This window comes from Phyllostomus hastatus, unplaced genomic scaffold (genome assembly GCF_019186645.2).
Source record: "Phyllostomus hastatus isolate PE091 unplaced genomic scaffold, TTU_PhHast_1.1 phas_scaffold_501, whole genome shotgun sequence".
Lineage (NCBI taxonomy): Eukaryota > Metazoa > Chordata > Mammalia > Chiroptera > Phyllostomidae > Phyllostomus > Phyllostomus hastatus.
In genome coordinates, this window is record NW_025334033.1 from 6,213,594 (window position 1) to 6,285,682 (window position 72,089).

Consider the following 72,089-nt stretch of genomic DNA (forward strand, 5'->3'; position numbering starts at 1 on the left):
AGTGTAAATACACCTGCAATTGTCAGTTAACCTCATGCTATTATTCTCACACTGCCTGCGGCAGTATATCAGTACTGTCAGAAGAAAAAAAAATAACACAGAATAAGGCATTTCCACATTCTTTTCCACAAGCCAAGACACAAAATGGGCTCATTATCAACATGTGGTTGCCTAGGTTCAGTTTGAATATATCTTTAGCTCTCCAGTAACTGCTGTGGACTTGTGTAATTCAGCAAAATGTAAACACGTGTTCCCCCAGGAATGATAGGCTGTCGGGCAAATGAGATTTCTCCTGCCAATTCTCCCTTGAAATAACCTAATCAAGACAGAAGATTACAGGGCACAATTCTGGAGAAAAAAAATTATTTATTTTTTTTGAAGATCACAATGTTGCTTCTACACCATCAGTTCAACTCAATGACCTTGTTAAATACCCAAGGCCTAAAAGTACTCATATAAAAAAGATTATTTTCCTTGTCCTACATTCTCATAGAATCTTTACCTGCCAATATCTATCAATATCCACAGGAATGAAAACAAGACCTCTAATCCTGGAAAATATTATATGTTTCTATGCATTCAATGATATCTGCAACCATATCTCAAAAGCACCTCGACTTAGCTGGTAACAGGGACTTGGGTTTGGAGTATTTACTCTATAGTACTAGCTTTTCAAATGCAAGTTTTGAAGTGTCTCCAGAGAGGACAATAAAAATGTCCTTTGGCTTCATATGCAAAGGTGGTTTAGCTCTCTTACCAGTAATATGGAGAATGTACATTTTTATTCTAGTAATGGTGATGGATTTGTGTCAAATACACATATACTTTCTCCTTGAAGCTAAAGAACACTCAATTGTCTTATAATTGACTGTGGCTTTCACTCTAAATAGCCATCAAGATACATGAAAATCAAACCTGTGACTTCAGCCATACAGACCACAGAGTTCCACCAGCTAAGTTTTCTAATGCATCTGAGTCATTTTTAAATAACTATGAAGTGGGGTGGGATGGTTAGATGAACACAGGAGCTCGTCCAGAGGACATGTGGTTTGAGTTCTTTTGCCATTTATAAGCCCTGCGAATGTGGGCAAGCCACTAAACATCTGAATCTTAGTTGTCTTATTTATAAACTATTTATGATCACTTCTGCATTATAACTCTGTTATGAGGATCAAATGATATAATGCATGTAAAAGAACTTTATAATTTCCTGAGTGCCATATAAGGTAGGTAGTTCACCAGCCTCTGACTTTTTTATCTGACTATTCAACATAATCTGAGATTAGGTAACAGGATTTTTACTTTGTTCAGTTCCTTGAGTTCTCTTCAGTTCTTTCCTTTTATCCTCCCTTCCTAGCCTTTCCATTCTCCTTTTTTTAACTTAAAATATTAATTCCCAATAAAAATATCAAATCAAAGTACTATGGAGAAAATATTTTGGCAAAATTCACTCTCTCCTATTACCTTTAAAAGTGAATCTATTTGCTGTGGCCAGGAAGCTCAGCTGCTTAGAGCATCATCCTGATATGCCAAGGTTGCAAGTTCCAGCTCCAGTCAGGGTGCATATGAGAATCAACCAATGAATACATAAATAAATAACATAAAAACAAATTTATGTTTGTCTCTCCTTCTCTCCTCTCTGTCTAAAATCAATACATTTTTAAAAAGTAAATCTATTTCTAACCCAGCTACGGGAATTGAAGCCATAGAGACACAAATGTAAAGCCATGTCAAGAAACAGACTCAGGATTAAGGACCCAAAGAGACTCTGGATTAGGAATGCAAAGAGTCTGATGAAGGGAAAAGTCCAGCCCAGAACAGCCAACACAACTCCTCTAGGGACGTATGCCTAGAAGAGCTGTGAGCCCACAGCATTAAGGAACTGGGAGAGCTCAACACTTTCTGTAAAGAGATGCCAGAAAGAAGAGAAAGCAAAGTCATTTTAGAATGTTTTGGTTCACTCGCAATTTCTGTGGCCAATTGGAGTTAGTATGGAATTAAGACTGCCCAACTGCTCTATCAGGAAGTGCATTTGACTAATACAGTAAGACCTAGATTTCATTTTCTGTTTTGTTCCAAAAGAGTTCTTTGCTTCAAAATAGCAAGTCATTTGTCCTGTGTAGGCTTCAGGTTCTCCAACTGTAACAAACCCAGATTATTTATGAATTCTCTTCAAGCTCTAAAAGGCTGCAGTAGTCATAACTAATTTGTTTCTATTTTTCACTATGTAAAACAAGGTCTACCTGCCAAAATAATTAATAGTTTTTTAAAAATGGTACCATTACTAAAATTAGTTGTTAATAGAGTTTTGAGGTGTTCCCATTATTGTGGAAAACCAAAGGATGCTGTATAAGAGGGTCCAATGAGTCACAGTGATACCATTTGCACCTACCTCTTCAAGATCATCCCTTAACAGGAATTCTAACACACAATAGCAGTTTTTGCCTGTAGCAACCAATCAAAATATATTATTAGTGTAACATTTTCACATAGTCTCATGTCCATAAATCTTTGGTGTGTGGAATTTGTAACTTTCACATATAGAGAAAATTATAATCCTTGGAATTTGAAAGATGGTGATTAGAAACTCCTACTGTGCCTCATTCCAGGGCCCCTGCTGGTTCTGCCACATTGGCCACAGAAGAGGAAAGCCCCAGTCCACTCTAGAAATGTCCTTCCATTACTGTAAAACTTTAAACTTAGCCTCACACCTTCTCATTTGGAGAGGATCCCTCTCCTCCCCATAGCATTTCTTTGTACCCACAAGAAAACTGCCCGAATTTTCATAGTTATCAATTATTGAAGAGGTAATAGCAGACAAGAACCCTTTTTTAACTTTATTTTGATGTTGTGGTTGTTGTAATCCTTAAAAAACATTAAATTGAGTTAGTGAAAAGTGAGAAGAATGAATCTAACCTGATGAAGGGGGAGATGTTAAGCCAATGATTTGTCATGCAGTGGGGAGTCGTACATATTTTATGTTGATAAAATCAGGAGCAAGTAAGCTAATACATATGAATGCATTTAGTTAGCCATAAAGTACTGTAAAAACATATTACTGTTATCATTATTTTAAGCAGACAAAAAAATAGAAAGGAGACTGAAAGATTACTAAAGAAAGAGATTCTTGCTAAGTGTTAGTGCTGCCCCCACCACAGATGTGTTCAGGGCTAGAAGTCTATCCTTGGATGCTATAGCTCTTATTTTTTTTTTTATCTTGTCTTTCTCCACCCACATTGTATTGATGCCTAGATAATATCAGTCTCGGCCACACACTCAATTCAATTTTTTTGATTCATGGTTAATAGATAGACTCTTATAAACTCACTGAAAGAACTTCATGTCCAGTCCAATATGCAAGAAGTTATGTAGAGACATCTTCTTTCAGTATTTGTACATAAATGGTGTTTTTAGCTCAAACTCTGAGGAGCTCTATCAGAAAGCATAGATTTGACACTCCCCAGCTCCAGTTCCTAGAGTTCATTGAGGCTGAGACTGCAGATGTAAACCCATCAGCTCTCTCCAAACCTTGGCCACAGACTTTTGCACAACCTTGGCCGTTCATTTTGCGTGTATGTAAGCTTGGTCTCCATGGACACTGGTGAGAGGCTGTGTGCACAGGGAAAAGTCCACCATCTCAGCTGGCTACAAATACAGAAATTCAAAAAAACATTTGCCAGAGACAGAGGTCGAGCAATATCACCTCCCTATGTGTAGGACAGTTCATCCATTACCCAAGATAGAAGAGCAGGCTCTCTGCACTGCCCCTTCCTCCATTGCTATCCAGCCAACTAATTCTCCTGTTACTACTATTAAAATAAAAAATTAAAATGTTGAGTGTTGGTCCCAGAAACTCAGCCTTTCAGAATTTTTCTGCTCTGTAAGTAGCCTTCTTGCCATATCTGTAGACAAAGGATTAAAAGGACTCGAGAGGCCCCCAGAAATCCCTTCCTAGCTGTCATGGCCCACCTTTAAATGTTAAGAGCTACTGAATCCCTTTCTCTATAACTTCATGCTTCAAAAACACAGCCATATTGTTCTTAAGCTCAGACAGAACACAGGCCTGCTGTTGCGAATGGTTGATGATTTTCCCCAGTTGGAGACTACTGGGATTGAGGGAGATGGGGGAGACAAATAGAGAAAACCTCCCAGGGTCACAACAACAAATCCGTGCCCCTCGGAAGAGAGACTGTTCCAACCATCTGAGTTCACTGTTAGGCTCTGAATAGAATTACCTACATGTCAGTCAGTCAAAGTAGTTTAAAATACCTGTGCTCCTAAAGCCAGGGTGTCATTACAGATTTAGCAGTACTAGCAGCGTTCTCTTTGTCACACAATGAAGCAATATGGCTAATTAACGCTCACTGGGGAGCCTGAAATAATGATGCCTCTTGCTTCCTAGAGCCAATTACCCCAAATATTCAGATTACCTACCTACTGTTTCACTGAAGGAAGTGTCTGGGATTTTTTTTTATTTAATTCAGGCATTATGTATCATGTAACGTCACATTATGTGATGTTGTGTCACAGCCTGACAGCTTACAACGAGGGATATGCTGAATATATTGGGTAGTTAATACCTGCCTGAATTAACAAGACAACCAACTTTCCAAAGAAAGAAAGTCTGAGAAATATCTGCTATACCTCCTGGGATATCTGGAGGGAATACATATCTGATTCACTCAATCAACCACTGAGTGTCACTGTTGCTTCTTGTAAAGACACATGAAAGGGTATTTGTCCGTAGAGACGGCACATGCATGTACACATATATTACAGATGGGTTTGTAAGAATCCTTAACAGGTACTCATTCATAGAGATTCTACTTCAACACTGTTTAAATGATTCCAGCCATCTAGGAATTAATTGTCAAAAGGCAGGGTAATATAATGGAAACGGTAATAATGGGCTCGGGGTCAAGCAAACCAATTGAGAAACTAATATATGATTTATCCATTTCTTCAACATGTATTTATTGCATACTTATTCTATAGGTGTTCTATTAAGAGAAGGTGGAACATATTCCAGCTCTATTTTATTTCCCAGACAAGCAAAGTATGATCCTGCCTCAGGACCTTTGCATTGGCTCATACTACTGCTTGGGATGCTTTTCCCCAAGATATCTTCATGACTCATTCACTTACCCCCTTTAGAAGTTTTCCAGATGTCAGCTTCTTTAGGAGGCTTCCCTGGCCAACCTATTTAAAATCCCATACCCTTTTCTTCCTAGTATACCTTATTCTATTTTTCTGGCATGGACAAAGAAATTCAGACAACATTGTCAGAGAAATCTCGTTGAAGAGGCAACATAAAGGCAGAAAAATAAATGAGAAATACTAGCTCCAAGAAGAATGGAAAGAAAAGATGGCTCGCTTTCCTCCTCTGTAAACCAGGAATTAATACCACCCATCTAACAAGGAGAAGAGTAAAAGATAGTATCTTCAAAGTCCGTAGAATGTATTCAGTACTTTCTAAATATTCTATTTATTCCACTTACCTATTCAAAAATTTTAGTGCTTTCTCATTTCCTTCTGAACAAAATTAAAACTTATAGATCAATACTAGATGTTCCATTACCCATTCTCCCAGCCCCAGTTTCCCTTTCAAGACTAGTCCTTTCATCATCAAACTTTCTGGACTTTTACCAACACACAAATGCTTTCTTTCATCCAGCCATATTTAGTTAACTCCTTATAATACCCAAGCACCAATGTCTTCTTTTGATGTTGCCCTGGGTGTCCCTCCACAGAACAGGCAGTCTGCCCTGAACAAGCCTCTCTTTAACGTTCCACCATCCTGTGTGTCTTCCTCCACTATGGCACCATTGTGTCATATTGAAACTGGTAGTTTTATTGCCCTCTCTGAAAGATCATTGAGGGTACAGCTGAATCTTTTTCACCTTTCTAGCTCTTGATTCAGAACCAAGGACATAGTAGACCCACAATACATGTATTTGAATCAGCAGCTGGATTCATCCAATAGATGAGCAATAACTAGATCAATGCTTAGAACATAGATTGTTCATAACAAATGTTGATACCAAAATAATACTGAATGTAAAGTGTAAATGAAAAATGAAATTAAATAAAACACATTTACATGAACATAGCTTTTTCTCCATTCCTTTTGAATTATTTCCTTAGAACAATTTTCCACAACTACACTACATGTATGTCACATGGGCCTCTCCCAGTTTTCTTTTCCTTTTACTTCAAGCTAGCAAAATATATCTTCTTCAGTGCCTTCTTGACATTTGTGTTACTTTTAGTTTGTTTTCCAACATCTCAATATGCCACATTCTTTATAACAGCCCTCAATAATTTACAGCCATTTCTTTAATAACTTTATGACACATTCTCAAGACAAGATCTCAATGGGTCAGCCAGTACTTTGAGGACAGTTTCAAGCCACTATGATAATCTTGTTCCCAAAACCTCATCAATGTAAGCCAACTCTGTCCAAGTGAAGTAAGAGTAAAACATAATGAAACACTTGATTTGTTGGAGTAAATCCATAACACTACTATGCTATTAACATATAAAGACATGAATTGCTAAAAGTCAAGTTTAGAGCTGGGATTTGCAAGTTTGCATATTTCTGTTGACAGCATAATAGAAGTGTAGAAGTCATAAATAGTATTTTTGCCTTTCACAAGACTTGGTCAATCCAGCAAACATACATCTATGTCTTCTACTTATTGTAAGTGTAGCCTCTCACATTCCAAGGGGGTAATCAGTACATATAGAAAGTTATTCTTATTTTTGTTGGCTACAGTGAAAATCTGGGACAGATATATACATCTTTAGTGTTGATTCTGACAAAGGTTTTCAGCTTTAAGTATAGATTTCATGTAAACCCAAGCAAATTTTGCTGAATGTCTTATCTCTGCATGTTAAATCAATCTGTTAAAAATGATATTCAACTTCTTTTGAGTTTCTTTGTTATTGGTTCATCAGAAATGTGCTTCATTTATTTTTTAATATCTGGTAAAAATTTACTTTTGCAAAGCTTTCTAATTACTCTTTTTAAAAAGACTAAATAGGAAATTATATTTTTCCAAGGGTAAATCAGAGGATTCAATTTAGTTCGACATTCTAAATCCAAAACATTTGAGAGATTTCACAAACTGGCACAGCATGTTTCATTGGCCTTAAAGGAAGATGATCCTGGGAGAAAAGCAGCTCAGATATCAACTGCAGCAGCCTCTCTTCACCATGGAAGGCAACCTGAAGATCATCCTGGCCCACTCCCAATACACTCCTTGGGCCTTTTTGTTATCTCTCATCTTGTCTACATGCATTATACTCTCAAAAAAAATACTTGTTGAATGAAAAATGAAGGCATCCAGGAGAGATATGAGGATGTGACTCTCAAATATGTTCAGACTTGAGAATATTTGTGTTCCTTATGAATTGTCATCCAAGAACATCCATTGTAAAAAAAAAAAAGGAAGTGCCCTAAAGTAAGACTTCATCAAAAGTTTCTCTTAATAGGCTTTTTCCTAAAACTATCCAAGGGCTAGTTCAAGGCACCCATGAACAAATTGGCCATGGTGGCAGAGCTCAATGTTATGTACTCGTTCAACAATAAAGACTTATCCTTCTCAAAGCTGTTTTGAAACACATAATTACCCTGTCTTCAAACAGCAGAAACCAACACTAAGCCTCCAATATGGCACCAGTTCCTACTAATTGACAATACTGGACTCATCCTCCAAAGGTGGGGTTGAAATTATTCCTCATTATAAGAGAATAGTAAGAGTTTGCCTTTCTTGCCTGGCCTACATTTAAAAGCCTACAATCCATGGTCTTACTTTATGACATAGTCATCAAAATAATACCTTATTGTAATCAAAGAAGTCACCATACAGGAAAAGAAAGTGAAGTAGAGTGGGTTGATACCCATGGGACTCATTGGTCTTTCCATGTACTCCATCTTTGGAAGCAGTTGCACTTACAGAATTGCAGAATTGGCCTACTACAGGCTTGTGGTACCAACTGGAGGATGACAAATTACAAGCTTGATGCCAGCCTTTATGATGCTCATATGATGTAGAATATGCTCTAAATCTGTGACATGATGCCTTTTCCCCCAAAACTAGAATGCACCAATTTGGGACCCAACAGGTAGAAGTAAGTTTGTGATTTCTTTCACTATGATTCCTAATGAGCCACTTGCACAATTTTTTGCTGCTCATCACCACAACTTTGTGCTCTGCTGGTTTATAGGTAGGAGTTTCTAAGGGAAGAACACTTCCACTAAAGGAGACAAATAAAAATGAACTGGATGTTGACAGTGCCATTTTCATTTCTTCTCATCACTGAACCAACAGGCAAAAGGTAATCCTAATCAAAAAAGATAAATGTGACAAACCATGGGGCAAGGACACTTGTGTCTATATTCAAGTGATTATGTGGGGATGCCCCTAATACTTCTCTGTCCAGTACAATTGAGTCAAGGTTTGACCTTGAGTCAAACTGAATGACTGAACCTTGAGTCAATGAGTCAAACCTTGAGTGACTGAAGGTTTGATTCATCCTTCATTCAGTAAAGAACTCAACTAGCTGAAGTGCCAAAGGAAAACAGATTATTTAAGGCATAATGGGGGAAGAAAGTCCTAAATAACAATTATCTTGTGACTAGTTATGGTAATAGACTTCATTGGCTAACTTTTTTCTTTTCTTATGTGTATTTAAGTATATTAACCAATTTTCCCTTTTTACCCTACTGCTTTTTTATATCACAAGTGTAGATTTATAATTTATTCCTTAGTTTATAGAATATCAGGGTAGGATTGTGATTGAAGAAAAAGGGAAGTAAACATTACTCAGAGATAAATTCACAATTAATGGGTCAAGTGTCCCCCTTTGGGTGAGCAGCTAAATGCTTTTTCACTTGTACAATGGAGAGTTGTATTATGTGTGGAATCATATACTTTTTATTATTTGGTAATATTCATGTACACTGAAAGCCAGATATTCATGGTTATCCCCATTATTGTTATTAAGATGATTATGTTTGATATTGTGAATTCACAGTCCTCATCCATTCTATCTTTCCACAATACTTCCCTCTACTTTAAAAGCTAGAAAGTTTGAAAACAACATTTCCAAGGCTCCCTTAAAGCTAGACTTCTATGTGAAATTAAATTTCATTAATGACATACACTTGCATGACTTTTAGAAGGTAGATGATAAAACAACGAGAAAATAATTTGGGTTGTTGCTTCTGTGAAGCAAGATTATAAAGATGTTAGATGTTACCCACAAATGCATTCTAATGTCTGGCTCCTCATGGCTATGGAAACACATTTGTGGCAGCAGCAATATCCTGATCACTGGGCTCCAGCTATGGGAGTGGATTCCTAAACTCAAGTTCCCATGATTTTTACTTGATTCTCGACATCCACAACTGTAGCAGAGGTAGTGGCTTTTCTAGCATGTCATTTCAGCAGTCTTGCTCCAGAAGTTATTCTTGGATGCTCAACATAGAGTCTGCTTCTCTAGTACCTGTTATAATTTTATGATAGCTAATTTTGCATATTAAAATATTTTTGCTTAAGCTAGCTGAAATAGATTTTGGATGTTATAACTGAATCTTAATGGAACCCAACCTATGATTTGCAGAAAGGAAACCTCTGTCTTATACAAAATAATGTTTGCTTTGGAAGGTAACACACACACAGTCTTTCAGGTTATCTTCTTTCAAACCTGATCCCCAATATTACTCTAATAACTTCTAGCAGAAGCACCACCATTATTCTAGCAACCCAACCTAACATCTTGGCATCACCACCCTTGACTTCTTTCTTCACTTTTTTCCCATCTAAATCCTATTAAATCTTCCTTTGAAAACATCCATTACCATTACTACTCTGATTCGAATCCTCTTCACTTCACATATTATTTCTATTATCACCGTCTAACTGGTTGCCTTGTGTCCAGTATTCTCTCACCAATAAAACAAAGACAAAATCAGATGGAAACTCCTCCTTAAAAGTAGAAAATTTAGCATTCATATTTTCCTACAATTCTCTCCAAATTCCACAAAAAAATAGAGTAAAGGGATTTTTAAGGCAGAAACCCTAAAAACAAAGATACTGGGTTAAGAGGCAATAGCAACAAAATGTTGAAAGCCAGAAAGGAAATAGAAGGGTGACAAATGTCAGAGAAGACATAAAAAAGCTGAACTCTTATTCAGAATTAGGGAAGCCAAAAAACAACCTATTTAACACTGTAGAACTCTCAAAATGGTCAGCATTTCATAGTACAAATTTCCTTTCAGAGTGAGCTGAAGGTGGAGCCAGATACGTGAGAATTGATTTAAAATTTGGCTAAGTAAAAAATTTGGTCTAAATTTCCTCCATCACTCTGTGCAACTGAACCACTGTCCTCCCTAATCCTGGAGGAGAATTGTTGTGAACATATGTTCGTGATACTGTCTGTCCTATAAACCAGGCATTAGTCCCAACTCGGATTATCTACCAGGGTCTTAAGAACCGACAGTACCAAGCCACCTTTACAACCACCAGTCCTACAGGTGACACTGGCATCAAGAAATAACAGGGAGCCAACACAGGTGACTATTCACTTGGATTTTATTAATGCAGATTTAATCCAAATTCATATTAACTGAATAATACTAATCACTCAGAAACAAATTACATCACATGAAAGAATTAGGGGATAATAAAGCCAAGTCCCAGAGTCTCAGTCTGCTGGTCCAGGAAACAGCACGGTGGGCAAGGGAGCTGTCAGCATCTTGCAGGGAAGAGACTCCAGAGCCAGGCAGTCTGCATGGCAGAAGACTTCCTCAGTCCAGCAGTGCAGAGCCCCTGACAGCAGATGCCAAGGGAGATCAGCATGGCGTGGAGTAGCACTCTGGTGTGTGGAGCTCAGCTGTCTCAGCAGTGGCCTGAGGCCTGCCTCAGTTATACCCTTGAGAGTAGTATGCTCCATCCTGCTGGGTCTCTTTACAAGTGTCTTGGCATCCCTGATGGCAAGTGGAGAATTTCTCCAGAAGCCTATCTATGGGTGGTCCCACTCTATAAACAGCTCTTCTGGTCATGTGTGCAGATCTCTTAGATGTGTCTCCTTGTCAGATGCGTCTAGCATAACTTCAGTAGTTTCCCTCTTGAACCAAAGTGTCATGGCTAACTGGCAGCCATCTTGGTTGACATGACTGACTCCATTTTCTTTTATATTATTTATGCTATCTTGACTGGACCAATGCCATTTTATTGGTCCTGCTCTCCACAAGAACTAAAGATTTATTTCATTTTTAAAAATTTTGGACAAAAGAGATGTTTGACTGGGAATTCCAGGTGTATCAGACTGAAATTGGGAAGATTAAGACGGTGTATATACCCTGAAGGTTGAGGCTCCTACCTTCATCAGATCTGAGGCTGTGTCAGCCACACTCACACAGGGAGCATGAGGTTGAAAGAGTATTCTTTTCTGAAGCCCAAGAGGAAAAACCTAGAGAAACTGAGCTCAGGTGGAAACTAACAAAGCAGCCCAGCCCGATGATCCTAGAGTGAAGATCCAGAGGATAAGCCTTGCCTAGGAGTGTAGACTTAGCACTGAAGTCTTGTTTTTCTCCTTTTTAAATCTGAGTCAACTGTGAAAGGATTTAAGAAAAGCCCCTAAAGGGAAAGCTGGAGACCGGGGCAAATAAGAAAGGGCTATACATGACAGCACCATGGCGGAGAACTTCACCACTGTTGTTAATAACTTCAGATAGGTAAGAAAAGATGTTACAACTATGAAACAAGAAAAGGATGTTATCTAACAAGGAAGATTGAGAATAAATAAGAGCTTTTATAAATTAAAAGCAAGAGAGCAGAAATGTGTTTGGGGGTGGGGAGGAAGAAAACAGTTGGAAAGATCAAAGATAAAGCCACAGGAATCTCCCAGAAAGTAGAAGAAAAGGCCAAAACATGTCAAATAGGCATAAAAAATGAGAAAATTAGAGGAACATTCCAAATAACACAAAGACCCAAGAAGAGAGAAAATAGAAGGAGGAAGTCATTGAATACATAATTGCTGCATGTTTTCCAGAACTGAAGTTCACGTGATTCCAGCATAAATGCTCTACCAAGGGCTTAGCACGGTGTATGAAAATAGACCCACACCAAGGCACATCTCTGTAAAAATTCAAAACACCAGAGCAAAGAGAAAAGCTTGGAGAGAAAAAATAGGCTCAAATAACTACATTGGAAGGATAGAAAGACAGGAAGTGGGTGTCTGAAAAATCAGGACATAGCACTATACAAGTAACATGTTATTTAGAATAGGTAAACAAAAACAATCTGAAGTTAAAAGCTAGAACATGTTTTTTTTCTCCAAGAAGCAAAACAGTAGAAAGAGGTCTAGAAGATTATTGTTTTTTGTAAGAAGACTTGTAGAAAATTTGCCACTTTAAAGTGTGCCTGTGTATAATTTTGATGAAATTAAAAACTAAATTTAAAAAGAGAGAGAGAAAAAACCTGCTTGTATAAATCCTGTATATCCTGCTTTTGTTAAAATACCACTTTTAACATTTTGTCCCCTATTTTCCAGCTTTCAATAACTCCCACTTAGAATCACTTTGCTAACATTTTCAGTCACTGAAAATGTGATTTTATAGTTCCTTTTCTTATTTCTGAATCATATGTTCTAGTAAAATTGGTCTTATTAACTCTTAAACGTAAGAAGGTTTGTATCTTTCATTATTCTCTCATCACAACATGAATAGCCTTCGCATTTTTCTCTTTGCTACTGACATTCAAAACATATTATTAGCTCTCCTCTTTGAATTCCTCTGAATTTATAATTTAATGTGATTTATTATACCACTCTCTAATTCTCACATGTATTAGTTCTGCTCATTACTGCCAAGTGAATATAGACTCCTTCTGCATCCAAACAGGATTCAAAAACTACACAAATTATAAATGCCACAGCATTGTTCATGAATCAAGAATAAATGAATAAATACATGCATGCATGCAAGGAGCTGATAAACAGAAAGTAAATGTTCAACTTAAACCTGAATTTAAAAAAACATGATATACCTTTTCACCTTTAGAGAAAGAATATCTTACTCCTAAATTCCTTATGTACATTCTAGAGTCTTTTCTTTAGATGGAGAAGACATTCCTAAGAATTTGTAAACAAATTTCAGGGACTGTAAGTCTTAGAAAATGAGGAGTCAGCATCCAATTGAAACTTCTGAAAGCATCTTAGTCTACAATAATGAGCCACAAAAATCTTAAAAATCTTATGACCATGGGTAATTTTTGTAATATTTTATAATTTTTTCCTAGAATAAAATTTGCAATTGGGAAATAATTTTAAATGCCATAACAAGTCATTTTCTAGCTGACAAAGAAAATTACAAGTCAACCAAGAGACCGACAACACCCACTCATTAGAGAGCACGCAAAAGTGACTTCCGAAGGGGCCTCTTGCCAGTGTGAACAGTTCACTTAGCCTTGGTGATAAGCTGGTATCTTTTTCTTTATTATTCTCTTCCTTAGCCAAACCACAAATATCCAAGCTCAATTACATGTGTAGTCTTAGCCAATGATCATACTCCCCCACCCACAACACATGCACAAAAAAACTAAAATGTCGTTCTTTCCTATGCTCTGAAATTATATAAAACTCTCATCTGTATTTTCTGTCACCTTCAATTTGCTTTATTTTAATATGAGAGTAAAAATGAGGCCCTGTAGTCACCAAAACTAGAAGGAACTAGGACTGATGGATACAAAGGATATGCAAAAATAATTAAAGCAATTGGTAAGAATGTACAGCAAGATGAAAATAACACATCCCAGCCACACACCTTTGGGCCTGGAAAGCTATTTCTAGTACAGATGTGGTGCACCTCAGAGACCTGGTCCCTTGTCTACCACTGTGTGTCTGTGAAGTCTCGTGTGAAAGCCATGGAAACCCAAGACTCAGATTCTTTAGTGCAAATATAATTGATTATTTGAGAAATAATAACTACCATCTATGCTGTCTATTTTAATTGACTAATAACTTTTCTAAGTGATGAATATTTTGTCTAATTCTTACAACAAACCTGAGAGATTATTCCACTTTGCAAATAAGGAAAATGAGACTCAGGTAAATTTGGCCATTTCCCCAAATTTACACAGATATTGAGTAGAAGAGTCAGAAATTCTGCTCAGCTTGCTTTAACCCCACTCTATGTTAAAGGTATAGATAGGAAAAGGGCTTTTAAAGACCTTTAACACTATATCATACTTTAGTCTCAAAACCATGAAATGACTTTTGAATGGGTTGAGCAGAATTTTCATATCCATTTCACTAATAATGAGATTGTGATTTGCCCAAAGGCAATGGTTAACTAAGATGATAGCTTACATTATTTAACTTCTAGTTAAAAACCATTGCTTCCAAAATGCTCACCACCAGAGCTTGGAGATCACTTAAATCAGCATTCTCTTGACAAATGGGTAAGAAACTAAGGACTTCAGAGTAGAAAGCACATCCTTAGGGGTCACACAAAGCCAGCACTGGCCTGAAAGCCAGCCAGTGTCCTAATAGTCCAGTGTCCCCTCCCCTGGAGGGGACAATGTCTCCCGCTGTCCCCCTGCCCCACCCCACTCATTCCTGCTCACCTGATAGTGTTAGCATGCAGGGGTTTTGACTAATAGGGAAATACTTCTTTTCAAGCTCCGAGGAGGAAATAACATGACCATTTCTCCTTTTAATTTTCCACTGTGCACAGCACAACAAAGGATCAGACAGAGATTGACGGTGGCAGTAGCACTGTGAGGACATGGATCTGTTCAGGGCAAGATCAGAAAAAACCCAAGATATAAATATTCAGGATTTTCTGCTTCTAAGTGGTACTTCTAAAATGCCACTGATGAGAAATCCACCTCTTCTCCCTGTCATCGGCCCTTCCCATGTGTCCCTCATGCCATTACTGTAGTTTATCTTTCATTCTAAATTTCCAAAGCAAAAAATATGTGCAGTATTTAACATTTTAGCTGAGGCAATTACAATAATATAAATAGAGGTTAGGGAAGGAGAAAAGAAGGGGAACTTTTGTTCATGGTAACAACAAAACTACATCCTTCAGTGGTTTTGTTGTTACCAGTTCTTTCAGTGACATCCATCACTCTATAGTCACAGTCAATTTAGGGATCATGGTCTTAGCTACTGGGACGCAGCAAGCCCTGAGGTGAAACTCAGCAGTCCCAACAGCCAAACAGCTCAAAGAGTTAAGTAAGGTGGACAAAAAGAAAAAAAATGCTTCAGTCAGCCCAAATATCCAGACGCAGCACAACAGAATGTCTATTTAGTCTAAGAGTTCATATAAATTTAGAGCTGGAAGAAAATTAGACAATGACTTCAATCTCATGTAACCCACATGGGGAAACCGAGGATGACAGAGGTTAACGCTTGGCTCAAGAATCACGTAGAAAGTATCAAAGCCAGAAAAAAATCCAGGTTTCTACATCCTACTAGAACTAGTATGTTATTTTAAAGAAAACTTGAGAAAAGTTAGGATCCATTGCTTTTCTTTCTGGAAAAAAATATACATGCATATATATGTACCAACATACATTTTCTCCTTGTGTTTTTCCTGCTATTCTGCAGTTTTACCAAGGTCTTCATATCTGTCTTGGGATCCTGTGGGCTTCTTTAATCTGAGAATTCATGCCATTTTCTCTGTCTTCTCCTTCTGAGTATTTCATACATTTTTAAAACTGCACTCAATGTCTCTCAGTCTCCCCATTTAATCATTCATTTAATCACTGGCTGCATTCCACACACTTTGTTAGATTTCTTTTCCAATCTATTAGCTCTCTCTTTAGGTGTGTCTTAAAACCATGCATTGAGATTTTAATTTCAATGGCTATATATTAAATTACAGAAAGTTGTATTAGGCTCTCTTTTATATCTGCCTGATTATTTTCACAGCATCTTGTTTTTTTAAAAAAACATCAAAATCTTTGTTCCTTTTAAAATTATTGTCAACACAAGTTTTATAGTTTTTCCAGACTATTCTCTTGTCACAGGAGTTCTCTTCCAGACTATTCACAGAACCCTAATTTTCCTGTATGATTTACTTTCTAGTTTTCCCTCAGGTTTTTTTGTTTTCCCAATCCAAATAATACATGTATATGTACACTTGAGAGAGTTTATAAGATTTTTTCATTAAAATGTTTATGTACACATTTTTTACATTAAAAATTAGATTTAAAAACTTATTAAATTATTTAAAAAAATATTTCCCACTTGCTTAGAAGCAACTTTAACAAAGTTGACACTAAAAAAAACAAAAATATGTAATATTTATATTATTTATTTTGCTTATGTCTAGTAGTTTCTATAGCTTGCATACAAATTGTTTGCTAAAAAGACATAATCAAAAATGAAAGAATTTGAATCCTCTTTATTGTACCATTAACTAGTTTTGTGAAAGGTTGAAGTCTATGCTCTCTGAGTTCCCTTGAAACTATAACACTCTATGAGATTAGGAATTACTCACTTTTATGGTACACTCAAGTTGTCTAATGTCACAGAGCAAACATTAATGAAAGGGGAAATAATAAAAGAGATAAAGAGTAAATAATAAAATGTTCTCTCTTTATCTCTTTGAGATGCTCAAAATGTTCTAGAAAATCTTACATTAATTTTAGTAGGAAAAAATAGAAAGAAGGACTTATTCCAATAGCCAATCAGCATTAGCATTGCAATCAGTTTAGCAAGAGGGTGGATAGTATTGTAATTCTGTTATTATTTCACAAAGTTTAACTAAAACTACATGAAATCATCATTTTTGAAGCTTTATATTGTTTTCTTGCTTGTACTCTCCCCAGTACTAGCTGATCAATAAATATATAACAAATAAGCAAATACCACATATACTTTACCGTATTTGTTTATTTTTAACTATTTTTTATCCTCACCCTAGGACATTTGTTCATTGATTTTTAGAGAGATAGAAAGAGAGAAAGGAAAGGGGATGGAGAAGCTTTGATGCAAGGGAGAAGCATCAATTGCCTCTTATATACCCACAACCCAGGCAAATGCCCCAACCAGGAATTGAACTTGCAACCTTTTGGCCATGGAGCAATGCTCCAACCAACTGAGCCACACTGGCCAGGGCTACCCACCACTTTTATTGTAATGTTCTTCATTTTGAAATATAAAACCTATAAACTTATTATTGATTTTATATACATTTTTATTTAACCAAAAAATGAAAATATTAACAATGACAAAGACATACAATGCAATTTATCATCATGCCAATCACTCCATTATCTGCATTACTTTTGTATATTTAATAATGAACAATGGTAATCTACAGTTGACCTTTGAACAGCATAGGTTTGAACTGTGCTGATCTACTTAAACAGAGATTTTTTTTAAATAAATGTACAGTCAGCTGTCTGTACTCCTGGAGTTTGCATACACAGAATCAACCAACCACTCACCACTAACAGTATTCTCCATCTGCAAGTGGGAACCCACAGATGAGGAGCATTGACCATACACATTAGTGGAGGTCATTGTCTGTAAAGGACGTGAGTATTCCAGACCTTGGTACCCACGGGGCCTGGAGCCAATCTCCTGCAGGCACCAATGGACAGCTGTAGTGAAGTTTTGGAGGGGTCAAAAGTTATATGTAGATTTTCGACTAAGGGGAGGATGGAGTCTCTAAGTCTCAGTTATTCGAGGGTCAATTGTACTATCATTGCTCAGCCTGGTACATTTCACCTCCAAAAGAGAGTCCTTTCTAGGACAAATGGCAATTTAATGCTAATTGAATTTCCTATTTCCTGCCCTGAACAACCAACCTGCAAAAACGTGGCAGTTTGTGGTGAGCAGTTTAAAGGTCCATTCCTGAGCAATGCCAGAGTCAGAGTCCTCCCCAGTACTGAGCTGGAAATAGGCTGCATGTGTCCTGCATACCTGAAACTTCCTTCATTTGGTATTACAAATGCATAAACCAGAAGTTTACTCAAATATTTTTTAAAGATTTTATTTATTTATTTTTAGAGAGGGAAGAGAGGGAGAAAGAGAGAGAGAGAGAAACATCAATGTTCAGTTGCTGGGGGCCGTGGCCTGCAACCCAAGTATGTGGCCTGACTGGGAATCGAACCTGAGACACTTTGGTTCGTAGCCCGCGCTCAATCCACTGAGCTATGCCAGCCAGGGCTAGTTTACTCAAACATTTTAACAACATTTTTGGCCTAGATCACCTCTTAAAAATATATGCTATTTAAATCCCACTACTCCCCATCTCAACTTCCCTAAATAATACCAAGTTAACACTAACATTCTGCACTATGTCTTAAAGTAATATACTTTATAAATGCATGATTGAATTTTTTCTTTATTTTTTATTAAATGATACTCTAGTTTGCCATTTACTGCTTTGGTGGCACCCTGAGAAATTGTCACTAAGAAGCATGAACTTCACGGTGTGAAGCAAATTTTTACCTTGATATTGAGATGGAGAGAGGTCACTTATATCAGCTCTTATTTCTTCATCTCCTGGGTGCTTGCAATACTCCAGCAATCACGTCTAATTTCGGGCTGCACTGGCCATGGAATCTGTAAATGGCCGTGCATTTCACACTCACCCTAAAACAACTTTTCCCGAATTGATGTATGTCTTGTATATTTAGATCTTTATCAAAGTGTATATTACTCACACCCTCCTGGTTTGATGACAAAAACTAAAGAAGAAGCTTATCCAAGGATCTCAGTCAGGATCTCCTCCCCTATAATGGATACAAACACACTTGTCTGTCAGAAAAACTAGCACTCTGTGACCTTAATGCTGAGGCTCAATCAGACCAAGTCCCACCAGGTAAGTACCAGAATCAAATATTCACATGCAGCTCAAGTGCCACATTATGGAGTTTCCCGCACATACCTGCTGCAGAAGAAGGAAGGGTTAGAACAAAGTGGCCCACCGAAAATGAAAGTTTCTTTAAAGACTAATGTTTTATTTTAAAAATCAAATTACACATTAACTGTAAGGTGCATATTGTTAACATTTAAATAATGTCTTAAATTATCACCAGTAAAAAAAAAAATGGTAATTTTTTCAAGGGCTGGTTGGGAAAATGATGTAGTCTTGAGTCTAGTAGTTTGGGACAACTGAGTCGAGGTAGAGCAAGCTGGTGCCACTCACCAGGTGATGCTCCTTCTCTGACTTCACATCACACTGCTTTGAGATCTCAGGGTCACATAAATATGTGAAAGCATGCAATGGTTTCCTTAATGTTTCCTGAACTATTTCAGGGGAAAATCCCTATAGTGTTATGCCCATAATCCTGCCAAATAGATGGCACAGTGTTTGATACTCAGTAGGAATTTAAATAGATGTATCTTACTGCAAGGTCAGATCATATTTATTTAATTATGAATTATAATTTAGGTGGTGCATTCTTTTCCACCTCCAGCAAATATTTATCAAAGGCCTTTTTTTCCAATAAAGTAAAAAAACTCCAGTGTATGTTCTATAATTGATGCTAATTATGAAATTTTCATCAGGTGCAATTGAGTTAGATTTTGTAAAACTCTTAGGTCCCACATCAACATTCTTCATTCAACTTTCAAATTTCAATTTCAGTTCAACTACATTAGGTAATGCATACATTTAGAGTCCTACTATATGGATGTTAATTATAAGAGTCAGCTAAATAAGTTAGTGTGTTCAGCTACTTTTTATTATCAGGGTAATAAATATATTCATTCTCTCCAGGGTTTTACGCTTTACTATGATATCTTCTTTCCTCCACTTTAACACACATGCACACAGGTGTACATGCACACCATGGTGGGTTACTTTCTCCATGCCAAGTCAATATAATAATAATGATAATAATAGCATCTAACATTTATGGCATATTTACTATGTGCTTGTGATGTGTATATTTTTACACAGATTATCTACATAATACTTTAAACAATTCAATTTCGTTGATACTATAATTTTGCAAAAGAAAACGAAATGAAGTTCTCATGGGCAGAAATGGGATTTTATCTCCAGCTCTCTAAAGCTCAAACCGTAACCTTGCTACATCGCACCCATCCGTTTGGAAGAACACACTTATAAAGTTACCTCCCAGTGCATCACAGATTTGAAGGGTAAAAATGATTCATGTCTGAGTATTCCAAGCCTTTCCTCTTTCTTCTTTCCCTGCCATTGAGTAGGATTTCTAACTGTGTTTGCTTTAGCTTCTGGCTCTCTTCTTCCCTTGAAGTTCCTTGATCCAATTCTTCTAAACCGATTGATTCAAGACTACATCACACTTGCGAATGAGGGAGAAGGGAGAGGGAAGGAAGAGACACAGCGTGAGGTTCAAAGGTGAGTGCTGGAAGGCTGCCTCTGGAAACGTTGAGGAAAGAAGATCATGAGTAACCATGATTTATGAGGGAAGTGATACATGAGGAATGGCTACACTACATGGCTTCATTTTGTTCCATAAGCACAAGAAGTATTATTTTGAAATTTGATTGGGATGCCTGAGTTCTTTGGACCACTGGGATCCAACTGTGAGCGTTGATATTTTATAATAATTTTTTCAGAAAAGAAAATTGTTTAAACCATTGCTTTAAACAAATGGTTTAAATGATTGAGTACTTTATTGTACACACCAAGAAAATCAAGAGACCAACCCTCGGTGGCATGGTGTTCTGAGTGAGCCCGTGATGGCTGCTGGGGGAAGAGCAGTGTCACCTTCACAGTGGGTGTTTACATTCTGGGTTTTGCCCCATCTGTGCTCAGTCATATGCTGTCAACATTGTGATTGTGAAAATGTTTATTGGCCGAGCACTTTTCTAACACTTGCAATGCTAAACACTTTTCAAATTTGCATGTCTTCATGTATGCCATCATTATAAAGTACAGCATGAGAATGAATATTAATATAAGCTTTCATGGCACATGTTAAAGAACTAGATTAACCTTGGTATTTTCAATAGTTGTCTAGGAATACATCTGGACCATAATGAAATGCATCATTGAAACATTCAGTAAGAGTAACTCTTTCAGTCTGGCTGTTTGTTTGTGATCTAAAACAAATTTGACCAGACTGACAACATAGAGGATCACCCAATTTTTAACTTTTACTTTGGGTGGTAAGTCTACAGTGAACCTTGCAGGAGGCTTCAAGCAGTTTGTTGTTGTTGTTGTTTACCATGAAATTAATTCTAGCTGATCTGTGGGTGCCCTCTGTCCCCCACCCTCTGGGCATTTCATCTCTGTACACTAGAGGCTGCATACTGGGAGCACCTGCAACCCCCTACCCCCCACCTGAGCTCTCTCCTCTGACATTGTCGGAGCTCAGTCAGGGAGGGAGCAGGACAGGCTACAAGTGCCTCTGGGAAGACAGAGTTTCAAACATGACGGGTCAATAGACCCGTCAATCACGATGGACCCCTCAGTCATGTTACCTCTGAGATGTGTTCTATACTGTACCCAGCATTCCCAGTGGCACTGAATCCAAATTGTCCGTACTCAATAATTGGCCTAATCACATTCTCTTTCCCTCCATTAGTTTCCTTCACTTCCCTGGCTCATTCCCCACTTCCCCGCAACGTGTCTGGGATCACCTCCAACTATACCACTTGCACTCACCTATGTGTCTTAGGCTGGGCTTCAGAAGGAATCAAGATTGAGATGCTACTCATGTTATTATTTTTATAAACCAAAAGATGACTGATTGATTGATTGACCATTGATCATTGATTGATTGCAATTGCAGAAAGCAGATAAACAGATTTTCAGGAGCCAGTGATGCATCCTGTAATGAAAATGTTTTTAAATATTGTTTTGTAGTGGGATTAACTCAGTTTTCACCAATCAAGGAGAATATGTATTTAACTGTTTGGACCTCTGCAGGACTGGTGAAAAATTACACATTGACACTCAAATATGTGTTACTTTGTCAGAAAAGCCTTAATGGCACAATTCACAAACCAATCACCTCAGCACTATCTCTTTTCACCAAGTGTTTCATTCTGCTCAAGGGGACACCCTGCAGTAGTAACAGCTCCCCAATACCCACAAACCAAAGAAGAATCACAACTTCATTTACTTACTACATAAATGTTTTCTTCACTGGGATTCTACTTTTGCTCTCATGTGCATGCAATAAAACCTTTCAAAGAGTTCAAAAATTCAGAACACCTACTTTTGATCTCTAGTGAAACTGACACTCTGAGGAGATGCATGGTTTTTACTGTGGCAGCCTGTATTGCCAAACATCATTGGGGGCCCCTGAGCACTGCACGTGCCAGCTTGAGAGGGGGCAATCCCTGTAGTTCCCCTCAGAGTGCTGCTGGTCTGTGTGCCCATAATCTTCCAAAGCCAAAAGCTTTCAAAAGTTGCGTGGGTGACATATTTCTTTGATTTATTAGTCCAGGAAAATAGAAAGCATCACCCTTACACTGAACAGAAGCAGTTTCAGTTACTAATACAATTAGTAAGCACATCTATATCAGTCTATTCCTTATAACTGTTCTACTCTTGCCTTGGCCCACCCCTCCCTGTGTTGAGTTCTGTGACAGATGGAATTGTTTAGATGATCAACAGGAGACATCACTACTGACCAACCTCCCCAAGCAGTGGAGTCTGCGTGTGAGAGCACCTGCTGGGCGCCAGCCTTCTTGCACTCAGGGCCTTGACAGCTGAGAAAGACTGCAGTGGGCAGACTCTCCCCGACATTGGGAAACTGACACAAATCCACTGACACTGAAGAATATTTCAGTAGATTCATTTGCAATTCAGTTCTTTTTATTAAATCTTAAATCCTGCTGACTTCAAGAAGCTGACTGGATTTGTAAAATGTTTTGATAATAAAAAAACTGCAATTAATTAATTACTAGTTTAAGTACAATCTCATTATGAGGAAGGAGGTAGAATAACTCAGATTAGGTCAATAAAATATTGTCCCAAACAGAATCTTAGGGAACCACTGTCATGAACAGATAAGAATTATCTGTTTATTTCTATACAAAACATTTGTAGACACTTAAAAATTGCTCCCTCCCTTCATAACAGTCAATTTAATTCCTGTTCACTTTGTGAATTTATATTTACTAAATAAGTAAATAAATAAAGAATAAGGTCTGAAGCATTCCCTTGGGTTTTTTGTTTATTTGTCTGTTCAGTAAAAATGTTTCTCCCTTCAGTGGCTTCTAAAATGATGAGACTTACTAAACTAAAAATTAAAAGGAATTAAAATTCCCTCTTATAGGTTTAATACTGGACCCCTCAACTTCGTAGGCTGAAGTCTTGATCCCCATTACTACAGATGTGGCTGATTTAGAGATATGATATTTACAGAGGCAATCCAGTTAAAACAAGATCATTAAGGTCAGCCCTAATCTAATGTGACATGTGTCTTTATAAAAGGGGAAACACTGGAGACAGATCACACAGGAGTGATGCATCTACATGCCAAGGCGTGTCAAGATTGCCAGCAAACCACCAAAAGAGGAGGGAGGCATGGGGCAGACTGTCCCTCTCCACCCTCAGAAGGAACCAATTCTGGTAGTACCTGGCCCTGAGACTTCCAGCCTCCAGAACTGTGAGACAATAAATTTCTGCCATTTAAGCCACTCAGTTCATGGGCCCTAGCAACCAATGCAGCCTCCCAATAGGCTCTCCTTCCTCTCTCCTCAGAGTGAGCAGAAAGTGAGAACAAATACTAGCTGAGGCATCTAGGGGCATCTAGTGTTATTAAGCCAGTTCCATCAATGACTGACTATATGACTTTGAATATGTCACTCAGTTGCTTTAGGTCTCCGTGTCTTTGAAAGATGAGTGTACCATCTAAAAACTGCAAAGTGCAAAGATCAGCACTGATTTTTTGAAGAGAGTATTTATATATTCAATTGTGCCTCATCTGCTCTACAGAAATATACATATAAAAACATAGTTCATTGATAACTATACATATTGCAAAAGATGTTCTTCACATTATGACTAGATTAAATACAATTTTCCTTAATGGCAGGTTTCCTGTCTCCCTAAAGCTCAATTCTGTTTACTAAAATTTAATTTATATATACCTTTCCTAAGTATCTGTTACAGTGAGTGGCATATGCTTGTAGCAGTAAAATTTTTCCTGTTACTTTTATAGGTAGTACTGTGCTACAGAATTAGCTATAAAATATCTATTCCCAAAGAGAATTTGGCCATGATTTTCCAGATGAGTAGTGGTAGGTACTTTTTACCAAAAAAAGTGATGGGGGCAATGGTTTCCCTGGAAAAGTTTCCCCAGAAAAGTTTCCCCAGACAAGTTTCCCCATCTCTAATCATCTTTACCATATGTGCCAATTTCACTCTGTCTTAGTCTGGGAATATTTATAATCTGAGCCCAGGGCATGGAGCCAGTACTGACTCAGATATCCTGAGCCATCTTTGAAGATGGCTTGAAGTGGCCCATGTTTAACTGCTACAGTTGAGTGATTAAGAGAAGGACAGCTGATTTAATGTAATGGATCTGCCACTGAAATGACCAGAAGGAAGAAGTTTTTCATCTCCAATCTCGGCATCATGTGCTAAGCACTCGCACACATATATGAAGTGGGAAGAGCCATTATTTTCTTTTAAAGCTCAAAAAGCTGCCTCTATTACCCTGTTACAGCGAAGAAGAGACCTTGATGAGAGTGTGGAACTTTTTTCTTTCTGAGAACTTAGTTCTCTTCTTCAAGAAATAAAAAACATACTTCTTATACTATATAATTCTCATTAAAGTAAAACTGAAACTCTTTTTTTTTTACAACTGCCCATTAACCGGAACCTCTTTAAGAGGAAAAAAATAAAATTTAGGTGAGTACAATCATAAAATGGTTCCTAAACGGGCAGACAAATAAAGCTTACTTTCTTTCAAGTTGTGACTTGTCTGGCTAAGGGCTGCGAGTATTTGACTCAGGTAACCACTTCAACTAGACTGATACAGTTGTTGTTTCAGTGTTTGGCCAAATAGCCTTTTATGTTGCAATCAAGTAATAGATACAAGATTGACAAGTAACAAAGAAAAAGAGCTTTCAGTCAACACAGACTAAAATCCATTATTGTGCTGTGTACACTGTGCCAGGGACCTGTAAACACATCTTCATTGATCCTGCAGAAAGATAGAAATACCTTGCACGGCTCAATCAAGGCCCTTTTCACAAAGGTAAAGTGCAAACAATATTGAAGAAGCAGAAAGAGACTGACATTATAGTCAAACAGTAAATAATGGTTGAGCTTAGGAAACCTATCTATAACATTTCAAATTCCTGTCAGCTCAAATGAAATGTATAACCTCTCTCTTGCAACCTCAGAAAGATCAGAACATGGGGACCTGCGCATTCCTCTTACCATCCTCCTCTTCTTACCAACTGAACAAATCAATAAGGGAAAAATCTCATTTACACTCTTGCATTTTCATAGGTATTTCAGTGGATTAGCCTCTGAAAAAGATCTCGTCTGTGAAGATCAATAATTCACCCTTTTCTCCCTCCCTCAAATTGGGATCTGCTGACATTTATATGAACAAATTTTGTTGATTATAATGTAGGAAAAAATCATAGGCAGTGGAAGTAGAACTGGGTCTTCCTGCCAAATTGAAGTTTTATTGGAATTGCCCACTGCATCAATTCTAAACTTCCACTTTCATTTATGTTTAAATACTTATAATTAGGAGAAGCTATTTGGGAGCAGTAGACACCAATAAATAGTTGGTGTGGATTTCTAAAAAGGTTGGCAGAATGGTGGAAAGCTCAGCATGGTTTATAAACAGATTCATCTGTTATGTAAATCCCCATCCATAATCATTATTTATCCATTATGGCTAATCAGCATTCCAAGAAAGGAAAAGTGAAAAGAATTGGTAATGTCTTAAAAACAATTGCTCCTAAACCTGCAGATTCCTTAAATTTAGACATCAACCCACTAGACATTTAATCTTTTGTTCTTCTCTTTTAAAGGTGCCTAAGAAAAATCAATACTTCACATTTAAAAACAATGTTCTCATTTAGATCAAGAATAGGCAAATCAGGAACAAATTGGATTAGCCTTTTATACCACTTATTATCTTGCTTCTCTTTCCCTCCTTTCCTCTCAAATATAAAATTCCAAAGAAAACAAAGTCTCATTTAACTCAGGATAAGGTACAAGAGATGCCTAGTGTAGGGAACACCCATAAAGTGATCTTTCCAATACCTGAGACTCCTACGTGGAGAGCGTTAATGAGGTGCTACCACAGCTCAAGGTGTGATCCTTTGATGTAGGTTTATAATCAGAGTACCAAATATCCAGCATAAGGCAATGCACACTTCTATCTTCAGGACCCCAGGAAGAAGTTTATTAGAAGAAAACCAAACCCTGTAAGGAGGAAACCAAATCCTCACCCCAATGTTCATGCTTTACCTCACATTTCAGAGCAGGCTTCAGAACTTGGTGTTTCTTTAGCAAACAGAGGCTCACTGGTCTGTAGCGTGTTAACCGCTGCACCGTCTATGGTCTGCTTGTGTTGGAGAGCACCAGCTAGCACGCTTGCACAGATGTAAGCTCCTCTCTGAAATACGGGATGAATGATTTCTTTTTCAAGACCCAGGACCACTGAAAACAAATAGTTACATTTCAGAATTTATACACACTCACCTGAAATTTGTGGTAAAATTGTACAAGTAAATATTGTATTTATTATCCACTTTTTTCTGACCCCCCGACATTCTTCTCTGCTAGGTGAACATATTCCTAGCCTCTGTTCTCCTCAGCCCTATTGGGCCAACTTTCAAAGTCCACCTACCTCCCAAGCCCCAGGGAAAAGGCTGTCCTCTCCATGGTTTCTCTCCATGATTCTTCAGCCAGAAATGTTCTCTCTTTGACAACCCACCATGGCCTGTTCCTGCCTTCAATGGCCTACTTACCATATCTGTTATTGAACAAGTTTATTTTGGCTCAAGTTCACCTTTCCTATGTGGCAGGAACTGTGTTGTATTTTCTTTTATGCCTATCCACAGCACTTAATGAGGTAACTTAGGCATAGTAGTTGTAAAATTAATACCTACTGAACTGAATCATATATGTGTGAATTCAATGCTAAACCAAAAATTTAAGGGACTCTTTGATTTTCACTAAAGCTCTAAAGCATTAGCTCAAAAAGATTTCTCTGAAGGATCACATCTAGAATAGTAGTTTTTTTAAAATAGAAATAAGCAAATTCACCCTATTTGTTCTCAGATTTTCTAGCCAGAGTCTAATTCTGGATGAACCTGAATTGAACTCTGAAATTTAAAATGCTCTCATTTCAGCCAGTTGTGGTAGTTTTTATCATGGTAAGACATAAATAATTCTTTGCAGAAATATTTATTGCCCATATGTATACATGTGTCATGGTTGGGAATCTAGCTCCATCCAAATTTGTCCTGGAGAATGGGATGTGTTTCACTCGTGAGTGAGGCCTAAATGGTCCCAGTATCAGAGAGAGCAGGAATCCAACAGCCAGAAGCTGTGCAGAGCCTCAACACATAAATCCTATTTCATCTCTTTCCTTCTACACTCAGCATAAATAAATCTCTCATCCAAATACTGTCTCATTTCTCTCTTCCACACCAATGTGTATGCCCTGAATGGCATCCCAGGTCTGAGACACCCAGTCAGCTTCTCTCTCTCAACCAAAAGCTATTTTAAAGACCATTTTTAAGAAGTTTATTTCAGTGAACTAAGTGGCCAACCATTAAAGATGATTTATGGCATCTATTTCCTGGACTAGTAATACTTAAGATCTAAGAATTAAAAAAGGATATAAAGAGGTGACGGTTGGATAGCTCTCTCCAGGACACAATAAAGAGTGCCGTGACATGCACTGCTCTGTCATCCAGAAGAGAGGGGCACTTTGGTGTAACCTGATGTTCCAGTTACAGATTGGGCTTCTCTGAGGAATATTAAATTAATCAAGTATAAATTCAAAGAATAACTAGGCTTAATTTATTGCTGGCTTTTTTTTGGTTTCTTTCTTTTTTATTTCTTCCCAAAACTTTATGCCTTAAGCCATTCAGGAAACAATAGCCCCAAATAATATAAAACTTTGGCATTCATGTATTTAGTAATCAAGGTTGCAACTATTTGTGAGAAACCCCAAAGACCCATACTCTGTAGAAATATGTAATTTTGCTGAAGACTGTAGCGTGGGAATTAATGCCCTGGCTAACAAGTGAATCTAGCTGACTTTTCAGCAGCTTCCTTTACCTTCATGTCACTAGTTGTCTACTCTTGTTATTTTTTTCAGAATTTATAGAGCATATTTTATTTCACATTTTTTGGTATGATTTGGGGAAACAATTGTATTGCATACAAGCTGCTGATTCCTATATATGAGTTTAATAAAAGATCTGATAAAATCTATAATCTGCCCAGATGACATGTGTCCTAGCATCCCTTAATCCCTTAGTATGAATGCCGCGGACAGCATTCTCTGTCTTTTTTCCTATCTACTAGTCGCCCGCAAACATTCTCTTCGGGACGAAAGCCCAGCCATAAACCTGTTCCAGACAGTTAAAACCTGACCTCCTGTCTTACTTCCTGCTAGCACCTTTTCTCTGGAATTAAGAGCTGCTTCCAGCATTTCTCATATTAAGCTCAATGATGTTCCCTTTAAAAACTTCCACGATAAAAGTAAAGAACTTCAACTTCTCCACACAATGCAGTAACAGAGAATAATAGGAACTGGATTTATGCTCCCATCTGAAGAAACAACAGAAAGAAAGTGAGGAAAATACATAAAAGAATGGTTTTCAGACATTGCACTCCAAGCAGCACAGAACAAAAATGCCAAATAAATGATGTGACACTATGAATGTCCTCGGTTACTACTTGGATGGAATTTCCAGCCTACTACAGTGATGAGACACAGAACTATACAGAGCCTCACCTGGTACTCAGAGTTTAGACAGAGCTGGGAATGTGGAAAGTCCAAAGCAACTGGAGCACACAGGGCAGAATACAAGAGAAAAGAGAGCTCCACAGACTGCATTTCAAATCTGCAGAGGGTCTTTCTCCAGTCTTCGACTGAGTACTGATCAGTAAGTACATTATATGAAGGAACTAACCACCTAATCTGGGAAAAGATGGACCCAAACAGAGGGGGAAATCACAGAGATCACATAGAACCAGGAACAGTTCACTTTACCACAAGGCAGAGCAGCAAAAACGTTGAAATAACAAGGCATCAGGTAGAGAGTACTCAAAGGGTATTGGCTTAGTATAGGGCAAAATTAGCCCCAGAGTGAAGGCTGTTCTGGCTGGGCCTTGAAAAGCTTAAAAACAAGCCTCGAAAAAATTTAATAATTTGAGTAATTTAACCGCATCCCATAACAAAGTTTATGACTATTTAGAGAAATACAAAAATATCCAGCACCCAACAATATAAAACTTGCAATGTCTGGCATTCAATCAAAGTTTACCAGCCATGCAAAGAAGCATGAAAATATAACCCACAATAAACTAATCAACACCTAACCAGAGATTGTAAATTTGTACAGCCACCATGGAAGACAATGTGAAGGTTTCTAAAAAAATTAAAATTAGAACTACCATATGACCCAGAAATGCTACTTCTGGAAATATATCCAAAAGAAATAAAAACAGTAAACCTGCCATGTTCATAGCAGCATTATTTACAACACCAGAGACATGGAAGGAACTTGTGTCCATCAATGGGTGAATGGGTAAAATATTTTTCAGCCATAAAAGTGAGGAAATTCTACCATTTGAGACAACATGGATGGATCTTAAAGACATTAATCTAAGTGAAATAAATCATACAGAGAAAGACAAATGCTGTGTGATCTCACTTATATGTGTATTCTAAAAAAATGAAAAATAAAAAACCAAACTCATACAAAAAAAGATCAAACATGTAGTTACCAGATGCAGAGGTGAGGGGGGAAGGGAATTGGAAGAAGGTGGTCAAAAGCTAAAAATTTCCAGTTATAAGACAAATAAGTATCAAGGATCTAATATACAATATGATGACATACTGCTGTATGATACATAGAAAAGTTAAAAGTTGTGATAGTTATTTCACAATATAGGTAAATCAAACTATTATGCTGTATGCCTTAAACTTGTACAGTGATGTATGTCAGTTATTTCTCAATAAAACTAGTGGAAAAAATGTAAAAAGAATAAATACAGGAAAACTGAGAACAAACAAACCTACCTAGAACTGACATAGATGTTAAAATTAGTAGACAAAGATATTAATATAGTTTTATAATTATATTTAATATGTTCACAAGGGTAGAAGAAAGAACGAACATTTAAAGGAGGCACTTAAAAGAAGACAAAAATCAAACTTCAGGAGATGAAAATAGCCATGTCCGAAATAAAAACAAATTCAGCGAATGAAATTAACAACAGTTTACATTCTGCAAAGAAAAAAATAGCAAACTTGTAGAAAATTTGAAAAAGAAAACAATGAAAAAGGCAAAAGCTAAAGATAGCATCGAGAAGTTATGAACAGTTTCAAGTGTTATTAGAGTCAGTGAAGGCCAAGATTGGGAAAAGATAAGAAAAAATTTTTGAAGAAACAATGACCAAAATGTTTTTCTAGCCACATTTAAGATATTTTTATTTGTAACTTATTTTAAGAAATTTGATGATATCAAAACTCACGTTCAATGTCAACCAGGGTCTGAGGGAAAATGTCTGGTGCCACTGGGAAAGTGGTGTACTGTGTTACCAACCCAAGTAGGACGTGTCAGACTCCAGAGTGACCAACCCCTGGCCAGCGCAAGAATTGTCTTTCTTGTTCCAGCCCTTCCATTAAGAAGTTCAAGCACAAACCCAGCATCCTTGGTGTTTAGTCCTATAGTAAAACAGTGTCAAGAAGACTTAATATTAGTGGTTCATATTGCACATAAATTCTGAATAAGCTGAAGTCCCAAAGAATATCCATTTAAGAAGCCCTGAATATTTGTTTTTAAAATTCTCTGAGTAACCAAGCCTTGCTTGCCTCCTTAAATACATTTAAAATAATATTTAAGTAAGATCCAGTGTGGTGAAATTATCATAATTACAGTAAAAAGGCAAATACTGCAGTGAAATCAGAAACATGAAGCCTCATCTTAGTATATGACTTGGGGAAATCTGCTTGAATACAAATAAATTATTGTGTTTAGCATTAGCTTTTCAGCCACAGTGGCCTCCTTACTCTTCCTTAAGCATCTCAGGCATGTTCCTACCTCTGCAGGTTGCATGTGTCACTCACTCTCCCTGGTTCATTCCTTTATTCTTTTACTTTAAGGAAAAAGATCCTCACTTCATTCTTCATTTGATGAGGAGACTGTTCAGGAGTCACCTTTGTGGAACCACCATAACTAAAATATTTTATATGCACTTATCCAGCTCTATGCCTATTCATTGACCTTATTACTATCTGATGTTACACAACACATCCAATTGTTTCTCTATTATTCTAGAGCAGAGATTGGCAAAATAAGGCCTGTAGGCCAAATCTAGAAGATGCAACAGAGATCCTAGGTGGTTTTCAAAGTCTAAAATATTTACTCTCTGGTCCTTTCAGAAAGTCGTGATTGCCAACCACTGCACTGGAGTGTTATTTTCATGGCGAGGAATTTTATCATCTTTGTTCACTACTATTAGCTGAACTGTGCTCTCCCTAAATTCATATGCTGATGTCCTAGCCCCTATAACTCAGAATGTGACTGTATTTAGAGATAGAGTCTTCAAAAAGGTAAGACAAGGTCACATGGGTGGACCCTAATCCCATATGGCTGATGTCCTTATAAGAAGAGAACATTTAGGCACAGTCATAGACAAAGGAAAGATCATATGAAAACACAGCAAAAAGACAACCCTCAGCAGACCAGAGAAAGAAAGACCCCAGAAGACACCAACCTTGCACAAATGGGGAACTCAATATTTATTTTTTAATAAATAAATTTAGTTAAAATTAAAAATTATTTTGCTCCAAGTGACTTTCTCTTTAATTCAATTCAACCATGTCTCCCTCAGAAAGTCATTTTAGAGCAATAGACAATGCCTCCTTTTCAATCAGGTAGAGTTTTTTGACTCCTCAGTTGTTGGTGGAGTAGTACTAAATTTAGAGGGAATACATTTTATTTGACTCATCATCATCAAGTTACTCTGAAATACATAGGAGTTGCCTGTTTACAACAATTAATTAATCTTGTCCTATTTCCTAGGAAAGATGGGGAAGAAAGCCATTGAGAGACAAGTCTTTTTTCCATTCCATGGATTTAAATAAATTGAAGTAGATTAAATCAAAATTACGGTGCACATATATCTGAAATATCACAAGGTATTTTTATGGCAAGAGTACACAGGAAACCTCAGTTTTGTGTGTTGTGTTATAGGATTCCTGGAGTACACAGAATTCCCAGGCTCATCATTAGGCACAGGCTCTTTGTGAGCTCCAGGCAGTGTCAGTATGCCCTTGTAATTGCTACAAAAGTAGACGTATGTGTAGTGAAGAAATCAGAGCTTTAACACCAAATTGAATGGCTGTGAGAATGATGATATGGAATTATCTTTTTGAAAGAGGATTTCAATGCAGAGCAAAAGAACAAGAAAAATTTACTCCTTATAAACTCAAGTTGGCTAAGAGGAGAAGGTCCAATTCTACATTTGAGCCATTTTGAAGATACAGAATTAAAAGTGTCACTCAACCACAGCTTTTCATCTATCTCTGTCTCTTTTTTCTAATGTTTTTTTAAATTTTTATCACATTACTCACTTATTTATTTTTTTTAACTTTTAAATTATTTTTCAAGTACAGTTGTCTCCATTTCCCTACCACCACTCCCCGCACCCTAGTCATCCCCACTTCCCACCCTTGATCCTACCCACCTTTGGTTTTGTCCATGTGTCCTTTATACATGTTCCTGAAAACCTTACCCCCTTTTCCCCTCATTATCCCCTCCCACCTCTCCTTTGGTTACTGTCAGTTTGTTCTTAATTTCAATGTCTCTGGTTATATTTTGCTTGCTTATTTGTTTTGTTGATCAGGTTCCAGTTAAAGGTGAGATCATATGGTATTTGTCTTTTACCACCTGGCTTATTTCACTTAGTATAATGCTCTCCAGTTCTATCCACGATGTCACAAAGGGTAGGAGCTTCTTCCTTCTTTCTGCTGTGCAGTATTCTGTTGTGCAAATGTACTACAGTTTTTTGATGCACTCATTTACCGCTGGGCACTTAGGTTGCTTCCAAAACTTGGCTATTGTAAATTGTGCTGCTATGAACATTGCAGTGCATAGGTTCTTTTGGATTGGTGTTTTGGGGTTCTTAGTATTTCACAGATATAGAACAAACATTTCAAAAATTTATATGGAACCATAAATGACCCAAAAGAACTGCAGCAATTTTGAGAAAGAACAAAGTAGGAAGGATTGCAATACTTGATATCAAAATGTATTACAAGGCCACTGTAATCAAAACAGCTCGATTCTGGCATAAGAACAGACACATGGACAAATGGAACAGGAGAGCCCAGAAATAAACCCAAGTTTCTATGGTCAATTAATATTCAACAAAGGAGACAGAAGCATAAAATGGAATAAAAATAACCTCTTCAACAAATGGTGTTGGGAGAGCTGGACAGCTACATGCAAAAAAATGAAGTTCAACCACCAATTTACACCATACATAAAAATAAATTCAAGGTGGATAAAAGACTTAAATATCTCTGCCTCTTTTAAAATCCATAGAATTGTTTTTCAAACATTCAGGATAATTCACTTACACTTATTAAAAAGTGGGTTTTTCAAGGCAAGTACTGAAGTTTTTGTCTCCATGTCTAACATTTATCTCACCTTCCTGAAGGTAGGCATAGTGTTAGGCACCAAGTATACATTCAGTCAATGAGTGTCAGTTGCTCCCTTTGCCCTCAGTAATACCCATAGCTTCTTGATACTTCTTCACTCTCCTTAGCTATCAGTCACCTCCTGCCATTACTTTTTCCATCAACTTAGAGTCCATAGTCCAATGCGTTGCCTCACAGTCTTCCTAAAATCTCCTACCACACCAAAGATTTGTTCCACTTGCCTGAAAAACCTTTAAACTTGAATCAACTCAAATATCACTAACTCTGGTCTCCATTTACGAAACTCAATGCAGCTGGATAAAAGCACAACCCAGCTACTCATTCCAATATTAACATTAGATCTTCAACTTCAGCTGGATCCTCAATACCACCCAATATTCCCTGGTCAGGTGTCACTCCAGTTCTGCACAGAAGTGGTTTCAAACCTTCCCTACTCTCCTAACACTTCTAACCCCGCACTAGAGAAAAGAGCAGTCCCTAAACTTTCTTTCAGTGAACCTACAGACATATCTGCAACTCTCCCTAGGCTTCCCTTGTTTCCTCTTGCTGTAATGAAAGAGGGACTGTCCCTCCACCTAGTCACTGAAGCTCATTACTTTTAGTTGTCTCAGAGACATGGTTCAATTCATGAGTCCCTCTCTATCCCCTTTATCTCCAGCCTCTCCTCTATGTCTCTTCTGGTCAGCATTTTAAACATGCTCAAGTCTCTCTAGATTCAGAGTCACTGTCCCAATGCTCCATGTCTCCTTGTGGCTATCTCATACCTCACTGTTTCAGCAAATCTCTGGCAAGAGCTGTCTACATGCTGATTCCATTTTCTAAGTCATATGCTCCTCAACTCACAATGCCACAGAAAGTGTTCATGCCAATCTCACTGAGTTTGTGAGTACCCTGCAATTAATACTGTGGACATTTAAGTTCATATGCTTCTGGACTTCAGGGTAGCATATGGCACTGTTAACTGTTCTTGTCTTCATGAAACCTTCTTAAACTTGGTTTCTGCAACATTAATCTTTCCAGTTTTCTTTCTTCTACTATTCTGACTAGTCCTCCTCCATCTTATTTTGGGTCCTTCTTCCCCTGACCATGCTGTTTCTCAAGTTTCTATGTCCATGGGTTCCCTAGGGCTACCATAACAAAGTGTCACAAGTGGTGTGGTTTTTAAAAACAAAATTTATTTTCTCACAGTTCTGGAGGCTAGAAGTCAAATATCAAGGTGTCCCCAGAGCATGCTCTTTCTGGCGGCTATAAAGGTGGACCTATCCTGGCCTCCTCATTTCTGATGGTTACTGGCAATCCTAGTGACATCATTGTCATCACTGCCTCCATCATCACATGTTCTCACTCTGTATGACTGTATCTTTACTTTCTCTTCATATAAGGACACCAGTCATTGGATTAGGGCCCACCCTAATATTGACTGAATTTATCCTAATGAATCACATCTACAAAGACTCTATTTCTGAACAAAATCACATTCTAAGGTCCAGAAAGACATGAATTTGCAGGGAACGCTATTCAACCCAATTCTTCTCACTCTATATACTCACTGCAATGGTATCCAGCCCCATAGCTTCAACAAACTTTAACAGCTGATAATTGACAAATGTTTCTTCAGCCCAAATCTACTCTTGAACTTCAGACTCATGTGTTCATCTGACTCCTAAACATGTTGACCCAGATGTTTCAGAGACAATTCAAATGCAGCATACTTCAAACTGAATTTACTGTTCCCTTTTTTAATCTTCTACTTAATCCTCACAAACCCATTTCTCCTCCTGTATTTCCATTCTAAAAAAATAAATGCATGACCATCATTCAACTGCAAACCAGAAACCTGATATTGTATTTCTAAATTAAAAATCATATCACTTGTATGCTAAAAGTCTTTCAGAGCATCCCTATTACTCTTTTGATAAAACCCAAATGCCTTATGCATGTTTTCAGAATCTAGCTCCTACATGACCTTCCCAGCTTTAGCTCTTACACCCTATGATCCAGTTGAACTGTTTTTAGTTCTTCAAAAATATCACATTCTCCCTCATTTCTGGGCCTTTGTACTTGTTATTTCCCCTGCCTGACGTGTTCTTCACCTTTCTTTTTCACCTGGCCATCTCTCACTCATTCTCCCTCACTCAGTCACTTCTCTAGGTAGTCTTTCCGGAACCCCAAGACTGAATTGTGTGACTTTCCCATGAGTTTTCATAGTACACTTTTCTTCCCTTGTGATCAAACTTATCTTAACTCTTCAACTATTTTTACCACACTGGATGATAAAATCCTCACAATGCTTATTACATTTAATCTAAAGCCCTCAATTTTGTGATTGAAAATGGTAGGTGCTCTATAAATATGTATCACATGAAAACTGCATAAATAATAAATACAAAGTTCTGAGAAAATGAATGGAGCTCTGAATGTTGTACTTACAGGCTAAAGCAGATATCTCAAAGACTGCTTAGTAATTCACTTCACATAAATTACCTATGTATCATCAAATAAAGATTCAAATATGGAAAGGGAAATATTTTTTAGTTCCAATAACTTAACTCCCTCAAAATATAGATGATAAAACTGAAATGTTAGAATAAAAAGAATTTTTATAATCAAGCAACAAAACCTTATGCTACTATAAATAAATTATAAATACGAGAAAAGTTTAATATTTACAAGACTTTTATCTGGAGTCCAGCCTGAAGAAGAAATTTTATAACAACGCTTTTCTCCTCATACTTTTTATTCTAATTCTCTTAACTCAGAAACATATAGTCCAGACTCTCTCACATCTCGTGATCCAATGACATCATTCATTTAGTCTGAACAGGTGCAGTGAAGGAGAAACATGACAACCATCTTCAAATAGTTTCAGCTTTGTCTTTCAAAAGAAAGAAGATTTTGTATATATACATATATAACCTTTGCCACTTCATAGGGAGAACATAGATCAATGAACAGATATTTCAGAGTTAGACTTTTACTCCATGGAGGATTCACAACAAATATGTAACAAGCTGCTTTATGATATGTTCCATATCATGAAAGAGATTCAAAAAGAAGTTACATAGGTTGGAGCAAAAACAATAATTACTATTTGCTAAGTACCTATCGTGTGCCAGACACTGTGCTAGGCATTTGCATAAATGTCTCATTTAACATTCACCATAACTGTGAAACTGTAAAAATGGGAATTAGTATTCCCATTTTTATGAACAGGCTCTGGTTTACATAGAAATGTCATTTGCCCAAAATCACAATTAGTAAAAAGCAGAGGTAGGATTTGAAGCCCAGTGTTTCTGAAGCTAGACTCCCACACCACTACCACCACCCAACTCTTCCCTTAAGCCCACACTCAATACTCGAAGGAGGAGAAGGCTAAAGAAATAATCTCTAAAGCTTTCAAGAATGTTTAATACTCAACCTATTACTTCAAGATGATTAGGGCAATTTAATTATAAATGTCCCAAAGAAAGATAGCCTTGTGAGCTTGAAATCTGAAGACTGAAAGGTAAATAAATACCATATTTTCTGCAATAAACATAAATCTATCAGAATCCAGCATCATAAAACTTATTCTTTGATAACTTTGTAAAAACATTGACAAAATGAGACACATTATTTCCCATATTTTAATCACTTCTCTCTCATTTGTATTTCTCGACTTTTCATTTTCTTGTTGTCCAGAAAAAGTAAATTTTGTTTCAGATTTCTATATGATAGGAAGATTGTAAGTTGAAGAATGGATTAAACTTGAATTAGTGGTCTATTTTCAACATATTAGAGGTAATTATTTAATTCCACCTGGAATCCACTACTGAAGAAACATGCTTCTCTAGGTTATAAAAAATGTGTTGGGATTTCCCTGAGATTTGTTAGACCTCAAGGTAGGTTAGGACTCTCCTCCCCAAATAAGCTCAGACTAAAAACATTTGATGGTGGACTTCTTCATTTGAAAGTCCAATTACATAAACATGCCCTTCTTTTAATAGAGAACACGCATCCAGTCACCTTAGCATTTCGGGTAGACTTTACATTGACAGAGCTCCCGAGACCCCTCTATAGTCACTATCTTTAACAATCTCTCCCTTTATGTTTCAATGTCTCTTTAGCCAGTGAAAAAGGAAGTACTTCTTTGTCATATTCTTTTCAATGGAGACTTTGCTCCATTGCTGTGCCACCTCCCAAACCACACTGCTTTGTTTATCTCTTATCTAACTGTGTAAACACCTGGTAACCATCTCCAGTCTTTGATACCGTACTGCCAGATTCACCTTCCAAATAACAGTCTTATGCATGTCACTTTCTACAAAAAAAAAAATAAATCAGTAGGTTGTTACTGACTACAAAACATTATCTGAATTTCTATGCAAAAAAAAACAAAATCCTAATGTTGGCTCTAACATTGCCTTTATGACTCCTGTTTGTGTCAGCACAGCAGACTGCATGCCCTGAGTGCCTTCCCTAGCTAAAACAATGAAAAATGCTAAATCAAATGTAAAAACTGATCTTTTGATTAAATTTAGTTTAAAATTAATAAATTTTAAATTATTTTATTCCTCTAACGTATTTCTGTTTTACAGACATAAAAACTTGAGCAAAAAGACTCACTTGGCTTAATTCTCACTGTGGATTATGTACAAAAATAAATCTAAAATGGCATTCCCTGACTTTATACCCTGCTGTCTTTCCACTGAGCCAGATTGATGATAGTAGGAGATTTATATTCTTTCTTGCATCAAAATAAGCTCCAGTTTTTCTCAATTTATGCCTTAGGATATTATTGTGTTAATAATTTAAAAGCCTATTTAGGACCAATTCTATTAAATTTATTTAGTGATTTTAGTAGTAGTAGTAGCAGTAGTAGTAACAGAAGTTACTGAATTGAATTAGATCTGGAAAACCTTTTTTGTGTGTGCTTCTGGAGGGAGGTGAAGTGACACAAGGTAGATAGATGGTGGGCACACTGGACACTGAGAAGAGGATGACAGGGTGAGATCTTGCTCAGGGAACCTAGAAGGTTTTGGTCTAAAACATAGGCTGTCTATGGGCTGAACATAATAAAGAAGGCATTGCATGAAGAGGGGGAAAGCATTAAGAAAAAATGCATAATGACAAAAAAGACATACAGAGGATGGAAAAGCAATAATGGAGGTTAAATGTGGTGACTATCTTTCAGAAAAATAAAAACATTCATCAAAAACAGTGTGGAGAGTCTTATAAACATCAGGTAAATAGTCAAGTATCCTTTAATGCTCTCTTTCTCTTGGGTAATACCAAAGTGGTTTCAATTTTTTTTTTAAAAAAAGGGAATTTTGGCACGAACGGGTTCTGTAACATGGCCTGCCCACTTAACAGGATTTAGGGTAAAAAATGTAAACCAGCTGTGATACTGAGGTTTAAGAATCATCTGTTGTCCATATTCAGTAGCTTTTTCCCATGGAATTACAAAAAGAATGGCATGATGGATGGTCTACATCCTAATTATGTAATTACACAGTAGAAAAGAACAGCTGAAGAGGAGTCATTTCATCCTTGTGTCCAATGTCTGATAATCTATGTCTCACATAATGGATGGAGCTCCTACTATACAGTAAACCATCATTTTATTATGAAAGAATGAAATGTTGGCTTTTTTATGGGATTAGAATGTGTATGGTTAAACCAGTAGAGATAAAATTAGAATTAATCTAAAGCTTCAACCTGAACATCAACCAAATCCAAAAGAATTATTATTAAGATTTTAATATATTTTTAGAAAAAAATGCTCCTGACTGAGTTCCTCTGGTCTTTTCAAGTGCAGCCAGTTCTGAAGCAGGGTTATAAGAGTGTATCCCAGCAGATAAAAAGAAAGATATTTAAGGCCAGTGCCAGAACTTTCCAAGTGTGAACCTAATGGAAAAGTCTAAGTGCTGAGCTCAGAGCAGATAATCGACCATCTATTTTAGCAACTATTTCTGTGCCCTTAATGTCCAGAGAGGTTATATGTGTTGTATCTCTCAGAGAAATCTTTCTTTTCCAAGTCACCAGAAAGCAATTCTAAGTGTGGAAAATGTTATCACCACCATTAGATATTCAAGAATGGCAGAACGTGAAGTCAGACAAATAAAACCATTCACAAGTTCATCTACCTTAGAAAAGCGACACAATGGAAAGTATTATGTACAAAGTGTTGGAGGGAGAGTAGATGGAGAAAAATTACCTGGCCGCTGTCAGGCCTCCCTGTGCACACCAGTAGCAGGTGACTTTTCCAGACACCTGTGGCCAATACATAGGCTGACATGCATTTCTAATCTTTATTAAAAGCACAGTGAATGAGCTCTACAGCTACCTGGGTACGTAGTGAACAGAGAAGAGGAAACTAGCCAAATTAAACAAAAGTGAAATAAGCTTTGGCAAAAAGCTGACACTAATCTTACCAGGGTGAAACAGCCAGGGCCCAAGACAGAAAGAGAGCCTTTTCCCTGCTCTGCTCATTTTCTTTTTCTGTGTTTTGGCCCCCCTCCATCGTGTGGCATGCCTGGTCAGTCAGCAAAGCTCTCCTCACAGAGCCCTCGCCTTAGCTTATTGCAGCAACGTGGCTCTCACTGCTGTAACCTGTGACACTCGTAGGCTTGGAAATGGATTTGGATTTAGTTCTAGGCCACTGATACAAACTGCAGAGAACAGCTTGCTTAACCTCTGGGGGAAAGATGCTGACTTACAGTAATTGATAAGGTCATTCCTGCCTGAGGATCCTCTGGTGGAGGAAAGGTAGCCACTGTGCTCAGCACAGAACTGGGAACATCAGTTCCAGAAAAATGGCTTTGCATTTCACATGACATGTAAGAATTATATCACTCCCTGTAGTCCACCGTATAACAAGAAGTCTGTAGCTTTCATTCTGTAAAAATTATTAATCATTTGTGGCTGAAATATGAATCAGTGAAGTTAACCTACATTGTCAGGTTTGATTTATCTGGAGGTAAACAACATTCTAAGAGGATTTAGTGGGCTAGTGTTTAGTGGAAGGGTATGTCCAGGTCGTGGCACAACACAGATGGAATGTCCAAACATTTAAAAGCTCCTTCATCATTGCACTGAACACAAAAACGACAGCCATCATTTGGTGACCTTCGAATGTCCCAGCTATTTGTAACAGACTTTCAGTAGTGAATCTAACCTCCCATCAGGCTGGGGCTAAAGAAACGGCAAGTTATTTTTCCAAATTTAAGATTAATATTGAGATGCCTGTTGTAAATATGTTGTTCCAAATAGAACATTAATTTACAATTATTTGGAGGGATATGTGAGGGAGGACAGAACAGAGTGGTGAATGTTCTGTTTCCCTTTCAGTTTATTTCATTAAGTTGGGGTCTTTATACCCCAGCATAATATCTTTCTGTCAACGTAGTGATGGCTGCAACAGCCACCTGTGCTAGACAAGCACCTGCCTTAGAATGCAACTTTTAGCAAAGATTTAAATTGCAAACTAGAATTCCAAGGACCTCTGCCAAAATAAACTCACGTTCCTTTTGAAGAGCGTGCTGTCTCCCAAGGAAGGTTCTCCTGTATAGTGTTCCCTATTTTGACTTAACAGTAAATCTCTCTTTTTGACTCTCTCACTAAGTTTTTCTTCCTTGTCTGCTGGATCAAGATGATTTCTTCATCAAGATCTGAAACAGCAAGCTTGGAGGCCCTTTTCAAACTTTAGAAATGAACTTGTCTTGATCATCATCTCACTCACATTTAAGGAATCACTTGGCCCCCTATACACTCCTAAGCAATGGAAGCTTCCAAGAGACATTTCTGAGTGTGACAAGCCCAGCAAATGTAGACTGTTCATTTATGTTGTTCAAGCTCTTATGTGTGGGGGGTGGGGCATGGACAGGGGAGTGTATTAAGGCTTATTTTATACATTGGCTCTGAAAAAGGCTAAGAAGCTTCTTCTTCCACTTCTGATGTCTTTGGGTTCCCAGGGTACACTGGTGGCCACAGAGTGAGCCCAGGCTCTGGAGAGAGACCAGTTTGAATGGCTACTTGGTCATAAGATGCATCAACCTGCCATGCCATTTCTTTGAACCTGTTCATCGAGTTAGCATTGAGAGGGGAAAATTAAGTGTGACTTTTCCTAACACAAACTCTTAGAGAAACTGAAGACGCCTTCATTAGTGACACAAACTTTCTGATATCTCATATTGAAATGGTTGCCAAAAAATGAATGTTTTAGAAGGAAAAATTGTCAGTGGAGACCCTAGGGAGTGTTTCTGAGAGACAAGGCAAATGCCAGGTGAGGACATCTCACTGAACTCAGTCGGAAGACAGATAGAAACCTTGCTGGCCATGTTACAGAACTGAAGTCTTCCAGTGCCATGGTGATCCACTGTAAGACACAAACACACCAGTAGAGTCTCAATAAATAGCTAACAATAAGAAAGAAATTAAAAGAGGAAACTGTCAACTTTGTGTTTCATATGGAATGGGACTATAACCTTAAAGTATTAATAAGTCCCCTCACTTTCCATTTGCTACCTTATGACTAATAGGAGACCCTCCCCTGTGGGTCCCTTGTATTCTTACACATCTGGCTGTGTACCCCAAAAATGCAAGGTTCTGACTGCTGTTCCCTGGGACCATTTCTTAGGTTGTATCTGTAGCAAGCAGTCTTGGAGAGTTGAAGCAATCTCTCCTCCAGGGCAAAGAGCAGGTCTGTTTATTGTCTGCTATAAAACTGTGGGTCCCTCAAGCTCAATGTCCCTCAGCTGTAACAAAAACCTTCTGTGTGTACATTATACATCTTGAAACCTTGTGTCATTCCCCTGGAACTTGGGGGACAAAGGGAACAAGTACAAACATCATGCCACTTGCTGTGCTGTGAAAAATAAAATCCTTTTTCTCTGACTCAGGATTCTCATGTCTTCTACAGTATCCATGAAATGTCCACTGGCTAAGTTATTAGCCCATAAGTAAATTAAAACCAAGTCCTAGACCCCAATGCTGATGTGTCGTGTCTTCTACCTGACTGCAACTTTCTGGAGGGCAGTATTTGTCTTGGATTCCATTTTTCCGTGACCCAAACACAGTATTTTTCTGGAATAAGCACTAAGAAAATTATCTGGATAGTTAAACATAAATTAATCTATTTACCAAAATGACAATAGCAAACTTTGTGTTCAATCTAACATGAAGAAACCTATAACTGATTCTAAAATAGACTCAGAGATCATGTCAAAAATATAAAGTGGTAAAAAAATGAGAAAAATATACACTGACCCAAATGGGTATCAACAAATTTAATTCTTATATCTGAACAAAAGACAATAACACCTCACATTTACAAAGATGATTCACATCTTCCAAAATGTTCCCATATTTCTTCCATATTTCTTACTTTGCACCTTAAAACACATAGGTAGGGAAAGTATTATTATTCCGTCAGAGCTAACAAAAGTGAGTTTGTAAGATCAACCCAAGATCGTTCAGCTGGTACGTAGCTAAGAAAGTTCTGCAACCTAGATCTTTACTCCTGAGAGCTAGGGCTCATTCCCAAAATGAGGCATCGTCCTCAGCAGCTTAGTTCATCCGCATCGCTTTTTCTGAAGTCTTCTACTTATGCACTGATCAAATGTAATAGACATAGTCTTACCAGTCTTTTCAGATATGTGTGTGTGTGTGTGTGTGTGTGTTTGTAAAGTAATATAATTTCATTATTTAATAGGTAAAACAGACTTGCAAATCTTTTCAAATAAGATGTTTTGAATACCATATCTTCTCACACCCCATATATTAAACTCAACAAAGCAATGAATCTAGAAGACTGAATAGATTCATTTATTTTAGTGCAAATCTCAACAGCTAGTTAATAAATTCAAGATTTTCTTTTAACATAAAACATAAATCGCAAAATGCAGGACCAATTAAAATTGTATAATTGTTAATGGACCAATTTTTTTATTGTTGAATGTGGAAATGGGGTCAGGCTATACCCTATTAGCATGAAAATTCTTAGTTTTAAATTCCCCAAATCCTCTTTTTTCATGCTTTAGAATCAGGTGTGAACTTTTAAAGAATTGCTTTTTTTGCACTAGCTTTCCAGTTTCAAAAATCATCTTAACTTATGAGAATATACACTATCTCATGCTAAGTGGAATAAATGGCGTAAAAGGCAAGCCAAATGCACCCAAGTGTTATAGGAATCAGAAATTACTTATATTTTCAGGTTCTTCCCAAAGAAAAACTTCAAAATATTAGTGGTTAAAACTTTCCTCCAGCACTCTGTGTCTCACTCTCAGCACTACCTGGAGTATTTGGAATTTTTATCTGACATGTGAAAAAAAATAATAACCAGCATATGAATAATTGTGTGGCTCTGTGTGCAGTGATCCAGCTGGCTGTGAAAATATTCAGCCTGATATATCAGGATCATATTCCATAATTTCTAACTTCTATGTAATTGATGAACTACCAAGTTTCAGGACAGCAGAAATGCCACACTTTCCTGTGTTGTAAGGCAGGAGGAAGAGAGGATCAAGACCAAGGAAACTCGGCCAACGTGAGGCCACCGAATGCTCTCAACAGACCCAATGGTGGCAGCCTATCAGTGTGCTGTTTCAAGTTCTCATTCAGTTTCAGTTTGTTTTAGGAACCCCCTGCAGAAGGTCCTAAACTACCTGAACTCAGCTGTTTTTAGAAAACTCTCTCCATACAGTAATATGTACAATCAGCCAAATATTCGGCTACGGATTTCTTTTGTCGTTCTTAGCTGTGTCGCACATCTAAACTAAGAAACACACTATGGATTTGTGTTATCTTACCCGATGTGTAGACTAGAAAAATCTGTAATAACATACAATTTATATATTGTAGTAAGTTTTCCAGAGAAAGAGAAAGAGAAAGAAAGAGAGAAGAAAGGAGAACAGAGGGAAAAGGTAAAGGATTGAAGGAGTAAATAAAGGACAGAGGTTTTATTTCAACTCTTATTTGGACCATCCCCCAATAGTTGAGGAATAAAAGCAATCAGATAGTGGTCCAATTTCAATTTCAGGCTAAAGCAGAATGGCTTCTAAGCCACTCTTCATTATTATCTTCATATTAATAACAACATTTAACTCATCTGAGACACAACATTTAACTCATATCTGAGACAACATAATTAACACTCATAATTACATTGAATCAAACAAAATCCAATGGTAAGATTTTCTTAAGTGAAGTGTTAAAACATCATATAAACTAGTGATTTTCAACCTTTTTCATCTCATGGCATATCAACTAATTACTAAAATTCTACATCACACCAAAAATATATTTTTTGCCAATCAGACAAAAAGTAGATATAATTTTGATTGATTTCCAAGATAATAATGATAATAATTACCTACCCTTTTTGCTCCAAAGAGACCTTTTTAAAAATCAGGCGCCTATACTTGTGTATAAGGATTTCTGGGGCCAAGAATTAATCAATCATCAGATTCAACCTTATTATGCAACATGACCTGTGAGATGCAACTGTCATATGACCTATATTTTTATGGTTCAAGAGAGGGCATTCACAACAATGGCTTTTGTTGTGTTAGTTTGTCATTTTGTTTTGACAGTCTGAGGGCAGAGAGGTCAGTGCCCCTGACTAAGTAGTCAGGTACTGCATGTTTTAAAAATTCTTGTGGCACACTGGTTGAAAATTGCTGGCATAAATGGTATCATCATGTAACAATGTACAGACCTCTAGAAAGGTTAAGCCTGGGAAGAAGAAGGGGAAGAAGAAGGGGAAGAAGAAGGGGAAGAAGAAGAAGAAGAAGAGGAAGAGGAAGAGGAAGAAGAAGAAGAAGGGGAAGAAGAAGAAGGGGAAGAAGGGGAAGAAGAAGAAGAAGAAGAAGAAAGAAGAAGAAGAAGAAGAAGAAGAAGAAGAAGAAGAAGAAGAAGAAGAAGAAGAAGAAGAAGAAGAAGAAGGGGAAGAAGAAGAAGAAGAAGAAGAAGAAGAAGAAGAAGAAGAAGAAGAAGAAGAAGAAGAAGAAGAAGAAGAAGAAGAAGAAGAAGAAGAAGAAGAAGAAGAAGAAGAAGAAGAAGAAGAAGAAGAAGAAGAAGAAGAAGAAGAAGAAGAAGAAGAAGAAGAAGAAGAAGAAGAAGAAGAAGAAGAAGAAGAAGAAGAAGAAGAAGAAGAATTTCCTACATCAGAGAAAACTCTTCTTTAAGCATTAATTTGTCATTTACAATCTACTTGGAAGTCCACTTCTCTATTCTTAGAGAAGAATAAAGAGTTCTAAGAACATTAAATTGCATAATATGTAGCAACTTATCAACAATCTTGTATTTGATGGCGAAGAAGGGAGGAAGGACCAGATGAATGACAATTTTACTCTTTCCAGGAACACAGAAAAGCAGTTTCACATATTATCTTTCCTGTGACACTGTAGCATAGAATTATAACTAGGCAATGTATGATTGCAAAGAGAGGAAAACAATGAAAATTAGTTGATAAATTTGATGTAATTCTACTAATATCAAAAGTAAGGTAAACTCTGTTAAAGACAATGAATCCAGCATGTAATATAAGTGTCCTTTCTTTGGTCTTATAAATCAGAGTTATCACCTTGGAATATTAAGTCTCTCCAGAAAGTATCCAGCCACTTAACATGAAAAATAGAAACATTTATTGAAGAAGATGCAAGAAACAGTGTACACAGGACAATGATGCCTCAGTTTCTGTCAAAGCAGGCACCTTGGGACCTCACACAGTTCTCCCAATCACCATCAGCTGCCCTGTCATATTTTCCTGAATCTCATCAATGGTCTGAAATCTCTTCACTTTCAAATGTGATTTTAGTTTTGGGAAATGCCAGAAGTCTCAGGGCACCGAATCTGGGCTGCAAGGGAGCTGAGTCACCCGGGTGATTCGATATTTTGCCAGAAAACTCTGAATGACACATAATGCGTAATCAGGCATGTTGTTGAGATGAAACTGCTCATCACCAATTGCCCATAGCTGTGGCATTCTGAATCATCCATATAGTTTCTGCTGAGGAATGTTCAAACTTAACATAAAATTTGTGCAGATTTGTTGCGCTACTCTCAGTTACTTTGAATGTGACGGCCACACAGTACACATGCTCACTCAACAGCATGTACTGCCCCCACTGACTAGTACAAGGAAGGTGTCATTGTTCACTCATGTGCATTCCAGTCCACTCTCTTTGGCTGTCAGGTTACATCAATGTTGGGTAAACCATTCTCTTTACATTAACAATGGCTGGGTTTTTTCTGGATATCCTTGTATAAATGTTAACCAAGAAACCAGGATGTATGCCAGTTGTGAATCAAGATCTGAACTATAAATTATGGAAAACACAAATAAAATAAAAAGCCAGGCTTCTACTCTCAAGGAATTTATCATCTGTTTTTGTCTTTATTATCAGTCTTTGTCTTTGTTTAATTCTCTTAATCCTACACAGCCCTGTATGTGACCCACCCTAGCTGAGAAGCCCTCTGCTTTCTCTCTTGTTTAAGTGAATGAGGAAATACTCTCCAACTGCCATTAGCCTTTTCCAAATATCTCAGAAAACCATCCTACAACATCCTTCCCGCCTTGCTTGTCTCGCTTCTGGCCACTTACTACATGATCTTTGGTGAGAAAATTCTCAGATATCCTTTTTTCTCCCCTGCCCCAGAGGAAAAGTAGGTTTGTAGAACAACAGCAGACCCAGGAGATCTGACCAGTCACAAGTGTAATGCCTTCACAAGACATTTCCCCCCCAAAGTGAGTGGGATGACATGCGTTTTCCTATTCTGAGTTCTATTCAGAATCTAAGTGTACTGCTTAGTATGTGCAGTTAAATGTCCATTCTCAGGGTACACACCACACCAATGGGGATTATGATGACTTCTCATTTTTAAACCAAATATTTGCATTGTTTCAAGTCTCATTTATGACTAGAATGAAAAGTGCTTTAGGACTCATGAGCTGTCTGTTTTCTATGGCATGAGCAAATGAAACACACAATAGGTGCCCAGTAACAACATGAACCAATGAATAAACACATGGACTATTTGACTGCCCATGTGTTCCCTTTTGAGATGTCAAGTTCGCGCAGCAAACACAGTACAATCTTTTGTAGACTTGTAACAAACTGATTAAAAGTAATGGGCACTTCTCAAAAATATAACAATAGTGTGTCAAAAATATTTATTCAAAGTTTTCATTAACGTATTTCTTTCTAGCACTGCTGAAAATTAAATAGTGCATTAACAATAAATTAAAGTCCACAACTTCATTTCCTAGATTTCACAATTAATAGAACAAAAAAATAACACTAATTTCTGTAGGATGAGAATTAACACTTGAAAACATTCCACATTATCGATAAATTCATGGTTCATTTTCACAAATGGAGTTTGTTTCAATTCTCAGCTGTTGGATGATGATTTGACTTGGAGCAAAGGCAGCATTCGTGGGTAACAGCTGAGATGCGCCTGTGTGAGTGGGGCTGCGAGATCCATTGCAGGGTTTCCAAGAGTGTGAATTACAACTCCAGTGATATCAGAAGCAACTAATTCTGTTCTTTAGAAGTGCAGACATGAAAGAAGTTTGAGGTTTTATGATTTCAAGCTTTAATTGAGGGCTAGGTTGTAATTCATTTTCATCCCTGAGTGAGTGGTAAAAACATACACAGCAGGTAATTCACACCACCTCAAAAACTGTTGGTGCAGTAAGAAGACTAATCAGGGTAAGCTTCCAGTAGCAAATTATCAGCTACAAATTAAAACCTTGCCTCATGCTTGCTAAAAGCAACCTTCCTCTTCACCAACACACACATGTAAATATTAGTAACTGTTAGACTGCAGCCGGATGGGAAGATTGAGATCCTACCTGCCTGCATTAAAGAGAAACTTGGAAAGGTGTGAAATAAACTAGACTTCAAACAGTAGAAAGTTGTTGCTTTAAAAATAAACATTCATTGTAATCCCAGGTGATGTGTTTATTCTGAGAATGGAAATGTAATGTCACATAAAAAGTAGTAAACTTAGATTCCGAACAGAGTTTGAAACAGTTTGCATTTAAGTCCCTCTGGGTAAACATATTCTTGAACCACATTTCTCTAAGTAAGCACAAAGGACTGCTGACAACAATAAGAATTAATTAAATTCCTGATAGTAATTAATCTCAAAAAAACAGAAAAGGATGGTAAGATAAGAAATTCTTTGATTTTTCTGGCTTTAAGCCATAACCTCAATGCAATTTGAAAGTCTATTTTTAAGCATTTAACCTTCTCTGTGATTTTTGCTTCGAGGATGTTGAAAGCTACAAAGTGGCAATGATAATACATAAAGAGTTCAAAATGGCTGCAAATATCTGATAAACATATACTCTATATGCACAATTATGTTATTGGCTTAAATGACCATAATTGCACCTTTTGGACTGTGGATCCAGTTTTAGTTCCATCTTTGTCCCAGCAAAGCTATTATAAGAGCAATATAGATAAAGAATAAAAATATTGCACTTTATTAGAGCTAGTTTTTGAACACCTCAAATTTTGGCTCTTTTAATTCAGAAAATCAAAAGGAGAAAAGCACCTTGTTATGAATTAGCTGAAGCCAACTTTCCTGGGAAAAAACGCCACCATCATCTTTAGAGCTAGGTGGCCCCACAGCAAACCTGTGACCTGCCCAGCACTTAGTTTTTCCATCCTGTCTCTCTCTTTAAAGGGCACCAAAGAAGTCTTTCTGGGAAGCCAGATAAATTGCTCAAGAGTTGCTGAGCTGATTTCCTGAATGCCAAATTTCAAGCCTGAAGTAAATTTAAACACTATCATTGAAATCTCTCGAGGGGGTGAAGGAGGTGGAGAGGAGAGGCTTAAAAATGGAAACCTTAGAACAGCCCGTGTACGTCTGCAACACCCTCACTCTAATACCCAGCCAGCAAATCTCCCTTCAGATTCACAGAAATTTGATATACTCTGGACTCTGCTCGCAAATGCATATATAGTCCTGAGTTCATCTGTGTGACCAACCATTTCCCAGGACTCTACCTTGAGAATACCTTCTAGGCAGGCATGTATTGATACGTTTCTGGCTGGCTTCATCAAAATTTAGCCGTGTGTCTATGTGTGAGTGTGTGTTCAGCTTAACTCATCAATATCTCTTCATTTGAGACAAAATTATCATAAATGAGGAAGGCTCAAGAACTCTTAGCTTTTTAAAAACAGAGTGCTGTTTATTTTTAAAGACCTGGCTCTTTGTCCACTGTTATACTTAAAGAACCCAGTGCATTTTCTAAGTGCTTCCTCTAAATAGGACAGTGTGCTCTGCTGACAGGATCTTGATGGGAAATGGGATATTTGTCAGAAGAATGTGTCCCAAATCCTATCAGATTTGCAATCCCAATTTTCTCCTCCCAAGGAATTGGAGGCAGATGGGTATCGCACCGTGAGGTGTGCATAGTGGCTTCTGTGAAGTCCAACTACCAAGCTTGGGCTTGGACTCCAGTGAAAGCAGAAAACAAAACAAACCTGGAATGTGTGCCATCCTCATTTAAAGGTCTCTGAACATTTCTCAGAAGAGTTAAGTGATCCACGAGTCATTAAGTCATGAAGATAACTGTTTGCTGTGTTACTCAATAGATGAAACACAAAACTGTTCTTTAAGAATCAGTTAAATTGCTTGAAGGAACAACAAATTCATACATCAGCCCATTCTTTATGTTCTAAAGTGCAATTTACAGGGCTAAACGAAAGTAAATGTCATACCTTTAATTTTGTAAAAACTTATGTACAAGTCTATTATGCCAAATAACCACCTAACAGCGAACAGCTACCTTTCTGCTCAGTGGGGTGCCATTTTATAGACTTTAAAATTCACTAAGTTCAAGCAGCTTTCATTCTAAATAATACATGTGCTAAATATGTCACATTAAAAGTGCTTTTGGCATGTAAATGATCCGTTTTCTCATAGAAATGCTTTTAAAAGAATCTGAGCTCTTTTTTTTTTTTTTTTGGAAATTCTAAGTGCATTGAATTTCATTGTCCTACAGAACCACGCAGAGTTGAGCGAAGTGAGCTGCGGGGACAAACCAGCCGTTGTCAGCCTGTGTACTTACGTATCATTTGCACTGTCAGAAGTATACAGAGTTCTATTTGCTTCAACATTATTTTCTGCTCCAATCCTGGAAAAATTTTCTCTTTCGCTCTCTGTTTTTCCCCCTGAAACTAAGTGTTCACAGGCAGTTCCAGGTCTAGAAAGTTGGTGATTTACTGTTAAAACATAAGGCACGTGGATGAACAAGTTTCTTGTGTATTCATTTAATTCTTCAAACTCTCTGTTGTTCCTCTGTTCTTTAAGGATGAACAATAAAGCCGATGTTTTATGGGTGATTTAAGGTACTTACCCCCCACCAAAAAAACTAACTCAAAATTCTTGTGCATAATATGAATAAAATTGAAAGCATAATCTCTCGCTTTTGTAGTTTCATTATATTGCTGCCTAGAGAGGAGCCTTCCCGGCTGCACATAGAGCCTATGAAGGGAGAGCCTTCCAGAACTTCTGGGTTGATTATTCCTTCTCCCTCCTTTGTAATGCCATGTTGCAGAATCTGATGATATCAGCTATCTTCTGCTTTTAGAGATTCATTGTTCTTAATAACATCAAGCAATGTGAATGCAGCTTCATGTTCATTATGTAGTTTGCAGAAGTTATTTTTCATAGACTACTTAGCTTCAGAGTTCTCCTAGAATTTAACGTCACCATCTCTTCCCCATATCAAGAAAAAATGCCTCAAAAAATAACTCAGAAATGCTACGTATAAAAAGCCTGAGATCAACTAGAAGGAGTTGGTTTTATGATAGGATAAATAAAAATATAACCATAAAGTATACAAGTAAGAGTTTAGAATATGAGTGGGATGGCCAGTTTTAGCAAATACACATGTAAGACACCCAGTCAATTTAAATTTCAGGTGAACAACAAATAATATTTTAGCATAAGCCCCATTCAATATTTGGAACGTGTGTATTCTAAAAAGTACTCACTGTTTATCTGAAATTCAGATTTAACAGGACATCCTATAATTCATCTGGCAACTCTAAATATGAACCTAGTTAAAAAGTCTAACTTTAATAATGCAATATAAGCCTTTTACATAAACATAGCTATTCATTCCTGTGATTTAGGCAAGGATTATCCACTACATCTACACACTCAACCCACTCTGAAGCCAGTGTGTATCTTTTAGTTTTAGGAATTCCTAAAACAGGTTCAAATGTTTTAATTTAATATAATTAGCTGACAATGCAGACAGGAATGTGCAGTAAGATGAAAGTCGCCTTTTATTTGTTGAACTGAAATTTGAAATATTTCAAGTTTTGTCTGTTTTGTGGATATCAAAATTATTTCTATCCTTAATTTCTTCATTTCATCACTTAAATATGTTTATATGAAAACTTGTTTCCTCTAAATGTGTGACTGGATTTCAATTTCTTGGTTAAACTGACTATTCTTAAAGAGAATTGCTTTTAGGAAGAGGACTTACATTTACTGAACATTTATTATGAGCCAAGTACTTTAATTTTTTAACTTAATCATCACACAGACCCTAAAAGCTAAAAACCAATTATTACCGCCATTTACAAAGTTAGCCCAAGTTACAGAGCTAATAAGGGTAGTGAGTAGTATGATTCGTAGCCAAGTGTAATTGAATGGCAAAGTCTGTATTCTTTCCACAGCAAAAGGCTGCCTCAGCCTCAGCATAGTTGGCTGAAACTTACTCTTTTACAAGAAAAGATTAGATTTGGGAAAACCAAGATGGTAAAATCAGGATACGAGTCTTACAGCAGTTCAACACTGTTAGGAGGAACGCTTTCTTTTCCTCCAGCTGTTCTTTTAGCATACTTAAAGTGGGTCAGCTAATGAAAAAATTTTCTACAATCAGGTCCTTGGAATGCGAACATTTCTTCCTACATTTTTTCTGCCCTTTAGATTCATTTCCACACCATAGAATAGTAAGAATTTAATACCCGTGGAGCCCAATTTTGAAAGGAAACTCTTTAACCACGTCTACATTAAGCCTGTAACTCATGCATAAGCCCCAGAAGCTACTTCTCTGGATCAGTCCCCTCTACAACCTCTGGGAATTATTCATTAGCATTCACAGTGCGAAAAATGCGTGAGTAACACCACTGCATTTTGCAAAATGCAATTTTTGGCAGGTTGACTAAAATCTTGGCAAACATTACCATTTTCCCAAAATGTATTTGCATATAGGCTTACTGAGTTTTATTACTCTAACTGGACTCTTTCCAAATTCTCCCCATCCCCAAACTTAAATAAAGCACTTCAGTAAAGGTTTCTTATAAATTAAAAAGCACTATTAAGAACAGGTGGAAATGTGAAACTAGCACTTTATGTATTATAAAAGAAAAGCCCTGAAACACACTCAGAGGCATTTATTTATTGTGTTTCTAAATCTGCCTTTATACTTGATAAACTAGGAGTGTTTAACAGGTTACCAGAAAGAAAACCTTCCCAGAGAGTGATTGAAGGCGTTCTAAGAGGAGTATACAAATCCTAAGAAAGTTGTGTGGGAGATTAAAAAAATATAGGCTCTGTAATTTTTCCTTTAATATCACCACCAGTCATTTAAAGATTATGGGTTAATATACACAATACACAAAATTCATCTGAAATATATAATATAATTAATATAATATAATAATATATATTCAGTTTGCTATGCTACTAGGTAAACAGATACACAAAGGAAACACTGACAAAGAGATAAATTTGCTCTTTCTCAACTATATTTACAAATGCAAGCAGATCTTAAATACAATGAAAAGACTTTAAAAGGAAGACTCCAAGTCTTCTCCTACAAATCTTTTGACAGTGCAGAGAGAAACAAAGAAGAAATCCACCAGGATCCCAGTTTTGCTTCTCCCCCTCCGATGCCATCACAGCAGCCCCCCCTGACGAGGACAGTGTTTGAGCAATGTAGAGAATATTTCAGAAGCTTAATTGGAGTGATGGTGCTGCTGACCTTATGAAAGGCAATGTTACAGCTATGTGTCTGAATATTTTAATTGCACAAAACAATTTTCTTTTGATATAGTGTCCAGATCCATTGTGAAATGATGGAAACCTTTTTCTTTGAATAGTTTTTCTTACAAAGCAGTTTTGCCAAGAGATAACAGTACATAATCTTTGGTTCTGAAGTAATTCTGTGTGGTTTTTTGGAGCAAAATACTATACCACATTATAATTTATCTTTTGGAAATATTATCTAGTTTTTTAAAATAGGATCCTGCATAAATGTTTTCCATAATTCATTGTCTTCATTCAAAGACTCTGAGCAGGTTTATGTTTTTCAATTAAGAAAGATACGTATAATAACATATGTACTTTTATCTACAATGTGAATAATAATTTAAGCATAAGAAATCATGGATTTTAAGGGAGATTTTTTTTTTTTTGCATTTCCAAATGGCTAAGTTGCTGTCGATCCCAAAAATATTGACAGATTTGAAGAAAGGGGTAAGTGTACCCATAAATAAAAGTTCTATGTATAGTGTTTGTATATAAATAGAGTTTTTGTAGCCAAGAAAAAAAATAAAATGCCCTGTGACATCGGGAACTTTGAACACTGACGCAATTTGTTTCTGCACCATGCTATAACTAACCTAATGTATACTGTCGTGAAGTTACCAACACTTCGGCTTTATTATTGCAAAATGCATTGCCCTCCATGAACAAGGAGAGTATTTATTCAGCCATAGAATCAACATGAAATGCAGCAAGAGAGACTCAAGTTAGACCTAAAGGAAAATCTCCTGATACCATGGTTATCAGTACGTTGGTTACTAAAGAAGTTTATGAAAGTTTACCTGCAGGAAAATTTTTGTCACTGAGTACCACTGGATACCACTGAGCAGGCAATCTTATCTTTAAGCTTGGTGATGACCCACATTTCTTCATTAAGTTTCTTTAAATCACATAATTCAGAAATTATTGGGTGATAGCAATAGAAAGGACGTGAAAGATTCACCTTTTATTCCCAAGAAACACGTGGAAAGCTTGATGTGAAAATTTTTTTTCACATACTTCAAAACAATAACATTTTTCACCTAATTCTAGTTGGTGTGCCAAAAAAAATCTAGTATAAAATAATTCTGCAACATTATGTTTTTCCTTTTTCCCCTTTGGATATTCAGAAAATAATTGATGAACCCTGAGAAACCTTCCAGGTTTTCGCAGACTTACTGATACCCACCCCTGGTTAACTAAATTAGGTGCTAAAGGAAAAAGGAATGCCCACCAATCTCCAGGACTTACATGAATTTAAAACTTGAACTTTGTCACCTTATAGAGGATTTCAGGTCCTATTTAAGATCGAGTACCTTTTCATTTTTAACATTACATCAGGACCATTACTGTGTGGAAAGAAAAGCTAAGATTTCAACGGCCCCATAGATATGAAAGCAGTAGGAACCAGAGCAAAAACCAAAAACAAAGTGGGCACATAATTTGAGGAATAGCAATGTGGTAATATGGCTGCATCCTTCCCAAGTTGTGTGACCTTCAACATATTATTTCATTTCACTGAGGTTCAATTTTCTAGTTAATTAAAAAGAATGTCAGAAGTTTCTGTTGTTCCAGATTATAATTTTGTGTTTTAAAAATTTAGTAAGAAAGTTTAGCAGGCAGTCAAAAATTGTCGTTTCATTCAATGTCATTTCGTTACAATTTTGACAGGATGCTCTGAGACCTTGACTTGTTTATATCAATTAACCTAGTAAAACTGGGTTTATTATACGTCACTTTGCTTTAAGTTGCAGAACATATTGATGGCTTTAAGTGAGGACTTACTATCAATATCTGCCATTCATCTGCAATTTGGAAATTTTCTGAACACCACACTTTTGTTTGTAACTCATTTGGTGTCAGCACAGATCTGAGCGGACACAAATGTGCATACACTTCACTGCAGAAGCATTATCGGGACCATGGGTGGTGCCCAGACACCACTGGAGTTGGTGGCGTTATATAAGACACATGCCCAGTATTCAGTCTCCAAAACCCAAAAGTTGTAATTCTAATTCCATCTGGCCCCAAGGAATTTAAATATAGGGACTGTGGGCCCACATGGCTATTGATAAACCATTTTTTTCTTTCCTTGGCCTTTTAGGAAATTAAAATATTGAAGTCAAAGTTAAGTAAGTGGTTTGAGTTTGAGTGGTTCGACCTAAATTCACTTAGGTCATCTGTTAAATTCTTCTTCAAAAGGCTTTATCATGATCATTTATAGGGGTGGAAACGAGTAAGGTTGCTTACCAAGTACACTTACAGAGGTCTGAAAATCAAAACTGTCTAAATAAATGTCGGGCAATATGCCCCCAAAATTACAAGTTGTTATAGTGGTAATGCCGGCAAGTCGTTAGCACACACTGCTCCGCTTGTCTGAGAAGGAGAGACAGCAAGGCCTGTCAAAGACAATCTCACCTCGAGTCTGACTGCAACAGGACGTGGATTTGCTTATTCACTTAAAGACCTTATCAACAAAACAGACCTACTAGCGCTGGTCATGGACTTTTCTACCAGAGTTCTGTTAAGGATGAATGAATATGTTTAAAGAATGATATTAATAGCAGTAACATCCCCATCTGTCCAGCCCTGAATAGGCTTTACTCAACTAGACAATTCCTACTTTCTAGCTAATAAGAATAACACTACTTGGCTTGAGACAAAACACAAAACAAGGGAGGGTTTAGACACTTGCAGTCCCTGAGGTCTGATAACAAAGGGCAGGAGGTGCATCTCCTGAGTCCTGGCCTCGTTCTTACATGGATGATTATGTTCAGCCTCCCTACACCCCTTCTCTGCACCGCTTCATTTCTTATTCTCAACTCTTGTGTCATGAGCACCTGCCAAGTTTCTCCTAAATTCCTTTTGGATGAATTTTCAGGCAGTTTCCAAAGTATCTCCCTTTTGTGATAAGGACTCTGCAATGTATTTCAGGTGAGGCATTTAAAATCCCACTCATAATTGTTTGAAATCTTCCCTCATTCAAGCTGTCAGAGTCTGACAGCCCTGGTTCTGTTGTTATGCACTATTAAATGGGAGCTGCTCTCCAGCCTAGGGGTACCTCTCTTTTCAGTGGTGGGAAAATGGGCAAAGCTTATTGGGGATCCTTGGGGAAGGTGACACCATATAAATGGGAGTTTCAGCAGGAGGAATGAAAATAATAAGTCCCTTTCTGAAAGCTCAAACCGACAAAATTTTTAAATGTGTTGACAATGTTGCATTTTGATGCTTCCATTTCTATTTCTGAGTTTCAAAATAACTTTAAAGCATGCAATTTTATAGGTCAGAATATGAGAAAGACATAACGTGTTAGTGTTTTAAGTTTGGGGTTTTCTGTAAAAGCCATTAAACAGTGAATGTCTTGAAGACAATAAATATTTTCTGCATTTAGGTCAAGATGAAGGGGGGGCAAATGCAATGGCTTTTCCATCTGATTTCTATTTTCGATAAATACCCTAATGATTCTGCTGCAAGATTCAGAGGTCATTAGAAAGCAGCATTACTAATCTAGATGGAAACAAATTTCAACCTGGGCCAGTCGTATATCTTAAAGCTCGTAAACACATTGCATCCAATTACCTTGATATGCTTTACATGATAAGAGCAATTACAAAATATCTGGAAGAATTGATGTGCTGGAGGTAATTATTTTAATTTTTTCACACCTAGATACAGAGTCAGAATATGAGATGTATATACTTTAGTCAGCAGTTCTTGCTTCTGGAGACATATATTCATTTGTTTACTCACTCAATAAACATTGTGTTTAGCTGTGTTTTTTAGATATTGTGCTAAAAGTGTGTACTATAGGACATACCAAAAAGTAAACACAAACTCTATGCTAAAGAGCATGCACTCCAGGAGAAGAGATGAAGCTTAAACATAAATAATGGTAACAGCACAAAATGGAGTAAGTACTGTAAGAGAGGTACCAACTTCTCCTCTTACATGTGACCATTTGAAATAGAGAGAGCACTTCCAGCTAGAAAAAGCTCTGGGAAAATGCCAAATTGAAGCTAGATCTTCACCTCAGATAAGGGTAGCAGGGAATAGGGAAAGAAGGCACATTTGAAAGACAGAAGGCAACCAAGGCTGAGAGATGGTGCTCAAGACAAAAAGACTGGCGAGCACGGTGCACACACAGGGAAAACCGACAACACAGTGCAGAACAAAGGGAGAGAAGGTACCAGTGAGGAGAGGGGGAGAAGGCTGGGAAGGCTGGCCCAGAGCCAGGTCATTCATGGGGGAGGCTTGGCAAAGAGGAAAGCTAAGGAGGTTGAACTTTATTAATAAGCACTGAACTCTATGAATAAGCCATTAAACGTTTTGGAGAATAAAATGGCATGAGGATATGAAGCTTAATTGGTCAGCAGTATGATGGATAGGTGGGAGAGGTGAAAGAAATGAGGTAGGAGAACCAGTGAGAAAGCCGATGAAGGTGAGAACTAGTGAAGGGCTGGACTAAAGCAGAGGTGATAGGAGATAGGGGTGGATGGTGCAATGGGTTTTAGACTCAGAGAGTTTAGACCCTAAGAGTGGTGGTAGGCTGGGCTGAGAAGAAGGGGTCAGTGGAAAGGGAGATGTCGAAGACAAAATGCACATGTGAGAAAATCATGAGGAGTGTCAAGTGAAGGCGGAGGCAGGGCACAGAGAGAGGAGACCGGGTTTCACAATACAATAGGAGTGCTAGTAACCAGCTAAGAATGTGGACAGGGAGCACAATCAGGGATTGAACAGAAAAGGTGAAAAGTCCAGAATGACCAATATGGAGAACAGATTAGAGAAGATTTAGGAGAACAACGTGCAGATTGTCAGATAATTGAATTTGCCTCACTCAAAAGCGGTAACATGAAGTAATGCTAAAAACCATTAATAAGTGTGAACAGGCTGTGATAGATTAGGAATTCAAAAAAAACTTTGTGGAGTAAATATAGACAGCTCCACTTAAAGCAGTAACACCCTGAAAGTCAAAAAATTAGAAAACATTTTAATCTTTTGGTAAAAATGAAGTGAATTTGTTTTATATGAACTTTTTCTTATTAAATAAGCAAAGTCAATGTGTGTGTATAAAATATGTACACACTTCATATTATTTTATTATATATGTATGTATAAAATAGAGCAAGCCTTGCTTCACTATCAAGTGACATATTAAGTGACTCTGGTACACAATACGCATTTTCTTCCTACATAAAACTCCCTCTTCATGAGCAAAGAGTGTGGCCAGTGCACAACAGTAATGATGCATTCATGAAAACTTCTCTGAAACCACTTGCTTAAAATGAGGTATGGAAGGGAAAAGTCTTCCTCCTCTTCATAGAGTTGACACTTGTCATCCAGCTCCTGGGGACAGGAGTAGGTTCATCAGTTTAAGCCCTCCCTGTCAATACTGAAAAGAGCTGGCCCTTCATTTTGACTCTAATTTTGGTAACTATGGGTTTTCCCTCAAAGTACCAACCCACTATAGTAGAAGCTGGAGGAAAGGGCTTAACCCTTCACTTCATGCTTCCTGGGAGATGAGAATAAATGCTTTTAGGAAGATCAAAAATGTCATCAAGCATAATGGTCTTAAAAGAGGGGATATAATTACTACATAGTATTTGTTTTCTAAGAATACACATTTTATACAAGAGGTTGAACTTTACTTTTATGGAAGATTTTTTTAAAGCAGCTAATATACAATTAGCTATCAATCATAAAGATCTCTCTATACCTCCCCCCCTTCCAGTCCCTGCCATCTCCAGCACACATACAGTGGTACCTCAGTAATTGTCATTAATTTCTTCCAGAACTCGTGATGAGTGCCGAAACCAATGAGTACCAAACAAGCGATGAGCGAGGAAGCGTTTCCTCTTGCAGGGTACCTTTGTGATTCCCATGAGTTCCAGCAAGTGTGATGAGTCCTGAGCAAGGGCTGAGTGCTGAAACATTGTTTTCTCATTAAAATGCAATGAGTATAAGGTTTGATGAGTTCTGAAGCTGATGAGTACCAAGGTATGACTGTACTCTTAAATTCAAGGTTTACACAACTGACATTACTGTGAAAAAGTAGGAAAAGAAAAAGAAAATTCTTATATTTCTAGTGTTGATTCTTATAAAATATACAATGAAAATAATTATAGATTATATATTTAGGGCCTGGCTACATGAATCAGTCCATACAAGGCAAATAAAAATATTGTTACCAATGAATAAGTCCACTAAGATGCAGCCATAAATTTAATAGAATCGAGTGAATCAGTGTTGTCCTGGGAAAACAGGTGCTGAAGATGCTGGTACCTTGTACTAGAATGTACTACACACATACAAACATGTGTGTGTGCCCTTGAGGAGGGTGCAGCCAGAGGGCCCCAAAAGAAGGATTTGTAATGGGGTTCAGAACTCAAGGTGTCCAGGAAATATTAGAAAGATATATAGGATGTCCTCACCCTCCACCACAGGTGTCAGTTGGGGGAAGGGATACATGGAGCAGGGCCATTGAGAGCTGTTTTGCATATCAACAACCTTTGCAGCCAACCTCTGACGTGGTCATTTGACACATCTATAACCTTTAACTGGTTGCATAGGTATGTTAAATAGCTGTGGCCATGCTCTGAGCCAGGGGGATGGAAGGAACTTCCCCCCAAGATGTAACTGGGAGGCAACTCCCCCTAGTTACAGCACCTGCATGAGAGCTTGGAGATGACTGGCTCCACGACTTGGGCACCCCCTGCACAGACTCATGATGGAGCCCAGTAAAGCTGGAAGGATATTTAAACCCAGACTTGGCGACCATTGAAGAGAGAACCACGCAGTTTTGGCTGAGTGGAGACTCCTGCAGCCATTGAAGAGAGGGAGCCACATGGCTGTGGCAGTGGAGGGATCACACACCTGCAGTCATGTAAGGAGGACCACGCACTTTTGGCACAGGGGGACCCCCCCCACAGCCATGAGAAGAGTCACCATGCAGCTTTAGCAAAGATTCATCATGCAGCTTCAGCAGAGAACCACCACACGGCTTTAGCTAGAGATCCCAGCAACACAGTTGATGGTGCCAGGAACTGAGGGAGGCCTACCAGCCAAGATGGATTACTGAGAAGAACCAGGAGCTGCCTGAGCCATGGACTTCTATTTCTTTCCCTGAGATATGGTACCCCAGACTGGGCAAAGAGGGGAAGGAAGGACTGTGTGTGTTTGTGGGTGTTTTAAGGGACTTTGGGATTTTGATGAAGACATTAAGTCATTACTCTTAAGTCTGTATAACTTGAATAAATAATTCCTTTCCTTTTCACCAATCTCTAACATGGAGAGCTATAATTCTCTGGCACAGGGAAAGGTGAACCTAGTACAGGGAGACCCCAGGAGAAGGACTGGTAACTTTAAAGTAATACAGCTACTTGTATATACTCAGTAAAAGCCCACCAAAACTAGCCAGGAAGGATCTGCCCTGTAAGAATAGAGTCCCTCCAGCCCATGAGGTCAATCTCTGCTTGGAGCTGGCCTGCTCCCATGTTCTATTCTATGAACTCTGGGTTTTGGGTTCAATTCTTTGTCCCAATCACTAAGAACCTGGTTACCTGTGCCCACCTGTGACACCCTGATATACACTGGTGCTCATCAGTGTCTTCAAATAAGAGACAAAACAGGTTAGCACACTAAAAACAGGGAGTGAAGAAATGTAAAGTGAGTCGCACTTAAGGAAGACATACGAGGAAAAAACACCTGCCAAAATAGCCATCATTAATAAATCAACAAACACCAACTGTTGGCGAGGATGTGGTAAAAAGGGAACCCTTGTGCACTGTTGGTATGAATGCAGTGCAGTTCAGCCACTGTGGAAAAAAGTATGGAATTACCTCAAAAATTGAAACTGAAACTCCTTTTGACCTAGTGATTCCACTTCTGAGAATATATCCTAAGAATCCTGAAACACCAATTCAAAAGAATATAAACCAGCATGCCTATGTTCATAGCAGCATTATTGACAATGGCCAAGATCTGGAAACAGAATCAGAGACCATCTATAGATGAGTGGATACAAAAGTGGAGGTACATTTACACAATGGAATACTATGCAACAGCACAAAAGAAGGAACTCTTACCTTTGAGATAGCATAAATGGACCTGGAGACTAGTATGCTAAGTGAAATAAACCAGTCAATGAAAGACAAATACCATATGATCTCACTTATATGTGGAATCTAGTGAACAAAATAAACTAATGAACAAAATAGAATCAGAGGCATAGAATCATGGAATAGACTGACAGCTGTAAGAGGGTAGAGGGTCTGGTTATAAGAAAGGGAAGGGATTAAGCAAAGAACATATATGCATGACATATATGGACAATGGTAGGGGGATTGCCTGAGGGAGTATAGGAGTCGGGGATTCAGGTAGAGGGAGGGATGGGGCAGATGGGACAACTGTAATAGTATAAACAATAAAATATTTTTAAAAACTCTTCTGCCTTTCTCTGGGAAGTAAAAGATTAGCTTAGAAGATCTGGACTGCTCAAACCCTGCATATTTTCAAGGTCTTCAGGACTGGTCTTTGGTCCCCAAGGCCTAGGTGAGCCTCCAGGTTGGAAACACAGTAAGTGTTGCACATGACCTTGCTAGGAGAATTCTACACTAGTCACGTGGCCCCACTGGCACGGAACAACTGGAAGCTTGCTCCTAGTTCCTCTTGAGTTCTGCCCTGAGCTATGCACCTTTCTCCTATGCTAATTCTAATCTGTATTCTTTCACTGTAATAAACCATAACTATGAGTATAACCAGTATCTGAGTTCTGTGAGTCCTTCTAGTGGCCTTAGGGAGCCCAACACACTGGACACTTGCCATTCTACCTCCTTACTTTGTTTTTTCATCATAGCACCTAACACTACCAAAATTATTCAATTGCATTGTGCATTAGAATATGCCTTATTATATTGTATGTATTTTTCATATTATATCAATAGTACTCTCTTCCTGTGTCCCCTCCTTTGTCCTTTTCATTGTTAATCTCTAGCACTCAGAACAGTACCTGGCACATAATAGGTACTCTGTAAGTATTTGAGGAATGAATGAAACAGAAATATATTATTAGACCAGAAAAGAAAAAGCATTATCTACTTTACCCAGCATCATCTGTATGGCCAAATAGACCTCCACAATAGAAAAAAGTAACCCTCAGTTGCCTAACAACTTCTAGCTTGTCTGTCAGCAACTGTAGCAATTGTCAGCATACTTGATTTTCCTAGTCCTGCAAGGAAAAACCCACCCAAAGTGCTTAGGTTAAACAGAGTGGGGAATGAATAGGATTTCACAAAAGGCCAAAATAATTATTAAGTAATTAATTAAAATGTGAGTAAAATCCCTGTTTTGTGTTAAAAGAATAAGCCAAAGAGTTAATAATTCTCCCCAGGATTCTGTTCTGTAGTTACTATAATTCCTCTACTTCACTTGGTGAACCTCCAGCTACTCTTCAAGACCTAGCTGGAAGCTGGCCCCTTCCCACCTCACTGTGGGTGGGGTCTTTTACAGCTCTTCCACAATGGGCCTCCCTCAGTGCTTGCAAGGAGCTCTTTACATCTTGCCTGTATGCACAATGTGTTTGTTTACCTGTCCCCCTAATGTCCAAGAGTCTGAGATCACTATGGTGAGGACAATATTTAATTGATGATTCTGGTCTGCTAGAATTCTCCTATGTCCTGGCACACAGAAGGCACTCACTAAATGTTAAATGCATAAATGAGCTAACAAATGAATAATTTAAAAAATAGATGAATACACATGGATGTTGGGCTTAAGCATACAATCACTAGGTAAGTGAAATTATACACAGTTCTATTTGCAAGGTCTTTAAAAAATTCTTCCTTTTAAAAGATGTAATGAGCAAATGTTGAAGCAAATTTAATTTATGAAAAGTCTGAATTTTTCTAGTCATCAAACCCTCACAGTACTGATATTGTAATGGTGAATAATAACATATATTGTCTATTCCTTGGTACATGGAAGAATAATAATAGAAAATACTCAGGTTAGCTATCATTTATAAAGCTATAGTTATCTTTCTCAAAGATAACTGGATTTTTAAATTAGGTTCTTACACCTGAATAAACAAACAAACAAACAAAATAGTGGCTTTTTCAAATAAGAATCCTATTTTCAAAAAATCAGAATTCACTTTTGATATGTATAGTTTGAACCCCAAGTAAAATTGGCAGGACAGTGGCTGGGGAGTCCTGCAGTACTAAAAATAAGGGTCAACTTCAAAATATGCAGGGATTAATCTACCAACCATCAAATCTAGGGTACCTTTGCTTCCTGAAGTACTCTTTCTAGAAGGGCTGTTTGAAAAGGTAGTCATTTCTCTCAACCAATATTTATGAAGCATCTACATGGGAGAGGCTTTGTACTGAGCTCTGTGAGGGCAACACAGATAAATAAGCCATGGTCACGGCTCTCAAGGAATTTTCCATAAAGCATTTTTTTTCAGATGTCAAAAAGGGAGGAACACAATCACTATACAAAGAAATAAGATAGCCTGGCACAGAGAATCACACACTAACTCTTGTTTTAGTTGTAAAAGCCATGCTCAAAGTGATTTATTTGTGAGACTCTCATTTCCATTTGAGTTCCTGCTTTGAGAATCAAAGATCCTTTCATGGGGAAAACCATGTGCAGATATCATGTTCTCACTAGTTTCCAACCCCCCCATGATCACCAGATGATAGAATCAGGATTAAAAAAAAAGGATTTGTCATTTGTAACCCAAGTGAGCTCACCTCTGAATTGTAGCGGGACCTTAAAAGAAGACAGTCATGGGAAAGAAAGTTAACTGTAGGGAGTTGGCCATGGCCACTGAAACTGACAAAGCCGCAGAACCATCCTCTGAAGGTCACGACACAAGAATTTCCTAGTGGCAGTTCTATCTACCCCCGTTAAAGTTGGGAGCGTAGCTAGAAGGAATGGCCTGCGGCCTCTAGCAGGAAGAGATGGGAGTAACACCTGAAATGTAGTACATGTTTACTATACCCAGGGAAGTGCAGAAATACCTAATCTTCAAAACCATGCTCTAAAAATTGTATTTAATTGATGATAAAATGGACTATTAGAAGTCAACTATTTTACCTAAGGTCACATAAGTAGGAAATGGAAAGAAGTAGGAAATCAGCTTCTTTGATTCTGTAACCTGTACTTCCGAAGATCAAGAATTAGATGAGGGGTCAGAAACTCAAATGGACCAAGTTGCAAGGTCAGAACTCCAGTTCCAACTGATTCATAAGGTGGAAACCTTGTCACAGTGGCAAGTATGGAAAAGCCAGAGAAAAACATTTCTCTGTTATTCACTGGGCACAAATATCTAGAACCTGTAAATTTAGGGGTGGGGGGGGGTGGGGAAGAAGATGAATTTTAATTCCCTGGAAGTCAGTTACAGTGAAAACAGGAATAAAGGAGATAAAACTGAATACAGGATAGTATGAAGAATCTTTTCCTTCAGTTGTTTAACAGTGGACAACTGGAAGTAAATGCAGCCTTTATCTCCTCTTTTAAATATCTTAGATTCTCTTATGGAATGGTTTAGCAAAACCTATATGGTGAAAGAACAGACAGGGGAGCCAATTAAGGTGGGAAATCCTGGGAATCGTAATCTCATCAAGTTGGTGAGAAGTCTAAAGAGAGACTGAACACAGGCACAAGAAAACCATTAGCTTTCACTGAATACAAGATGCTATCCTAAGTCTTCATAAACAAGCTAAATTTATAAACGGGCTTTGTTTTTTGCCTCTTCCTATAAGTTCTTTCTTAGAAAAAAATGATAAAAGATGCACAGAGAAAAGATAAAAATATTACACAGTGGAATTTTAGTTTTAGTCCCTGTGAGGCAACCACTGAGCTTTGCAAAATGGCTTTGGTTCCCAGCATACATTTCATCCACCACCTCACTTAAGTCTGGGGAGAGAAAGCTACCATTCTGCCACTAGATGGTGCTGTCACAAATTGGGATAGACAGCACTCTAAGAACCCTAAACTTAACAACAATTTAGAGAAAAAGCAATAAAGATTGAATATACACCAAAATACAATAAACATTAGAGTGATTCAGAGAACGGTACAACAAACAAACAAAATATACTGAAATAGTACTGTCCCACAGGGACATACATCACTAGAGATTCTATTTTATGACTAGATTCTCTCTAGATACAATAAGATATAATGTCACTTGTTCAACATTTTTTGGGTCCCAATATTTTTCCTTCAAGCTATTGAAGTCAATATTTAACAAACACATTCTGCCAACTTTTAACGTGGTATCATCCTCTGAAGAAACAAAGTCTAGAAGTAATTTGTCTTTTTGGCAATATTTATCAGGATTTTGACACAAAACCTGAATTATTATTGAAAGTAAACAGGAAATCAAGGACTCAGATGTCTTGAATTTTTTTCAGGTGCTCTCAAGGTTAACATGCACTCTATGGCAATGAAAAGGCGGATAAATAAAGGCTATCTGGTGTCACATACTCTGTAATATTTCCCATAACTGTGACTATTTCTTAAATAAAAAATTTCAGCTGACAAATTTAATTTCCCCTCTGGGTTTTGTTTATACATTGGCATCTCTGGTGTCACGGAAATGAATACAAAACTAGGGACTCCAGGTCTCACGACTTTACTTTTTGACTCTTTATCTGTCATTTACAGCTGTGAACTTTCCATGAGATCTTTATATCATAAAAATCATATGTACATTACATATATATACACACACATATATATACACACATATACATATACATATACATATATGTCCACTAAAAAATCTCAGCTTGGTGAAGAAAAAAGTATGGAACTAATAGAATCCCATTCAGGAAGTTTCTGAAACACCTATTGGAATAACAGGGAAGATAGCAAGTTCCATCTTCACACAGCTGGCTGTGTTTGAAAGAACCACAGGAAATGAAGCAGCTTCCAACCTGTCAGGCATTTCCAAAAGGCAAATGGCTGCAAGCCCTTGGGGACTGAGGAACCTCACTGGAGGTGGCACACCAAAGCTGAAACCTGGCCTCGGCCCAACAGCTTCAGCCTTGAATGAATGAATGGGTATGTATGTATGTACATACGTATGTGAATATATTTTAAAAACACAGGGAGAGCCAATAAATGTGATGTGAACTCCACAGACATTCTGGTCTAAATTTAAACAGGAAATAAAGTTAGGTCATTGTTGGTCAGAGCAAAGATGACCATCACGATAATTTTACAAAACACACTCAAATGAGGAAACAGAGGGTGACAAGGGTTGACAGTCTACCAAAACAATCCAAAAAATTGTTTATAATAAACATCCCAGACCCAGAGAAAGCCTGTGAAACCAGAAGAAAATTTTCCATCTTCTAGCTCTGCCTTTGTTGTAAAGGTCTGGACTGTAATTAGGACTCTTCTGAACCAGCGGTGAGCAGGGCTATTTGTGAGCATCTGCTTCTGTTGTGAGGGGAAAATGGCCCGGTCAGTCACTGGGAGTCTGACTTCTTCCAGAGCTTTCCCATTTCTCTACAGTTGTTTGTTCTGAGAATACAGACAGACCAAGGAAAATCTGAAACCCCACAGAAGCATTCCTTTCACAATGAGCCTCTACACTGAAGCATATAATATTTGACAGCCTTTTGTGAGTAGCAGAGTCCGTGGATTTTTTTTTCTCCGGCAGTGATATCCTTTCACCTCATTATAAAATATAACCTGTCATAGCTAAATTGAGGAGTTTTTTCAACGGGGCTGGAAAACTCATCTTTAATTACTGTATAGGAGAGTGCTTCTGAATTATCAACTATGCAGAAAAAGGCTGAAAGGCAATCTGATCACTGTAAGAAACAGATACTCCTTGATAAAGAAGCCGTGTTGTGGAGTTTTCCGTTTCTCAGGTGGTGGTGCTTTGATACAGATGGCTTTGAAATCCATGTGAGATGAAAAACAAAAAGAAGCACTTTTGCTATTCTAGGAGTGCTGTATGTACACTTCCCTGTCCGTGCATAGATTATTTTTAAGGATTTTGCTGGGTCACCAGTCTTATGTTATAAACACCTAGATGTGCACTCCAAGACCATTTCTAATGGAGTTTTCTTTATATCAGCTTACTGTATTGGTTACTATCATAAATTGTGACAAACCTGATTCAAAACTCAACCTCTGCCACTAACCATCTGATGACCTTTGCAATTTCTTCCTCTCTCAAAGCTTCAGTTATCTTGTCTGCAAAAGAAAGAGAATCATCATATCCATATCATATAACTTCTAAGAAGATTAACAAGATAATGAATGTGAAGGGTTTAGCAAAGTACTTAGCATATTATAGCTACTCAATAAATGGTAACCATTATTATTAAAAATAGTCAGCACTGAATTTTGATAGTTTTGGCCACAAATGAAAATTACATTGTCAGTGCCAGATTGAGTATTAGATAGAAGGGCATAGGACGAAGAAAACCTCAGGTGTATAACTTTCAGCTGCATAAATAGAATGGTGGTTATAAAGGAGCCGAACCAATAGGCCCTTGAATGCCTGACATACCGAGTCCTATTTTACTCTGAAGTTACCTTCTTTGCTTTTTTTAAAGATTTTTAAAAATATTTTATTTATTTATTTTTAGAGACAGAGGAAGGGAGGGAGAAAGAGAGGGAGAGAAACATCAGTCGGTTGCCTCTCTCATGCCCCCAGCTGGGGATCTGGTCCACAACTCAGGCATATGCCCTGACTGAGACTGAACCAGCAACCTTTTGGTTCACAGGCCGGTGCTCAATCCACTGAGCCACACACCAGCCAGGGCATGAGCCCTAGTTTAATTAACGTTCTCTAAAAGTCAATATTCCCAGAACCAGGTTCTGCTGATCGGTCAGTCACTCAAAAAAAAAGAAAAAAGTTTCCCATGGACAAACGACTCTGGACAATACTATGTTACTATAGTATTCAGATTAATTTATTGAGTACTATTACATGCCAGCCACAGTGTCAAGCATTTTACCTGTATTAACTCATTAAATCACAGTAAACACACTTGGGAAAGGTACCATTATTAATTCTATTTACTTGCCCAGGCTTACTCCGCCAGTAGCTGACAGCAGGATTCAAACCCCAGCACTAACACCACAGTCCCATTCTGAACCAGCACTTTACACCTCTTCTCACAATGTTACAAATAACAGAAAACCAACCAGAACTAATTGGACCAATAAAATGAGTTTACAGTCCCCTTTAACTAAACACTAGTGTGAGCTTTAACTACTAGAGGTAGGAATTCCAGTCTCTGAAATCCACTCACCTGGGCCCTCTTCCTTAGGTCGGCTTTGTCCGCAGGCAGACTGACTTGCCTCATGATGGCCTCTCCCAGAGAGTCCTCATTTACTTCCAAACAGCAGAGGAAGCTGCCTCTCCCCAGGCATCAAAAACAACTTGTTTTCTTGTGATTAAGTCGCATGCCCTCTTGGGCCAGGGAAATGTGAGGTGCTTTAGGTTTGGTTCTTCTTCAGCTGATTGGGATGCGGTAGATCGGCTGAGGCCAATCAGGGCCCACTGCTGAAGCGGAGAGGACGGCCAATTCCAGGCAAACCACATACCAGGAAAATAGTCTCCTTCTAGGAAAGAGAAGGGGGGAATGGAGTTCTTTAGTTTGTGCTTGGAATAATAGGATTCTCATTCAAATCTGATACAAGTGTTTGTGGAATATATTTTCTAAGATACCACTCCATGCTTTTTAAAATTCTTTAGCCCCCTGATACTCAATGAAAAACAAGAGGAAAATAAAAAGGGAATTAAGAAAACTGAAGTCATTGAAGAAAGACAACACACCCAAGCTATAACTTTGCCCTGACAATTTTGGATCTTCTATTCATCAACTGTGATGGTACCTAGAATAGAAATGGACTACAGAACTACTTTGACAAATTTTAGGGGAAAAATCTGAAGCAGAACAGGCTCATTAAACTTTTTCCTGGCCAAATAGAAATATCTCTGAAACCTATTTGTATGAAAATAATTAAGGGTGTTCCTTAGAGCTTATGGAAATACAGAGAATAAAGGTAAAGTCACCAGCCCCTTGCCTGTGCTCCCCGTCCCCTTTCCCAGAGGTGGTCAGTCCGGTGCATATATTCCCAAGCGTTCCAAACTTTCTCTACCTTCACATATGCACATGTTAAAGTATACTTTTGTGATATAAATGGGAACATGTCATTCCTTTGTTTTCTCATTCAAATGTACAACTAAATAGCTCTTCACCAGTACAAAGAGAATTTTATCATTACAAAGAGCACTTCATTCTTTTCAACTGCTCTGTAGGATGCCACAGTATGGGTGAACCATCAGTTAAGTTTTTCCACTGTTCACTGACAAACATTTAATAGTTTCTAATATTTTACTTAAAAAAAAAAAAAAAACTCAAACGGCCATCGCTGCACATGCTACTTTGCACACATGTAACCAACCAGTGAGATTGCTTGGTTAAAGGGGTGTAAGCACTTTAAATTTTGATAGAATTTGCCAAAATGACTGTTCCAATTTATACTCTCATCAACAGCATCTGAGAGTACCTGTTTCCCCACTGGATATTAGCAGTCGGTTTGCATTCAGTTTCAAAGAGCAATCAACGGGACTCTGGTTGACTCCGTGATGGAAGTGGCTCCCTGAGAGCTCTAAGAATGTATCATTAGACACAAAAGAAAACAATTACTTGACTCAAACCCACTCTGTGATTGGCATTACAATAATAAAGAAAACCCTCTTGATTGAACAGCTACTTACCTTAGACTTTAAAGACATTAACCACCTGCTTTACAGTGTTTTTAAGAGGTTAATAAAGGTCACTTATCCCCATTTTGCAGATGCAAATTTTGAAGCATGAAAAAAGTAAGTAAAAGTTTCTATTAGGCCGTGTACAAGAATAGACCACAAGAACCCAGTTTTTTTTTTTGAGTTCCCACTTCTTCATTTCCTGGTGATGAGGCAGCCTTTAAATTCAGAAAGAAAACACTGACCTATATCCCTTTGAACCTAGGCAAAGTCCAGCTACTTTCATTAAAAACACATTTCTGCTTTAACTTCCACTTCACTGGACAGCGTTTTAAACACACAATGCTGTCCATCCCAGTGAAACTTCACATTCAGTTCCTAGACACGTGGTAGCTTTTGTTCTCCTCAGCAAAGACTACTAGTGTTCTTTTACTGCCTGACCCTGGTGATCTGAAGGGAAATGAGCAGAAAATAAGGTGTCATCTGAAGAACTCAATATTTACTTTTCTCTATGCACATGAATAGAATTATGGAAAAATTCACAGGCTTGTGAACTTGAAATCTCTGTACAGTAGGCAGCAGGGACATTGGCAACTTACTCGGAGCATTTATGAGATCATCACTTTGACCTCAGCCCCAGATATATGTCCCAGAAGGAAGCCATGTGGGCTTCAACGCATGTCTTGTTCCCTTGAAGAGAAGTCACGACTTACCCACACGTACTTGTTCACAGACAATCTAAATGAAATACCCAGACTGATGACAGCTGGCCCAGGAAACACAAGAACACCTCTTCACATCTGGGAGCAAGCTACTTGCAAACTTTGAGATGAGTACTTGGCTGTTTTTTATATTTCAATCTCAGGTCAGTGAATTGTAATGGCATCAATACAAATTTAAAGCTGTTGGAATGACACAGTGGCTTTCCAGACCAGAAATGACCTTTTTCCCTAAAGTACTTAGTAATACTTAGCTAGTTTAAGAGTAAATGTCAGTAATCTTACTTTTTACAAAAACTCTCTGGTCTCTCTCCTACCTTCTTCAGCACCTGACTTGGAGGCACAGTCTTACCCACTTTGACCCAGGCTCCCCCAGCTTCCAGTGTCCCCTGTCTATAGTTTTGACACATTTGTCACAATAGCTAAGGTTTGAGAAGACAGTTGAAACAATTTCATGAGGCTTGTTGTGACTCACGTGGTCCCTGTGTAGTCCTCTTAACATCCTTTGTTCCCATCCTCCCAATAAAACATGAGCACCAGCCGTTTCCCTCGCACAGTGTGAGCCAGAGAGCCTGGAGCCTTTGAGCTCCATTTCCAGTCTACAAATCATTAAAGCAGACGATATTGTTCTGTACATCACGCCTTTCATGACAACTTCTAAATGAGGGAGAAAGACTGCAGTGATGACAATGATCTATCACTGTACCTCTTTTAATAAAGATACCCCTTTGA